The sequence below is a fragment of the Daphnia pulicaria genome, chromosome 6 (assembly GCF_021234035.1).
Source record: "Daphnia pulicaria isolate SC F1-1A chromosome 6, SC_F0-13Bv2, whole genome shotgun sequence".
Lineage (NCBI taxonomy): Eukaryota > Metazoa > Arthropoda > Branchiopoda > Diplostraca > Daphniidae > Daphnia > Daphnia pulicaria.
In genome coordinates, this window is record NC_060918.1 from 17,919,446 (window position 1) to 17,990,716 (window position 71,271).

Genomic DNA, 71,271 nt, shown 5'->3' on the forward strand with positions numbered 1-71,271 from the left:
ATGAAGTGTGAAAGTAGGTCCAAGCAGACTTACACTCTAGATTCGAAGCATTTCAGGTGTGAGTTATGGAAATTGAATGTGGATCGTAACACAATATTGTATGTTTTACTCTCAAATAATAAGATTTTGCAAGACTGCTGACTGCTTACTAAAAAAAAGTTTACCTGGCTGGGGCTGGCTAACAATTTCTTGGAGGAAATTGATGGCTGCCCCGACAATTGACTGAATAACGGGCACATTGGCAACCAAATTTTGAAAATTTTGAAAAGGATCCATTTGTGTACGAAGAACTAGCAGTCCGCATATGCGCATATGCAACAGATAGACATCATTAGACGTCGCCTCGTGGACCCGTCCTGACCAGTTGAATAAAAGTAAATTTTCTGTTCAGTATTCATATCAAAGATAAGATGGGACACTGTCGTGTTAAAGTGGCCATGACACTTTTCTGCGCGCCATCTAGTGGATAATGCCCTCCCTTCATCATTAGCGGACGAATTGTCAGCAATTCCCCCTCGCACGTACTGGTTGTGAGGCGGCTTGTTTGAATTTTGGCAAAGGAAGCTAGAGGAGAACGACTTGCATGAGAGTATGCTGCCCGTATATTGATACCACCTCGCCTAAAACATGTTTTCATATTAAATATAAGTGTTTCTCATTAAGATTAATTTTTAAATAAAGATTAAGATCATTAAGAAGAATTATATCAATTTTTGTCACTTTTGATGGGAATGGGAAAACCAACTTCTTCCCGTTAAAAAAGTTGTTTTTTTACCTATAACTTTGATTTCCCCCCTTTTCTTCCTAACAGTGAATACTTTATTCATTTCTCTATTACCTAATTTTTATTTCTATCCCCAATTCCATCTGGTTAATTTTTAATTAATTTTTGTTTGTGACTGGTTTTTTTTTGTCTCCTGTAGCAGAAGAATTTCGTTCGTAGCGTGGTCGATTCTGTCTAGAAACGTCTGCTACAGGAGACGAACAAAAAAACCAGTCACAAAAAAAATTAATTAAAAATAAACCAGATTGAATTGGGGATAGAAATAAAAATTAGGTAATAGAGAAATGAATAAAGTATTAACTGTTAGGAAGAAAAGGGGGGAAAATCAGAGTCATAGATAAGAAAACAATTTTTTAACCGAGGAGAAGTTGGTTTTCCCATAAGACGCTGTAGGCGACACAGACCGAGTTGGACACAAATGAGATTTTCGCATTTGCGGAGAATGCACAACGCAGGATGTCCAACTACTCCATTGATTTTCTATTTCAAATTGTAAATCGATTTTCAGAAAAAAAATTCAAAAAAATGATACTTTGGTACCCCATATTGGTACCCCATATAAAACTTCATAACTTGCAATAAACATATTTCCGAATTTTGGTTTTAATTTATTTAGATTTGATTTGGATTTAGATTTTTTTAGAATTTAAATTTAACCGATTTTTTTAATTTGATTTTTTTTTCCGATTTAACCGATTTGATTTGAAATTTTTTTTATATTTTCATTTGGATTTGATTTGGATTTGAAATTCTTTTTATTTTTAAGATTTGATCAAATCCTAAATAATCGTCAAATCCGGCCGTTCCGTCTTCATCGTTGCTGGGTAGGCTGTGTGTCATTTACTGCAGGAACATGAAACTTTTCACACGTTGGATCGTGTAACTTATTTTTGTGTAGGGTAATACTCGGCCTGCGGTCGAGAGAGACTTCAGCGGCGGCCGTTGTGGCGGCAGCGGTGGCCAGCATCGCCCGGCAAGGGCTGACAGTATCGCTGACGGCCTAGCTGGCTGGAATCAGCGACATAGCCATCAATGGCTAGTCGGTTGTCTCGGGGTGGCTATGGAGAGAGCTGGGGATAGAGTAGAGTGGTGTCATATCGCACTCCCGAAATTGTATGGATATTCAAGTTCATTTTCATTTTTCAAATTCGTTTTCACTTTTGATAAAATTCATTTTCACTTTTTAAAATTCATTTAGTTTTTAAAATTAATATTCATTTTTCAAGTTCATTTTCATTTTTCAAATTTGTTTTCAAAAGATTTTTAATTTTTGAATCTATTTTCAACTTGATTTCAATATTCAAATCGATTATCAATTTTTTTAAAATCAAATTTAGTAATCGATTTTTGAAAAAAAAATTGGAAAAAGTCTCTTCCCTCTACCGGGAATCAGTTCATCAAACTAAATTTCCCGTGTATGCTTATGGCATCGCGATTGCTCGGATAACTTACTTGATACGCCCCTTATCTCTGATTCATATTTGGTTTTCAAGTGCAAATGCGACAACTTTTTGATTTTTGAATTCAATTCAATAATTGATTTTGATTTTCGAGTTAAAATTAAATTCATTTTTCAATTTAAAATTTGTTACGAATATTATTTTTATTTGGAATAATCATGTTGTTTTTTAATTTTTTATTTGGTTATTAGTTTCCATTTTAATTTTTGAGTTTACTTTCAAAATTATTTTGATTTTTGAAATGAAATTCGAATTTTGTTTCAATATTGATTAATTTCTTAACTTCGTTTTTTATTTGCAAAGCGTTTTTCAAATGGAGTAGTTGGACATCCTGCGTTGCGCATTCTCCGCAAATGCGAAAATCTCATTTGTGTCCAAGCTGGTGTGTGACTGTGTGTCGCCTACAGCGTCTTATGGGAAAACCAACTTCTTCCCGTTAAAAAAGTTGTTTTTTTACCTAGAACTTTGATTTCCCCCCTTTTCTTCCTAACAGTGAATACTTTATTCATTTCTCTATTACCTAATTTTTATTTCTATCCCCAATTCCATCTGGTTAATTTTTAATTAATTTTTGTTTGTGACTGGTTTTTTTGTTGTCTCCTGTAGCAGAAGAATTTCGTTCGTAGCGTGGTCGATTCTGTCTAGAAACGTCTGCTACAGGAGACGAACAAAAAAACCAGTCACAAAAAAAATTAATTAAAAATAAACCAGATTGAATTGGGGATAGAAATAAAAATTAGGTAATAGAGAAATGAATAAAGTATTAACTGTTAGGAAGAAAAGGGGGGAAAATCAGAGTCATAGATAAGAAAACAATTTTTTAACCGAGGAGAAGTTGGTTTTCCCATAAGACGCTGTAGGCGACACAGACCGAGTTGGACACAAATGAGATTTTCGCATTTGCGGAGAATGCACAACGCAGGATGTCCAACTACTCCATTGATTTTCTATTTCAAATTGTAAATCGATTTTCAGAAAAAAAATTCAAAAAAATGATACTTTGGTACCCCATATTGGTACCCCATATAAAACTTCATAACTTGCAATAAACATATTTCCGAATTTTGGTTTTAATTTATTTAGATTTGATTTGGATTTAGATTTTTTTAGAATTTAAATTTAACCGATTTTTTTAATTAGATTTTTTTTTCCGATTTAACCGATTTGATTTGAAATTTTTTTTATATTTTCATTTGGATTTGATTTGGATTTGAAATTCTTTTTATTTTTAAGATTTGATCAAATCCTAAATAATCGGCAAATCCTATGGAGTGCGAAACGAACACTTTTTCCAAAAATGTTTTTCAAAAATCGATTACTAAATTTGATTTAAAAAAAATTGATAATCGATTTGAATATTGAAATCAAGTTGAAAATAGATTCAAAAATTAAAAATCTTTTGAAAACGAATTTGAAAAATGAAAATGAACTTGAAAAATGAATATTAATTTGAAAAACTAAATGAATTTGAAAAGTGAAAATGAATTTTATCAAAAGTGAAAACGAATTTGAAAAATGAAAATGAACTTGAATATCCATACAATTTCGGGAGTGCGATATGACACCACTCTACTCTATCCCCAGCTCTCTCCATAGCCACCCCGAGACAACCGACTAGCCATTGATGGCTATGTCGCTGATTCCAGCCAGCTAGGCCGTAAGCGATACTGTCAGCCCTTGCCGGGCGATGCTGGCCACCGCTGCCGCCACAACGGCCGCCGCTGAAGTCTCTCTCGACCACAGGCCGAGTATTACCCTACACTAAAATAGGTTACACGATCCAACGTGTGAAAAGTTTCATGTTCCTGCAGTAAATGACACACAGCCTACCCAGCAACGATGAAGACGGAACGGCCGAACGGGACCGGCTTTCACCTGAGAAAAGTTCCAGTCACGCCTCGGTGTGACGTTCTCGCGAAGTTCTCGTCATTCCACTAACTGCCAATTGCCCGGAAAGAAGTGTTCTGGTACATTTCGCTGGATAGGCCTATGCGTCCTGTACTGCTGCGATACTCTGCCGTTCAATCCGATTATATCCGACGAGAAGAAGAAGGCCAGAAGGCGGCCACGCCTTCTTACTGACGTGGATCCTCATGTTGGTGCTGGCCGGTGCTGGCCCTGCTGGAAATTATCCGCTATCTAAGCGGATTGGGGAGCTGGACTTCTCTATTGTCTCTACGTCTTTGCCATGTGGTCCAAGTGCGTCGGAAGTGTTACCTACCCGATACTCTACGGCATTTATATACAATTGGGCCATTTCCAAGGAAGAGCTCATTGGAAGGATGGCTCTGTCTCAGCTGCAGCGACGGATTGAACACCAAAAATTGGCGCAATGTCTATCTTTTCTACCATAATGGAGGCAGCGGACATGATGGTGGAGGCCAAAGAAGAGGATCCAAATGGTCATGTTGCTCATGTCCGTTTCAACATAAAAGCTTTTTTTTCATGGCCGGCCTCAAATAAAAGTAGTCGTATAGGAACATGAAACTTTTCACACGTTGGATCGTGTAACCTATTTTTGTGTAGGGTAATACTCGGCCTGCGGTCGAGAGAGACTTCAGCGGCGGCCGTTGTGGCGGCAGCGGTGGCCAGCATCGCCCGGCAAGGGCTGACAGTATCGCTGACGGCCTAGCTGGCTGGAATCAGCGACATAGCCATCAATGGCTAGTCGGTTGTCTCGGGGTGGCTATGGAGAGAGCTGGGGATAGAGTAGAGTGGTGTCATATCGCACTCCCGAAATTGTATGGATATTCAAGTTCATTTTCATTTTTCAAATTCGTTTTCACTTTTGATAAAATTCATTTTCACTTTTCAAATTCATTTAGTTTTTCAAATTAATATTCATTTTTCAAGTTCATTTTCATTTTTCAAATTCGTTTTCAAAAGATTTTTAATTTTTGAATCTATTTTCAACTTGATTTCAATATTCAAATCGATTATCAATTTTTTTTAAATCAAATTTAGTAATCGATTTTTGAAAAAAAAAATTGGAAAAAGTGTTCGTTTCGTATGGGGTGCGGATTGAACACTTTTTCCAAAAAAACTTTTCAAAAATCGATTACCATATTTGATCTGAAAACAAATTGATAATCGATTCGAATATTGAAACCAAGTTGAAAATAAATTCAAAAATTGAAAATGTTTTGAAATTGATTTCATAAATTGAAAATGATTTTGAAAAATGAAAATGATTTCGAAAAACTAAAATGAATTTGAAAAACTAAAATGATTTCGAAAAATGAAAACGAATTTGAAAAATGAAAATGAACTTGAAAAATGAAAATGAACTTGAATATCCATACAATTTCGGGAGTGCGATATGACACCACCCTACTCTATCCCCAGCTCTCTCCGGATGCTATAGCCACCCCGAGACAACCGACTAGCCATTGATGGCTATGTCGCTGATTCCAGCCAGCAAGGCCGTCAGCGATACTGTCAGCCCTTGCCGGGCGGTGCTGGCCACCGCTGCCGCCACAACGGCCGCCGCTAAAGTCTCTCTCGACCGCAGGCCGAGTATTACCCTACACAAAAATAGATTACACGATCCAACGTGAAAAGTTTCATGTTCCTATACGACTACTTTTATTTGAGGCCGGCCATGAAAAAAAAGCTTTTCTGTTGAAACGGACATGAGCAACATGACTATTTGGATCCTCTTCTTTGGCCTCCACCGCCATGTCCGCTGCCTCCATGATGGTAGAAAAGATAGACGTTGCGCCAATTTTTGGTGTTCAATCCGTCGCTGCAGCTGAGACAGAGCCATCCTTCCAATGAGCTCTTCCTTGGAAATGGCCCAATTGTATATAAATGCCGTAGAGTATCGGGTAGGTAACACTTCCGGCGCAAGTGGACCACATGGCAAAGACGTAGAGACAATAGAGAAGTCCAGCTCCCCAATCCGCTTAGATAGCGGATATAATTTCCAGCAGGGCCAGCACCAACATGAGGATCCACGTCAGCAAGAAGGCGTGTCCGCCTTCTTCTTCTCGTCGGATTGAACGGCAGAGTATCGCAGCAGTACAGGACGCATAGGCCTATCCAGCGAAACGTACCAGAACACTTCTTTCCGGGCAGTTGGCAGTTAGTGGAATGACGAGAACTTCGCGAGAACGTCATACCGAGGCGTGACTGGAACTTTTCTCAGGTGAAAGCCACCCATTCGGCCGTTCCGTCTTCATCGTTGCTGGTTAGGCTGTGTGTCATTTACTGCAGGAACATGAAACTTTTCACGTTGGATCGTGTAATCTATTTTTGTGTAGGGTAATACTCGGCCTGCGGTCGAGAGAGACTTTAGCGGCGGCCGTTGTGGCGGCAGCGGTGGCCAGCACCGCCCGGCAAGGGCTGACAGTATCGCTGACGGCCTTGCTGGCTGGAATCAGCGACATAGCCATCAATGGCTAGTCGGTTGTCTCGGGGTGGCTATAGCATCCGGAGAGAGCTGGGGATAGAGTAGGGTGGTGTCATATCGCACTCCCGAAATTGTATGGATATTCAAGTTCATTTTCATTTTTCAAGTTCATTTTCATTTTTCAAATTCGTTTTCATTTTTCGAAATCATTTTAGTTTTTCAAATTCATTTTAGTTTTTCGAAATCATTTTCATTTTTCAAAATCATTTTCAATTTATGAAATCAATTTCAAAACATTTTCAATTTTTGAATTTATTTTCAACTTGGTTTCAATATTCGAATCGATTATCAATTTGTTTTCAGATCAAATATGGTAATCGATTTTTGAAAAGTTTTTTTGGAAAAAGTGTTCAATCCGCACCCCATAGTTTCGTATGGGGTGCGGATTGAACACTTTTTCCAAAAAAACTTTTCAAAAATCGATTACCATATTTGATCTGAAAACAAATTGATAATCGATTCGAATATTGAAACCAAGTTGAAAATAAATTCAAAAATTGAAAATGTTTTGAAATTGATTTCATAAATTGAAAATGATTTTGAAAAATGAAAATGATTTCGAAAAACTAAAATGAATTTGAAAAACTAAAATGATTTCGAAAAATGAAAACGAATTTGAAAAATGAAAATGAACTTGAAAAATGAAAATGAACTTGAATATCCATACAATTTCGGGAGTGCGATATGACACCACCCTACTCTATCCCCAGCTCTCTCCGGATGCTATAGCCACCCCGAGACAACCGACTAGCCATTGATGGCTATGTCGCTGATTCCAGCCAGCAAGGCCGTCAGCGATACTGTCAGCCCTTGCCGGGCGGTGCTGGCCACCGCTGCCGCCACAACGGCCGCCGCTAAAGTCTCTCTCGACCGCAGGCCGAGTATTCTACACAAAAATAGATTACACGATCCAACGTGAAAAGTTTCATGTTCCTATACGACTACTTTTATTTGAGGCCGGCCATGAAAAAAAAGCTTTTCTGTTGAAACGGACATGAGCAACATGACTATTTGGATCCTCTTCTTTGGCCTCCACCGCCATGTCCGCTGCCTCCATGATGGTAGAAAAGATAGACGTTGCGCCAATTTTTGGTGTTCAATCCGTCGCTGCAGCTGAGACAGAGCCATCCTTCCAATGAGCTCTTCCTTGGAAATGGCCCAATTGTATATAAATGCCGTAGAGTATCGGGTAGGTAACACTTCCGGCGCAAGTGGACCACATGGCAAAGACGTAGAGACAATAGAGAAGTCCAGCTCCCCAATCCGCTTAGATAGCGGATAATTTCCAGCAGGGCCAGCACCAACATGAGGATCCACGTCAGCAAGAAGGTCCGCCTTCTTCTTCTCGTCGGATTGAACGGCAGAGTATCGCAGCAGTACAGGACGCATAGGCCTATCCAGCGAAACGTACCAGAACACTTCTTTCCGGGCAGTTGGCAGTTAGTGGAATGACGAGAACTTCGCGAGAACGTCATACCGAGGCGTGACTGGAACTTTTCTCAGGTGAAAGCCACCCATTCGGCCGTTCCGTCTTCATCGTTGCTGGTTAGGCTGTGTGTCATTTACTGCAGGAACATGAAACTTTTCACGTTGGATCGTGTAATCTATTTTTGTGTAGGGTAATACTCGGCCTGCGGTCGAGAGAGACTTTAGCGGCGGCCGTTGTGGCGGCAGCGGTGGCCAGCACCTCCCGGCAAGGGCTGACAGTATCGCTGACGGCCTTGCTGGCTGGAATCAGCGACATAGCCATCAATGGCTAGTCGGTTGTCTCGGGGTGGCTATAGCATCCGGAGAGAGCTGGGGATAGAGTAGGGTGGTGTCATATCGCACTCCCGAAATTGTATGGATATTCAAGTTCATTTTCATTTTTCAAGTTCATTTTCATTTTTCAAATTCGTTTTCATTTTTCGAAATCATTTTAGTTTTTCAAATTCATTTTAGTTTTTCGAAATCATTTTCATTTTTCAAAATCATTTTCAATTTATGAAATCAATTTCAAAACATTTTCAATTTTTGAATTTATTTTCAACTTGGTTTCAATATTCGAATCGATTATCAATTTGTTTTCAGATCAAATATGGTAATCGATTTTTGAAAAGTTTTTTTGGAAAAAGTGTTCAATCCGCACCCCATAGTTTCGCACCCCATAAAAATATGGGGTACCAAATGATCATTTTTTTTAATTTTTTTTTATAATAATCGATTTACAATTTGAAATTGAAAATCAATTTGAAAAACGCTTTGCAAATTAAAAACGAAGTTAAAAAATTAATCAATATTGAAACAAAATTCGAAATTAATTTCAAAAATCAAAATAATTTTGAAAGTAAACTCTAAAATTAAAAATGGAAACAAAATCAAAATGAAAAAACAACATTATTTCAAATAAAAAATAATATTCATGACAAATTTTGAAATTGAAAAATGAATTTAATTTTTGAAAAGAATCCATTTTTATACGAAGAACCAGGGGGTATGGAGAGGTTAGGTAGGTTAGGTCTCCCATGGAAGAACTAGCAGCTGCTAGCAGTGTCAGCAGCTTCACATGCTTAGCCACGCTCTATTGCTATGCCGTATTGAAGAATGCGGATTTATTCCGCATATGCAACAGATAGATATCATTAGACGTCGCCTCGTGGCGCCACCATCCTGACCAGTTGAATAAAACTAAATTTACTGTTCATTATTCATATTTGGTTTTCAAATTCAAATGCGACAACTTTTTGATTTTTATTTTTGAGTTTACTTTCAAAATTATTTTGATTTTTGAAATTAATTTCAAGATTTGTTTCAATATTAATTAATTTTTTAACTTCGTTTTTAATTTGCAAAGCGTTTTTCAAATTGATTTTCAATTTCAAATTGTAAATCGATTTTTAGAAAAAAAATTCAAAAAAAATGATCATTTGGTACCCCATAAAAATGTTAAGTGAAAGACAAAGTTAAAAAATTTTTAAAAAATTAAATGAAAAATCAAATTCACTCAATTGCTTGGGATATCTTGTCTCGGCATCTGGTGGCAGGTGTGCGAGTTGCTAACCGGCACTGCAGCAGAGCAGACACTCATTCTTAGGAGCACACAACAAAGTGTAATTAGAATAGACTACTCTCATAATCTTCTTCCGAGACAACATATAAGATGCGTGTGATGTGTACCCGGCTGTTTGTTGCCTGCCACGAATTTGACAGGCGACATGTAGACGCAGACAACAGACATCTTCTTGCCACGGTCATGACGACCACCGCTATCTATGCATGCTGGGTGCCGCTAACTTCAATCAGAGTTCGTCGTGTTTGCACCTTGATTCACTTGATCATCTTGATCAAGCGACCACTTTTTTATTAATTTTTCGTTATAAAATAGGTTTATTAGCCTATATACTTGCTCTAGCGAGTGTAGAGAAATTCGCACGATTGCCGCCAGATGCCGCAACAAGATATCCCCTCTAGTTAAGTGAATTTGATTTTTCATTTTCTTTTTAAAAATTTTAACTTTGTCTTTCACTTAACATCCAAAAAGATTTTCAAAATTTTTTTGATTTGTTTTTTGGTTTTATTTTAAAAATATCGATATTTGTAAAAATAATTTTTAAAACGATTTTAAAAATTATCATCGCAATTTGATTTTTTAAAATATTTTCGATATTTTCGATCAAATACATGTGAGCCAAATACCGTGCCATGGTAGGCAGGTTATTATTTTTTACTTATATTATACAATTAATTTTTGATTTATTAGTTGGTTGTAACCAAAAAAAAACTATAGAAAAAAGTACAAACAATTCGCAGTTTTCTATTTTTAGTTTATCTTGAGCGATCTTGAGAAATGAGGCCAATCGAAAGCGAAACATAAAATTTCATTACCAGATAAGAAAAATAACATCCTTTATTAAAATAATTGTTCCGATAATTTCTTCTAAATAGTTTAGTAACAAGATCAAAGGCAACGCCATATTCAGTCATACCTTAAATTACAAACGACAGGGTTGACAGCCAAATGACAATTTTAAAGTAATTCAAATATCGGTGTACCCCATGAAAATGAAAAATGGATATCGGTAATTCGGTATAAATAATAAATTATTTGATTAAAAACTTTCAAGCTATTCTTTGTTCATAATTAAGGCAAAATCCTGAATTTCTTTCTTCAACCGCAGCAACACCTTCGACGTCATTTGTGTGATATATTATATTGAAATCCTTTGTGGTGGCTAAATCAATAAAACAAATTTAAAATCAATATTAATTAAAACATTTACTGAAATGGATTGAAGAAATATTCTTTCACACAGCAGTGAGGAAACTTTTTGTTACAAAGATAATTTCGCGATTTGAAAAATCGATGACTGTTGCAAGACATCATGTCAAATCCGCGAAAAACACCCTTGCGTTTTCAAACTTTGTATGGGTTTTTTAAGTCGAAAAAATCTATGTCTTACAGCAGACTGTAACAGGTGGCCCCTCAGCAACAGCAGGATTTAGAGCGCCTCCACAGTATCGATCAGAGACGTCGGTAGGAAATTGAGGATTAAATCCATTTGGGATAAGAAGGAAATCGGAAGGACAATTAATGGCACCATTGCTAGAAAAGTATGTGTCTGCCAGACCACTAAGATGAAAGCTTCGACCATCGGTTTGTGTGTCACACTGAGTGTAGCAAATTCTAATTGCTTTTTGTGACTGGAAATATTAATTTATTACTAGCTTTAGTACCAACTAGCTATAAATAGCGTGGTATACTGTATGCTACTAAAGTAAAATATTGACGTACTTTTTCGTCTAAACGGCAATATACCTGTTTGTTAATGAGTTCATTTCGGAAACATATTTTGTAATCCATTTCAGCTAATTGGCGCATACCGGCTGCATCCTTCCAATTAAAAGACTTAACTGTGCCGATTCCAGTAAGTTTTGTGAAGTACTGAAGGCAGTCTCTTGGGGCTATATGGTTGGAAGATTTAAAAAACCAAACTAGTAGCCTAGTTCAAAATACCTTGCCTCATTCAGTCGTTCTTCCTCAAGCACCCCTTACCAAGAACATCGGAGCCACATGGAATCAACGAAATCCGAATGTCCCATTTGCGAATTACAGTCGAAACGCCAAATTTTAGCAACATCATAAACTCAGTAGTCGATGATGGTGCTTCCAAATACACTAAACGTAGTAAGTGTTAAACAAAGCTATTTATAATTATTAATATTCTACTGTATAATAATTAGAAAAATTTTTCCTACTGTGTTGGTCTTCATTATCGCCACAAATAACAGGCACTTTGTTTACTGCACCTCCGACTTGAAAATAATCAGAATCACATTGTCCCGTTGCCGCATTGGGTTGAGCGATAGAGAAGCTTTTGAAATCCAAGCTGTTTTTTTTTTTCATCATGATTAGTTAGAATATTCATATAGAAATGTGTAATAATTCGTGATGAAATGAATCAGCCGACGTCATATTTCTTAAATGATTTAAAATCAAGAATGAGGGAAAAATTGTACCGAACTTGACAAGAACGTCGTCTTCTTTGCTCAACAAGGTTGTTGTCCAACACAACGGTTAGGCTACATGTAGTATCCGAACTAACGGCAGGGGCATTTCGCCAATAAGTGTTGTTCAACGTAATCTTCTCTCCACATTTCGAAACAAAAACTTAAAAAAAAAATAATAAAATAAAAGATATGTGAAAAATCAGAGACTCAAATTGAAAACCGTTGAAAACAACCGTTATAAAGGCTGACGAAAGACCTCGGAAAAAATTTGCTATTTAAGTTGTTTTATAAACGTGATGAACAATGTTTTCTTCATACATTGATAAGGTAAATTTTTCTATAATGAGAGACCCATCACCAGTGAAGAAGAAAGATCCGAAGATGTCACTTACGAACACAACACACAGCTAAAGCTCCACAAGAACCACTTGGACGTCCGCCGTATGCGTTGCAAACCGCCGAGGGAACGCAGTTACCCAAGTGGCCACCCCGACTTTCACAGCTGCTAAAGGTCCTTATTAGCATATCAGGATTTTCTGAATTAGGTCTCGGAGCAGCGCTGATTAATGGTGAAAATAACTTGAAGGCGCTATTAATGTTCGATAGACCGAAAACATTTTGACGAGGCAACAGCACACTAGCTAGAATTCGATTAAATATTCTATTAGTGCACGTAATACCCATTATTACGACTTTTATTAGAATTTTTTTTTTTTTTTAAATGCGATTGTTCTTCGAATTATTTTCTCTTCATTTTGATTTGTTGGGTCATTGGCATGAGTTATGGCTACTACGTGTAGGAGAGTTCAGCTCTCAAAACAAAGATGTTGCGGTGGTAGTCAATTAAAAAATTTACCTGATGGTTTAAAAAATGGATAACTTTGGAACTGCCGTAGTTGTTTTTCGGTTATCGTGCCTGAAGTAGTTGGCACCGCTAAAACGATATCGCAAACAAAAGCGAAGCTTATAAATAACAAAAACGCATGCATATTCACTTCATGTATAACAATTTAACCGAGCGTATAGATAAATGTATTGCAAAAACAATCCGAGTACTACGAGAAACCAGATTTGCTTGTATACTGTTTTGCAGGTGCTGCCTTATGTTCCGTTCTTTTATACTCGCAAGATCCTGACACGACAACGCGGTGACTGTAATTCTGTCAGATCAAAAATGGGCAAAGTAACTGGATAGAGACCCCTCCCCGTTGAACTTGGTCGATATAAATTACAGGAAATCTATGTATGTATACAATATTTCATTTTTAGACCTTATACTTCATTTTAAGCACGATTTCATTATTCGTTTTTGTTATTTATTTATTTGTTTTTTGTCGTTTTGTGGTTTTTTGTTTACCTGCAGGAAATAAAATCAATATTAGTAATTTCTGTAGCGTATAAATATAGTTCGGTAAATAGGTTTTATGAATGGGCAATTGAATGCACTTTGCGCAAAGGTTACCTCCCAGCATAATAGGCCCTACTCCGCAAATAAGGAAAATAAGACAATACATACTGTACTATTGAAAACCTTGGAAAACCTCTAGCTTGGGATTCTGTCTTCTCGCTAATAGGTTGAATTATCAACTGAATCCAAAAGGTTTTTTATTGGTGTAATTGAGTTTATCTTTGCTGTGGATCAATAAGAATTAATTTTAAAATATAACTCGGAAATATCTATAAACCTTTATTATTTTTTCCGGGATTTTTTCGTCACGGTGCGTCTCGGCATTGAGCAACAATACAAAACATGGTGTCTTTTTCTTTGGTCGGCCGGTTCCAATCAGGGCAATTTAGATCTCACAATGAAATCTTGTGTAACCTAATTTTAACAGCAACAGTACCAAACTGGTTTCTTTTAAAGTTTATGCGTTGAGCAAGGCTTTGAGTTCATATGGAAACTAGGAAGAGCATCTAAAATAAAAAGGCCAATGACCGGAATCTGTTTTTAAAACGTGTTTTTTTTTAATTTATAATTAAGTTTTCTTCGAAATAGCTTATATATATAGCGAAAGAGAGTACAGTATTTTACTCTCTTATATTTGTGGAATGGCTTTCTATTTTGTGACATCGACACACTTCGTTGTACAGGCCACAGTGCCACACAGGGTAATCGTCACATCTGTCTAGTGATGGCAAGCCAATCTTCATACACGGTAGCGCGTGGTAGCGGGTGTAAAAGTGGCCTTATTTTTCAGGATTGAGAGAGGATGGGTGATGAATATTAACGGAGGTAGTGTTCGCGATTGTTAACCCAACAACACACTGGTTGCACTAGAAATAAATTTTAAAAGATACGTGTTGTATCACCAAGAGCTTTATGCATAACTACATATAAGTAATATAGTAATATAGGGTTTCCGAAGCCATAGGGCATAGGCCTATTGGTATCACTACACCCCCCCCCCCCCCCCCATTCGCGTTAAGCATGGATGCTGTATGCTGGGAATACTTATTTTTTAAATAAAACAATTGGATTGAAGAAATGCCCGGAAATGTCTGACGGCAGGGTTTTCAGCGGAATCATCGGTGGAAACCGCAAGGCTGCGTCTTCCTCCTCGGCAAACGTGAAGTAAAAAAAGAACGGTTGAAAAAAGGACAGTTTGCAACATTGTTATTGTCTCGTTGTTTCCTCGAGTCCACAACAAACATCGGCATCGCTCGTATGTAATACAAATAGGCTTCTACAGCTGATTCTAATTCTACCATGGACTCAAACACTCCATTAGTGGTAGACTTTAGAAAAACGTCAGTTATATGTTTATAATACAGACCCTGGCACCGAATGCTAGTTGTCTATAATGGGCGATAATGGGGAAACCTGATTTCTGATTTATTGATATTTATTTTAACATTTCACCTTTTCTCATTTTGACGCGTCATCACTGATGGCGCCTAAAGCAGCGAAGCTATTTTACATGCATCCACAAATAAACATCCTAAAATGGAGTTTCAACTAATAAAAAAAAAAAAATTCTGAATAAGGGGAAACGTTACCGGTTATCAATCACCGGTTATTTCTTTGTATTTATAATGAACCAGGGTATGACGTCAGAAATAATAAAATGCTTTTACTTACCCTACACAAATTTTTCGAATTTTACGAAACTTGCGAATCCCCAAGCAAAATTCTAGCAAAATTTATTATATTTTCTGCTTGAAACTTGAAAGTCCTTAACATGGATGGGAGTGATGGGATTGGACTGGAACTCATGGAGTCATGGGAGTGGGAGGTGCTGGCGCGTGCGCGGGACAGCAGAGACCGATCAACGATCATGAATCGGATAGGAGTTAGGCAACACAACCTGTCTCTGGTTACCCTCTCTCTTTTTTGGTTTGGTTCGGTTACCCGAACTCTTTTGCGAGCTATGCCATCTAGGAGTCTAATAATCAAGGTTTTATTCAGTTCAAATTTCCGACACCAGTTGGTGTTCAATCATATCATCCCTCATGCCTCATCCGTCATAGTGAAGTCATGAAGTGATTCAAGATTTAGAATTAGTAATAATATTGCAATCGACCATCTGGAGGTTTATCTGTGTTTTTGGACATCAGATTACATGAATTGGAGCTCGCATTTTATTTTGAAAACGCAAGTGAAAATTTGAATCTTTTAGAATGGTAAGTCTGAAATTCCCCCGTTTACAGCTTTAATTGATGCTCGTATCAGATTTGTTCTTCTGTGCCGACATCTTGAAAGCTTACACCTGAAACTTCTTTTTGTTTAATCCATGTGACAGTTTTCTGAAACAGTTGTACTCTTTTTTTTTAATACTATAGAGGGAATATATGGTAGGAACAAGAGTTGAATGTGATGGATTCAGAGGAACTGTTCTTTTTGTTGGAGAAGTTCCTCCAACAAAAGGAAATTGGCTTGGTGTTGAGTGGGATGACCCTTCAAGAGGAAAACACAGTGGTTCACATGAAGGAATTCAGCACTTCGTGACAAAGTATTATTTGGAAAAAAAAAATTGCAATTTGATATTCATTAAAAGGATAGAAAAATTAATGCAGGTTCATTTGTTCGAGTTAATAAAATCAAACCTAGTCTGGAGTTCAGTCAAGCTCTTTCGGAAAGATACCTTGAGAGTTCCAAAGATGACTATGCAGACAAGTTACTCATAAGTGAGCTGAAAGATGAAATGAATGCACCATTCCTGGAACTTGTGGGATTTGAAAAAGTTGGCAAAAAACAAAGGTATGTAGTTGTCTGTTATATATGGGCATTGTCTGTTAATTTGCTTAAGAATTTTCCAACAGTAACCTGCAGGAGTTAAGGATTGCTGTCCTGGATCATATGTGTATTAGCCATACTGAGCATAATTTGAAAGAGATTTGTCATAACATTGAAGAATTAGACCTGTCTTCAAATCTATTTAACTCATGGGAAGGTGTTGCAGCAGTTTCAAATCAGTTAGCAAGATTGACAGTTTTAAATATCAGGTATAAGGTATCTACTACCTGGTGTATCAAAATGTTATAAGTAATTATTTTTTTTTAGTGATAATAAGCTGGTAATTCCTGAGAATCCCGGTACACTCAAATCAGCTTTAAAAAACCTGATACAGTTGCAAATGAGCCACATGGATTACACATGGAAGAACATTGTTCAGTGTTCTGTAATGTGGCCCATGGTCGAGGTTTTAGCGGTACCATACACATATACTTCATCTTAAAACCTTTTGAAGTACCGAAGTTTCTATGTAGGTTCCTAACAACAATATTACGTGTCTTGAATTTATGAATAATGACACTTTTAATCATCTAAGAGTGTTAAATCTTGAAGGAAATCAAATTGAACATTGGGAAGAAGTCAATAAGCTGGGACAGTTGCCCAGGTACATTTTTTTTAAGTTTATTTTTTAAATTATAGTTATCATCACAATTCAATCTCAAGACACAAATTTATTTAATATTTAGCTTAGAGCAACTATCCCTCTATGGATGTGGTTTGAAAAACATCCAGGTGAAAGAAAAATCTTTTTCTAAACTCTCCAAACTTTCCCTATCCAACAACAAAATTTCGCAGGTATTAATTATTTTCTAAAGTAGATTGAATTCTATATTTTAACTTTCATTGAATTGTGAATTATCAGTGGCAACATATTTCGGAATTGGACAAACTACTCATGTTAGTCGATCTGAAAATGTGTGGTAATCAGGGTCTTGAAGTCCCCAGCAATGAAACGTTTACTCAGTGGATTATCGCAAGAGTTGGCCATCTGCAGGTGATATTTTCCTTTGCATTTTTTTTCTGTCGTTTATCCATCTAATAGATATTAGTAAAATAGATTCTCAACGGTTCTGAAATTTTAAGCGTGGATCGACGTGGCGCAGAACTAGATTACCTTAAGTACAACGGGAGAGAATATTTGACTGCCTTGTCCCAGCTGCGCTCATCAACTGAACAACAAAGCAGGGGGGATTTTTATTCCATTCATCCTCGCTATAAATTCCTGGTGCAAAGTAAGTTTTGAGCCTTTTTTTCTATTTTTATTGGAGAGGAAAGAATATACAAACTGCAAACACAAGTTATGTATAGATACTACTCTCCTATAGTATATGTGGTGAAGAATATCCCTAGATTGACAGATCTATGTCTTTGGGCTACACTCGCCCGTACAATCGTTTCAATCTAACTTTTACATTTTTCATATTTAAATGTTAACTCGTGTTGTTTTCGCTTCTAATTTTTCTTACTATTCCATTCGTTGGTTTTTTTAGAATATGGGCCACCAGAGCCAGGCGAATTTGAAATGAAACCAACCACTCTGAAGAATAATTTGATTAGTAAGAAAAATATTATTATGTGAAAAATTTTTATTTAGTGACTTTGATGTTACAGTGCTTCAGCTACAGCGGGGCACCAAAAGGATTTCAAAGAAACTTCCTTTGACTATGGAAGTTCAGAAACTGAAAGTTTTAATCCACAGATTATTTGAACTTGATAGTTCTGAATTAAATTTTTTTTCCTACAGCCCAAAGGTATGTAATTCATAGGTTTTTAGAAAAAATATATTTCTCCTAATGCAATTATTAATGTGTATTATAGAATCCTGGTCTATATATTCCTCTTGATAACGACCTTCGACCTCTTTCATTTTATTCCGTTGAAGACGGTGATATAATTGAAGTGAAAAATTCCAGTGTTTGATCCTTATCAAATTAGTCTGTTGGATTTTAAATGATGTTATAAAAAAATGGATACAATCGAGGGTGCAAATAACGGCTACCGTGTTCTGTCAATCAAAGCTTTTGTGTAATTTTTCTTTGGTTATGAATTTCGAGTTATTTAACAATTATCAATGATCGCAATACAAATATCGGTTACGAACTATGCGTACATGTGTAGAAATCTATTATTTTTTTATCTCTTACAACTACTACTTACTCTTGCAAATATTGCTTTCTCTGTGAAAATGCGACCTAGGATGTTCCGTTTCTGCATTGTAATAGCTTGGCATTTGCGGATCGTTGTTCGAAATTTCGAAAATCACAATTGATATCAAATATTGCTGAAATATAAAGGGGTTCGTAGCTGCTAAATGGGAAAAAAACAAGAATAAAAAAAAACTGATTTCAACAAGTTACAAATATAGTATGATAGGTTTGTAAAGTAAATGACATCTTAAATGTTCATTATCATCTTACATGGTAGTCTGTTGAGAAAAGAAGTTTTAATGCAATATGAAACTTAAGACTAAAATGTAGCTGCATGAAATTTCTACCTGTTGAGAATTCTTATTGAATTATTCAACGAAAGTAGAGACGAAGTTGAGCTATGAATTTAGTTGACTCTAACAAATAGGTCTTTAGTTTGTTTTTCTTTCTTTTTTCTTTATGAGTCTGACAGTTTTTTTGTTTTTTTTTACAGCAGCAGTTTGAAGATTTTTGCAAATTCTGCTGTTGTTTTCTCCCTTTGTTCCATTTTTCAAATCAAATGCTGGGGACCCTAGTTACAATAGTTACAATGTTGCCAAGTGAAATTTCAAAGATGAAAGCGTAAATAAGATGACGGTGAGTCCGTGAGCGCCGTGAGTGACTGAGTGAGTGAGTCGGTGACGTAAACCTAATTTGAGGTTTTTAAAAGCCTCCAAAGACACCCCCAAAATATATATATATATATTAACAGAATATTTACAATAGTACTGTTTGTGTTTTGTGGATGAAAGGATAACAAACAAATGGTGAAAGCGCAATTTAAGACAACGAGTGAAAGCTGTCAGCGCTTTAGTTCTAAAGTAGGACGGCACAACAAGTCAACAAAACAGCATGGGAATGGCGCCCGACGCGTCGCTATCAGACGATGAGAAAAAGTTATTCCCATTAAAAACCGTTGCAAACGTTATAACTTTATTCGAAAGTATTCTTAAAAGAACAACCGAGCCAGATTTAGCTTTGTTGTCCATCATAGTTGGCTGCATTGAAAATACTCTCACATGTAATCACCAAATTCTTGGTGGCGCCAAGTCAACTGTATTACCAACTGCGATTGACGAAACCAGTGAAAAGCTTATTACGATAGCACCGATCAGAAGAGAAGATGATTTTCCAGAAATTGAGTGGTCAACAGTGGAAGCTCTTTATGTCAAATTCAGAGCAGTTATCAAAAGCTCAGTAGATTTGACTCATTATGGCTGTCCACAGTTTGCAACACGAGAACTTATAAAAAGAGTTTCTGATGTCATCTGGAACACATTAACTAGAAGTTATTATAAAGATCGGGCACATTTGCAGAGTTTGTATAGCTATTTAACAGGTACTTAAACTAAATTACTTACAAATTATTTACTTACTCTAAATTTAAATAGAAGATAATGCAATTTGAAGCCACATTTGACTGTTTTTATTGTTTAGGAAACAAATTGGATTGCTTTGGAGTAGCCCTAGCTGTGGTTGCTGGTTGCCAGGTGCTTGGCTACCATGACGTACATTTAGCATTGTCTGAAGACCATGCCTGGGTGATGTTTGGACCAGATGGCAAGGAAACAGCAGAAGTGACATGGCATGGTAGATTTTAAAAAATCTTGTGTAACTTAGAATCTGTTTAATGCAATTTTTTATACATAGGTAAAGGTAATGAAGACAAAAGAGGTCAACCTGTAGACCCTGGAATACAAGCAAGATCTTGGTTGTATGTATCAGGCAATCCTGTCATTTGTTCTAGATTTACAGAGGTTGCCTCACTTGTTTCGTCAATCAATCCCAGTATTACTGCTACCACAGACAGTCTAGAAGTTGCTTCATTACAACAATCCTTGTTGTGGGTGTTGTATGATACAGGTCATCTTACTCGTTATCCCATGGCCCTTGGTATGATTCTTCCTCACCACTTGTATCTGCATATGTTGCAACATAGGAGAAAATTAAAATAACTACTTATTTCTATCTAGGAAACCTGGCCGACTTAGAAGAGTTGAGCCCCACGCCTGGACGATGTCCTTGTGGTCAACTTTTCAGTCAAGCTATTGAAGTGGCGAGGCGCTGTTATGGTAATAGTCACGTCTACCCCTACACCTACCAAGGTGGTTATTTCTATCGAAATCGAATGTACAAAGAAGCGCTAGAAAGCTGGGCTAACGCGGCGGACGCCATACGAAGGTTATTATTAAATACATTTTTGTTTAGTGTTTAGGGTGATTTCACATGAAAACGACAAAAACTTGTCGCGGATTTTTTTTATAGCTATGAATCGAAAAATCCTAGTGGCGATCAAATCCGTGAGATGGTCGCCACAGGTTTTGGTCATTTTCATATGAACCACCCTTTGGAATCAATAATTACATTACATTTCTTTTTTCTTTTTCAGTTATAACTATTCACGAGAAGACGAAGAAATCTATAAGGTGAAGCTAGTAAATAAAAACATCTAAACGTATAGCTAATAATGGCTGTTTATGGTAGGAATTCCTCGAGATCGCCAATGAGTTAATTCCTTTCGTAATGAAGGTGGAAGGCTCAGGTCACAGCGCCCGCTCAATTTTAAAAGATTCAGAGTGTTTCGCTCACTTACTTCGTTTTTACGACGGTATATGTCAGTGGGAAGAAGGAAGTTGCACACCTGTGCTTCATATAGGATGGGCCAAACCTTTAGTCAACACTATCTCCAAGTTCGATTCCCAAGTTCGTCGACACGTTGTCATTTCATGTTCCGAGATGACAGAAGGAGACACGCCATCCATGAAACCGCCAGGTAAATAATCAAAATTAATAATATCCCTAACAACCGAAAGTTGCAATAAACACCCTGCAAGGAATATTCTGGTGATGGATCAACCCGCTTGTGCGATTCAATTGATCGCTCATGCGGGTCTTGATAACGAATTTGCTGGCCATGCTGTGTTGTTTATTGGAGTGTTTGGTTTATAGTGGGCAAGGCCGAGTTCCAACGAGAAGATCTCGATGCCAACGCCAACCAAGTTGTCCTCCCCTGGCCGCTAGCGAAGGAGCAGGAAGAGAAGGAAGAGCGACTAGTTGATAGTGAAGTTTGTGGCAAGGCCGCCGAGCAAAAGGCGCGGTTAGGGTCAACGGCGTTGGCCGCCCTCACTGATCTCTGTGGTCGAACAGTTCTGAGCCCTGCCTTCTTCCTTGGTTCGGATATAAAAACCGGATCAGACTCGCAAGCGTTTCATACTTTGACTATTTCAGGGACTGCTGCCTCAACCGACAGCCCGGTGAAAATGATGAATAAACCAAAATTGTACCTACGCAGCCATAAAATGGCCGGTCTCAAAGATCTACTGCTCTCGGAGAAACTCAACACGCACGCCATTTCGCTTCAGTTAACGGCTCAAAGCCAAGTTCAGCTTGGCGGTCGCAAACTGCGCGGAGAAGAAGCCAAAGATGCCAAACAGGAAGGACGGGAAGTCAATCTTTCACGACCGAAGAGAACCAGAAAGGAGTAGTAACGAAACGTACAGCCATAGATGGGTGAAAATTTTTAACTTTTTTTATACGGTGTGATTTTAAATATTACCAAAAGATAGATATTCCATACGTGGATCGAGTATCTGTGCGGTTTTAACCGGTTGCGGACACCTTTGCCTTATATTCGTGTTTTCATCAAATTGAACTATACGATTGTTTTTCTCTTTTTTTATTGCCACATGTATGTTTGTCAAATAATTGCGTTTCCTAGCTGCCTACCCTTCCCCAGTGATGGAAGAAGTTGATCTGTGTTGAGATTTTGTTCAGAATGAAGAAAATCCAACTGATAAAATGTGTATGGGAGAAAGATGGTGTATGGGATGACAAATTAACGTCTTGGACTCAAATCTAATGATGAAAAAAGGATACAATGGGTTGAGTGGCGTCTTTCCTTTTCTAATTGTTGCTTTGAGTTGATTACTACGTGTTGCTAAATCATACATTCCACGGTGATGGCAAAGAAATGAGTGAAATTATGTACCTGTATTCCTTACTCTACTCTGATATTTTGTATGTCTGGATAGTTCATTGAGGAATGAGAGGATATCAATCCCTATATATCTTTTAAAATGTGTATCCATGTTGGCGGGGTGAATAAAAATGTATATACCATCAATGCAAACATTCATTTAGTTTCCTTATCGTACTGACGTACTACCATATTGTTATTAATTCGAATTATTTCCCGGAGTTTCTTTAGGTTAGATCTAGTATTTTCATGAAAGGTTGTCGTGACGCGACGGTCAAAACTGTCTAGAGCAAACAACTTGGTCTCAACACGCCGCGGCGGTACTTACCGCCGCCTGACGGGACAACCACCGCGGCGGTACGTACTGCCGCGGCAAATAATTTCCCCAAGATCACAGCGCCACTCGGTGGCGGCAGGCCGGTAGCTTTTCTTAAAGGTAAACAATAAGTATTGTCTGCTAATTGCTAAAGCTTTGACAAATTAAGCAATATTTCGTACGGTCTTATTGAAACTTAAGTAAGTGCTCTGAAAATGGATCAACCTCCTGAAGACCCAGGTATTTTTCTTACATTTTTTCGAAACGTTATCTGTAAGATGTTTTCAAATTCTTCTGTTCAAACAGATTTAAATGAGTCGAAAAAGAAAGATGAAAAGAACGCCAAAAAGATATTGCAGCGGTTGGGTGAGCCTAATAGAGGTTCAAACCTCAGACAACAATCAAATCTTTCATTTTTCAAGCCCAAAGCTTCTCCCTGTTCTAAAACCCACAAGCCAAACTCTAGTTCATGTAGGTAGATGGCATCAAATCAAATAACAACGTACCTAACAAGATGATTTTCCACCTGCGGATGTAGAAGCTGCTGGTCATCCAGCAGCTGCACCGCTGGAAGGCTTGGACTTGTTTCAGAATGTTACGAATCCAACTGAAACTACTGTTGATGTTGATGAGATGAGTAAGTGTTTCCCAAACTTACTCCTTCCTTATTTAATGCATGTTATTTTCTATTACTATTTGTTTCAGGGTAAAAAATAATGGAAAATGTGATGATTGACATTCAAAAAGCAGCAGACATACAAAATGATGCTTTTACTAAAGTGGTAGAAAAGGAAAGGGAACTCAGGAAAGAAAGACTGAAAGGCAAAGAATGGCAGTCAAGAAATGAAGCTCTTCATGGAGCTTGGACAACAGAAATACGGACTATTTTCGTTAATGCCCAACTCAAGAGGAGAAGTCAGTTTCATAGTGTGTGCACTGTGTGCAAGAAAAGTGGCCGAATCCTCGTATGCTGTTATGATTGTAAGCAACATTTATGCTGGGAATGTGATTATGCATTCCATTTTTTCAATCCACTTCATGCCAGAGTTTATAAAACAAGTAAAAACTACTCAACTGAGCAACTATTACCAACCGAGTTTATGAACGAGTTTGGTCAAAAAATTGAGAAAGGTACTGATATTGTTTGGCCATTTTTGAATTCAGCATTTGTTGTGACTACACTATTTCTTATTTATAGACGTTCCTGTAACTTGCTTCCCTCCTTCCAGGTGTTGGAGTTGTAGCTGGACACTTGTGTATTAAATACCGGAACCAACGATGTTATACTGTTATCACAGTTAAAAAGGTATATACGGACCCATTAAGAAATCATGATTTCTGCGTGCAAATGTTGTGCATATACATTTATTGTCAATCGAAAGTCTTTACAAATATCTGCATTTTCTTAGGAAGGTTCGATTTAAAGTCTGCCAGTTTCAGCTGCACTTCTTGCGTGTAGGGAGGCCCTCGATGAAGAGTACGTTTATTCAGAATGGCTACCAGGCAAACCAGGAAAGGATAAGGAAGAACCTGCTAATCTCTTTTTTGATGAACATCTTTTGGATACCTGTACGAAATTCAAAACAATACTCCTGGAACATCACAAGAAATGTTTCTGAGAAGTCTTTCTCAAATGTCTACTCAAAATGGCCAGGTAATCTTAAATTTAACTGAACTGATTTAGCAAACAATAACCTTAATATATGATTTTTTATCCTTGTCAGCCAAGTTACATCAATCCAATTCTGTTTTTTAAAGCCTATGATGAGAATAATCTAATGAAGTGCATTCATCTCGTTCAGTTCTTACAATAATAAATCAGTGAACAATTCTTATGGTTTAAATTTTGTCTATTTTTTAACAAGTAATCACACCTTGGTTGTCTCTTAACATGAAAACTGCTTTCATTAAGTGAAAAAGTTATATATTTTGATTTATCAAGTCAGCAATGTTTTAGGAAAGGGTAAAAATATGTAAGACTATCATACTACTTCAGAACTGTGCCTCTGAGGAAGGAATTCTGCTTGTATAAGATGCATATCTTGTAACTTACAAAAGTTGTTTAGAAAGATAAGAACCATTCTTCAAGCGTATAATCTAGCTTGAACTGCCATGCAACAGGAGAAAAGTGTCTGTCGAATGACCATGAGGTGTGCTGACTTGAGCGAAGATGGATGAGGATGGAATAGTCTGGTCTCTTAGCTGTAGGATTATAACTTTCCAATGCCTAATAATTATAAGAAAATACATATATATTACATCTGCTTCTGTTATGTTAATATTTTCAATGTTGACTGGCTTTATCTTTATTGACCTGACTATAAAAGCAGGTTTCAATCAGTCTCAGCAGATTGAAAATTAGCAAAATTTAAAAGTTATCTAATACATTAGAGAATTAAATATTCCTGACCTTGTATAATTACCTGTTACTTTGTATTCTTCCTAATAGTTAACGTTGAACTTACGGTATGCTACAAATCATACTCAAAATGAAAATGAAAACAAAAAAAAATCACATAATAACACTCCAAAAAAATATGTCTTTATTGTTATGGTACGTCAAGTAGGATTTCCCGATTTCCCATCTAGCCATAAACAAAAAAAATGAAAATGAAAGTATCCCTAAACACACCGGAGAGGAGGGAAAATCATCGGCTTAACACGAGCCGAAGTCCGGCTGAGTGTCGACTACCATCCGTAAGGGGAGTACAAGTGTTTTTCTTCACAGGAAAGGCGAAAAAACTTTATCGCAGTTTTCTGCCCGAGGCACATTTTTTACGCGCATAATTTCATTTTTATATTTTTTGAGAGATAATTACACGCCAATTCATTTTCTGAACACAGAATTTTTCTATCTTTAATCGATCACATGCAATTAATTTCGCAAGATTTTACCACCTGGTACGAACTCATGCGCTAAACAGCCCTGACTGTGGGCCCACGGCCGCCGCCATCGTTGAATGAAAGCCGTTGGGGACGGAATTTTTTTTCAGTTTTTTCTTAATAATTATAACTTTAAACATGTTTAGATACAAAAATACGAAGACCAAAACTCGCTAAGAAGAACGGTTTTCAAGATATGACGTAAATTTGGGATTTTTTTTTGTACGGCACTTGCCATTAAAGACCGGCGGGGGGAATGGGGCTTCGTCCCGACTACCTGAGTCCCGACGACCGTACTAGCTTATACACTAATTTATCAGTGTTTATAATATCTTAACGGAAAATTATGTAGATTTATATAAAAATAGACGAGTCAGGATATAGCGTGTAAAAACAATGCAATCAAAGAGAAATATTGGACAAATCTTTTTTATTGTATTCAAAATTCAAATAAACACGTACGTGACCAGCGAGAATTTCAATTTCAAAACAATACAATTGTGACGCTACACAAAAGTGTGAGGCATGGCCAAGATCGTCTTGACTTAATTGAGCACCAAAATATTTGAAACGCAAGAGTACAGCTTAGTGAAACCCATCAACGAGTGCCATTTTACCCTCAGAAAAATGTGTTTTATTATAAATTTTAAATGGGAAGTTTAATCAATTCAGAACCGACAGAACATGAGCTTTTTTTTCATGACATGAGACTTGGTGCTCTGGCTTCTGTGTGGGCAGGACACATCTACTCTTATGGCCACTGAAGGAATAATTATGCTCATTGGAGTACATCACGATACCATCTGATGTAAATAGAAATGATACAAATACATTAGTACTTTGAAGTCTGAATGATGAGTCACAATTCAAAACCTATTTAGTTGCACCATTCCCAAGATTCCAGTTATTTTCCTGACAAGGACGTTGTAAAAATGAAATGCTATTCACAACAAACGCTTCAGCTGCAGGATCAGTATACTGAAACAATTTTACCTGAGAAGTAAAAAGAAACAAAGAGAAATTAAATTCTTAAGTTTATCACAAAATAAAACTGCTGTTATATTGTTCCCAAATAAGTGAGGGCAGTCATAAATGTCAACCATAAAATGTCTTTGCAATTTCCAATGCCTACTTTGTCTCGTGTTCTGGTTTAGCAGCTGGAAGGGAATAGACTTTGGGTCTACAGCTTGGTCAAAGCAAACTTCATATTCATTGATCCCTTTACCACAAAAAATGTAAACTCTGACTTAATTTGCAGTCATGTCAATTCTAAACATAAGAAAGAGATCAGCAAAATCAGCATGAAAAGATTTCTGAAAAGTTTACTTGCCTGCTTCTCCCATGTTCACAACTGGTGGTATACTTCTTGTGCATCAATACAAGAGCAATCAATAATGTTTAACTATTTGAGCCTTCCCTATTTGAATTGAATGAGGCTGAGCCATGTCTTGGCATGCACCTTTCTCTTTGCTGGGACAATCTGTTAAATTTATTAAATACTAAATTTACTATGTTTAACATGACTAGATCCGTGGTGTCATCCATGATTGATAGAGGAAATAAAAATAAAAATTTTGAAGTGATTCACAGTGGAATTTTTGAGATGAGTCAGTGGATGCAGTGGATGGAATCAAGAGCCATGACATCACGGCCAATCGCCCAATCGGCGGGTGTATCTAAAATGCGCGTGCGCGCCTGCGCTTTGCGCGTCTACTAATATGCGCGTGCGCGTAAAAAACTAAAATGCGCGTCAAAATTTTCCGGAATTTTGCGCGCGACCACACTAAAATGCGCGCAGGACGAAGGGAAAATGCGCGTAAAAACACTAAAATGCGCGCATGGCATGGGGAAAATGCGCGCCTCAACACTATTATGCGCGCGAAGTGAGAGAAAGTATATGCGCGCAACAAGCAGCCGACAACAGATTTTGTTACTTGGTATTGTCAACTGCCTGTTGCTAAATATGATTCTTTTAAAGGATTCATTTAGGTATTTCAATGTAAGGGAGAATCACAATTACAATTTAATCAATCAAATGTTACAAATAGTATAAAATTGCACTCAATGTTTGAAATTTTTCTTTATTGTGTAATGCGTTCTCTCTCCTTTTTAAACCGAACTATTGAATAATATTTGATAAAACTGAAACAAATGATTTCAACTCAAAATATGAAACATTCTAGAGCGGACGTAAAATTAGAAATGAAGGAAAAAAGAGGACATGGCTAAATGGGATTCACTTTGGAAAGCCGGAAAGTTAATAAATAGGCAATAGCTTTGAATAGGCCTATAAAAAAAATAATGCCTTAAAATAAAGAACTATTGTTAATTAAATAAATGTATTAAATATATAAGTATAATGAAATCGGATGATATACGCGCAATAACTCTGAATGCGAGTTTCGATTTTGTGCGTGGGAAAATAAATAATTTGGAATCTCACGTCTGTACAAATACGCGCAGAATTGCTAAAGGGGATTGGGTGGGTGTGTAAGTGATTGTTGACAAACACCCCAGGGAATACTTTTCGAGTTTGTGAGCTGGTGGAGTCATTTGTTAGAGTTATTATTTGTGAAGAGGTTGACGACCAACATGGCTCATTCCACGTGGTCAGATAAAACATTTTTGAGTAAGATTGAAGTTCTCCCTCCAGTTTCGGAACATTTGGTGAGATCCGAAGGGGGAGTGCTCTACTTGTTCGAGGCCAATTCAGAGGCCCATGCCCAAGGTATATTTTGTTATTTACTATATTGTTTAGTTCGATCCAAATTTGTTTTGTGTGCACGAGTTAAGCTACGTGAACGAATTTAGTGTAAGTGTGCATGAAGTTAAGTGCGTATGAACGTTGCTCGGCGTAGCTTAAGTGTGAAGACTATTTTTTTATAATGTAGATTTTTGTGAATTGATTTGTCGTCGTATGTAATCATGGTTAATTGATTAATAATTATGATAACTATGATCATGAGCTATTAATTATGGTTGATTTCATACAGACTGGAGAGCGGATGGTTGGCATTGGAGACAAAGGAGTGGGAGCATTATTCAGTATGATGGAGTCCCATGCAAGAAAATCAATTTCTACACTCAGCTACCAAACAAGGAGGAATCTTTTCAGTTCCGTAGGATTGCCTACTGGAATCCGAAACACCCATTACGATATCTGATACAGTATACCGGTGATTCCAGCGTGCAAAAAGAATTCGCGCACGGAAACGCGAAAGGTGAAAAAAGGTAGGTCTTTTCAAACTATATTTTTTTGGGGAAACCTTTTGCCTTAGTTATCTTTTTTAACTATATTTGTATTTTGACTGCTGGCGTATTACGTGGGTTATTATGGGGGTTCTATATATTCGATATATTCTTCATGCTCTGTACAATTTTTTTATAAAAGAAACAGAAACTTCACCATGACGGCTAAATCAACTAGAGAGGAAATCAAACAACGTAAAGGTGCGCCATGCAATATATATAAGGAACTTGTTTGCGAAGCTCCTGAAGAAGCAAATCGTCATTTAGTGATGGCTCCCCGTAACCTAAAACAATCGTTGAATGCAAAGGCTGCAAGAATTGGTATCATATCGATTGCGAAAAAATACCTAAGGATGTTATCACTAACAAGCGCTGCAAATGGCGCTGTTCCAATTGTGTGTCGTCTTAATGTATTTACCTTGCCTTTGATGAAGATACATCTGTTAGTCTGTTACCGTACAATTCATTCAACATACAATCAAGTAATAAACAATAAAAATTAAATTATATACCGCTTTTTGTTCTACGAGCAATGATGACACAATTACAACACTGATCATATTTCCAATTTGACATTTGCGAATTTTATTGTATATTGTTTTAGAAATATAAGTAATTATTTGAATCATAATAATCCTATCGTGTAAAATGAAGGATTCAAGAATCAAAGGAGTCATCTTCTACGGAAACAGACACCCATCAGGAACCAGGTGAAAATATGAATTTTGAGGACAGTCAGGACTCAATTCGGACGGGTGTGACTAAAATGAACGTGCGCGCATATTCAAAAGTAAAAACGCTCTTGGCGCGCATATCCCTTTTCCCATTTCGCGCGCATATCCCTTTTCCCACTTCGCGCGCATAATAGTGTTGAGGCGCGCATTTTCCCCATGCCATGCGCGCATTTTAGTGTTTTTACGCGCATTTTCCCTTCGTCCTGCGCGCATTTTAGTGTGGTCGCGCGCAAAATTCCGGAAAATTTTGACGCGCATTTTAGTTTTTTACCCGCACGCGCATATTAGTAGACGCGCAAAGCGCAGGCGCGCACGCGCATTTTAGATACACCCCCAATCGGCCATGCTTTCATGCATTTCAACATAAACACAAGCGAAAGTGCTGCCATCTACATTAATATCAGTAAACTGAATACCGCCAATGTTATTATATTACAGAATTATTAATAAATCTTGTTAAAATGGTTGGTTCGAAAGGAATTTTTTCATGATAGAACATTACTTAATTTAGTAAATTCTCTTCTGCGTGTTTTTTTGTCCTAAACCTAATTCATAATAATTCAAATTACTTTGTTCTGGGGGCTGGTTGCTGGAAGTTTGTGGCCCGTGATGTTTTGCACTGCAAGCCCTATTAACACCTTATTTCGTCCAAATTTAAAAGATAAAATGATTTCTTAATTGTGTACAAATGCTTCTCAACAACGTAAAAGGTGTTACGTTATAATACATATGATTGATTGATTACGTTATATGTATTACATATTATACATACCGTTATGCGGTATCTTCTGTTCGTCGTGTGTATTGCCCTTGCCCCACATCGCCACCGAGTGGCGCTGTGATCTTGGGGAAATTATTTGCCGCGGCAGTACGTACCGCCGCGGTGGTTGTCCCGTCAGGCGGCGGTAAGTACCGCCGCGGCGTGTTGAGACCAAGTTGAGAGCAAACCAACAAAACGTACCCCAGCCATGGCAACGCAGCTCGCAAGGTACCATTTGCAGAAAATTTGGAACCAGATGGTCCCAAATATGGCCGACGCGAAAAATTAAACGAAAAATCGAACAAAAGTAAAACGTATGATTTTAAAATAAAGTTAATTTATAGCTAAGCATAGCCTACTATCCGTATTTTAGCGCCACTCAACGTGTGGTCTCTCCTGCAAGCGATGGAAATGCTTCCTCCCAAGTCCCAACCACCCACTAGCCAAATGGCATCTGGTCCCTATCAAAAGGGAAGATATTGCGGAATGTGGAAAGAGGAATATCTTGCCTATATAGTATCAGAGTAATAGAGGAGATGGTGGCGTCGCCCTGTCGAAATTCTCTATAAGGCTATGTCCGAGTCGTCTCCCTTAAAAAGGGTGACACCTTGCGGATTTTTCCAAGAACTAAACTCAAATTTCCCCGCGAGTCCGTAAAATAAGATTACAACATGCTGTCTGTAAAGCAACAAATCTCAAATGTAAAGTTACACTTAAATAATACTACAAATTATACCATAATGCAAATAGTTGATGATTTATAAATATTTTTCCTTTTTTCATGAAATGAAATAAATATCAAACTTTAAGTTTTATCCGTTGTATTTGCTGATTCCATCTCGACTTGACGGAGATTTGGATCTCAGTACTCTTGAATGGCAGCCCGGGTTGTTGACCATTATACCACCGTTGACATGGGAGATGTGGATAAACATGGGGGTGTCGACAAAGAATCGGGAATATTCGTGTCTCAAAGAGTCACGTTAATGCCGTGGGCGAACTTCGTCCAGCCACGAGGATCACCGTCAAACTTAGCGACAACAAGTTTCGGCCAATTGCGAGACGAAGCCAGTTGAAGCTGTCCAGTGTAAACCTCCGGTTCATGAGGTGGAGGCAACGTAGTGTTCACTTGGTGGACGGGAGTTGAAGCAAGCTGAGGGCCTTGGTCGGACATAGGACTGTGGCTCAACTGGGATTTCTGCTGGATATGCTGGATTTCGAGTAAGATATCTTGCTCACGTGCGTATTTAAGTTCCAATGTTCGTTGATGAAAGCTAACTATAGCCGAGTATGAGCCTGGACCAGCCTAGGTGTAAGGGCTGCGAACTCTTGCTGGGTAGCATTTCTGTTCAACATTGTCCTCGCGCGGTTAAGCAACGTGGTGTGAGTACGTTTCGCAATCGTTCAAAATACAAAGATATTACGAGGGTCGTTTGACGGACTTTTGTGACGGACATAAGCGTCTTCAGAGCACTTCTCTAGATTCGTTGTTTTATGCTTTGGGTCAATCCAGCTAAGTCACTCAATCGTTGGCGCAATTTTTCAGAATTAGACAAAATTTTGCCACTGGATTTTTAATGCCAGGAAATATTCATTTTCAGAATTTCCTCCATTTTGACAACCAGTTTTTTAAATACGGCAAAAAGAAAATTGGTTTTTCTCATTTTGCCGTAGACTACCAATCAAACTAAATAATATTAATTGCGTCAATATTGATTTTTAGGAGGGAAAAAAATTTAAAGTGATCCATTGTGATTCAATAGTATAGTTGGAAAATTTGTGCGTTTTTTATGTGAAAAGTTTTGAAGGATTGAACAAAATTACCGGGAATTCTGTCGCGAGGAAGCAATGGAAGGCACATCAATTGCAAACACAAATATTTTTAGAGAAGTGGATAGTTTGTAGCAGTCGGCTAAATTGAGCCTTTTTGATCAACAAAACACCGCTTGTGTCCAATGAAACGCACAGCCAAAATATTTACATTCGTAAAAAACAGATTTTTTCCCTCTCCAGATTGTTTTTTTAGAAATCGGCAACGATTTCTTCAATTTGACAACCAGCCAACAATTTGGTTTCCAGTTGTTATTTCCTTCCTAAAAACATGGGCATGGTAAAGTGTAGTTCGTTTGGACATAAAAACAAAAAATACAGAATATTGAAGTAAAAGTACTGGTAATTTAAGCACGATATAATAGGAAAGGTACACTCTCGCGCTATCCCATTCTCTTGGAAGAAACGGCGGGTGTTTAGTAAAGGGTCCCAGGATTCCCTGCCAGGTTCGCTAGTGTTGGGGGCCGATCGCCTCTCGGGGGTATAGTAAAAATAAGAGTTTTTGGTTCATAATCTATAAAATTACGAATAAATGTTTCCAGAAATTGATTAAGTTTAAGCTTTATTTAGTTCCCTATCCTTAAATACCCAATTCATCTAGATTAGGCAATTTTTTAAATGTTAAATTCGATTGAAATTCGTATTTTTTTGAAAATTGCGCCTAAAAAACAAATCAAATGTGTTTTTTATTACTTATTTTTGTTTATTCTATTTTAAAATATTAAAAATGAATTTTAAAATATTAAAAACGAGTTTGAAAACTCATCTTTAATATTTTAAATGAATAAATGGGAAATAAAATATTTTATCATGGGAAACCACATCTCAATAAACAAACCACCGCTCACATGAAGTCATTTTTGGGCTGCATGAGATTAATTGGATAATAAGGAAACTGTCTGGTCCTTCACGAAATGGTCTTTTTCGATCGACTGGTTCGTAAAAACAACGACGCATGGGGATGGCACAACAGAATAAATGAAAGAGCGGTGGAAAAATTAAATTTGTGTGAACTTGTGCCTAAGCTTAATATGAAAGGGCAACTAATACTTCTGGGAAACTGGTCCTTCAAATCGGTCAAAGAACCTTAGCTAAACTGAATTAATTATCTCTTCCCGTTGCAGTGTCAAAATTCTTACGAAACGCCGGCCCAAGTACCCACCAAATTCTCGGTTCGTCCACCGAACTAAACGATTCAATTCAACTCCTTTGAAAAAATTGAAACTCGTTGGTAAAAAAGTTGTAAAGGGTGGGGAAACAAGATTTGCCCCTGCTAGCACGCTTACATATCAACAACGTATTCCTGCTATCCATTTTCGCTGATTGGATATACATTTTGCCATCCATGGTACTAGTACAGTCAATCTGTCAAAAAACGCATCAAATCTGAAACTACACTGAAATTTCAATTTTCTTATACAAAAAAAAAAGATAACTTTTAGGAGAATGTGTAGTTTAAAAGCTCCCGAAAAATTCGGTGGGGAAGATATTTAAATTAATAAAAAACGATAGGATGAAAAAACCAATTTTTATTTAATTTATTGTGTAAACATTTCTAGTTTTTTATGAAAACTAATAAATGAGCTTTGTTATTAAACTAATTTCCTACATTATTAAGTTAGTTTTAACTTATAATACCCTGTGGTTTAATTGCAATATCGATATTATATATCGAAATTGATGGCACAGCAATAGCAATCCATCGTGAAACTTCCAGTGGAGGAGGGGAACCTAGAATGGGGTGATAAAAAGAGGAAGAGGTTATACCTGAAGGGCATATCCGTCCTTGAAATTGAGACTGCAAGAGGGGAGACAAAAAGGGGTGATGAAAAAAAGAGGAAGAGTTTATCATGGAGGGCAAAACCGCAAAACCTTTGACAGAGTAGGGAGTAAAACAAGAATAGACTAAAAAATTGCCACGAAAAAAAAGGAGATGATATGTGTCCATCTATACTCAAGGCATAGCTGTCCATGAGAATAGTATATAAACGAGGAGAAAAAAATTTGAGGACGTGGAGAAAAAAAAAACTTGAGAATTAGGTCATTTGAAAATGAGGTTATTAAACGAGTTGTAAACCATGATATTCCATATAGATATATAAACGTACTTGTAACGCGAACAATATACGAAAGCAAAGAACATTGAAATATAGACTATATTTCAGTGTTCATCAGTCCAACATTTCAAAATCGGAATCACTGTCTTCTTTGCGAAGCTTCTTGGCAGTGCTCGGTTAAGCTTCTCGTAGCATAAAAAATTGGTACTAAAAACAATTACAGTAATTCTAATTAGAAATAACTATTAGTCAATTAATTTTCATTTTAAAAACCCACCCGAAAGATAAGCCAATTAGATCCGAGGTGAAGTTTACCATACAATGCATGGTCTTTCGTAGTTATAGTTTCTTCGTACAAAATGTCGTCGATAATCAGGCACTGGTTCAACGTTGTAGCGTTTTTTCGTGTCCAATTCACACCTTCCGATAATAGGGTCCTTGCATGAATAAGGAATTCCTTTGAAACAAATATCATTAGAATCAGTTTTTTACGCTGATTCTCATGGTATTTTTTTTTAATTTTTAAAATAATAATTCCCCCCCGTAATCTCACTTCAAAGTTGAGTAAGGCTCCCCCCATTTTAAAACGGACCCCACGCCATTTTTGGTGGGCGGTCCTTAAAATCTGATTTTTATAATCAAAGAAACAAGTAATCACAAAATTCATAACCCCATGTGTTTACTTCGTAAATAAAAAACGGCACTAGAACGCCTTTTTGGTGCCTTCATAACTTTTCGGAGTCTATTGCGTTCTTCAGGATCGTTCAAAGAATTTACCAACTTCTCGGCTGTTACAAACAAACCAAGCAACCTTACAAATTAAAAATCTAGTGTTTTAAATGTTTTAAAATTCAATTCAGCTGGATTTGACGTGAATTGCATTTCACCTAAATTCAATTAAGCAAAACCCATTTTTGCGTTAATTTAATTCACTTTAGGTGAATAAAAGCTGAATTGGGCCAAAATGAAACCAATTTTGAAGTAGGTATATTTTAAAGTAATAAAAGGCCAACGAATGGTGAAACGATTTTATACAATACACAATAGTTATCTCTAGGAAACACATTGTTTTTCAAGCAGTTTTCAATCCACTCTTTACCTTTCTTCGCTTGAAACGTCATATATGAATGGACCCAGTTCATCTTTGTCAAAAACCCCAAATCTTCAGTAATATGCGGTTGGAAACTATTTTAATCTTCTTTAATTCTTGTACAGAAAAGCTTGTACAGTATCTTACACAGAAACTCAGACGGACGGACGATTTTTCTGTCCAAAACCACCTAGTGGCTGGTAAGATAAATTCAAGTCTTTGTTTTTAGAAAAAAGGCTGTAGGCTAACGAAGATGATTTATTTTCCAGATTAAGAAAAAATAAAACTTTTAGAAAGAATAAAAGCGGCCTTTTTAGCATTTCAGACGGCCTCGTTTCAAGGTGAGATGTAGTCTAGAGCGCTTACCATGCGTATTTTTCCGGAAATTTAATACCAATGGAGGAGAATGGACGAGCAGCAATTTTGCCAAACGGCCCAACAAAAAAGGAATAGTGCACGAAACAAGCGCGCCCCACACACCGAACGGGACGGCGAATCTGAACGCGGCATCCGCACCATTACTGAAAAAACGCGGACGTGCATTCACGACAGAACCTACCTAGACAATGACGTGACAAAGGACACGAAAAATCTTGTGGCGGAAGGCCACACTCCTACTTTCTTGTGGGCAGAGGCGGCATCCTACACGGCGTACACAGTTAACAGCATCCCTGTCACACCATACGAGTCATGGCATCGTCGACGGCCCTACGTGTCAAACCTCAGCTTCTTCGGCTCCATCGCTTACGTCCATGTACCAAAGGAAGAACGAAGGAAGCTAGATAAAAAAAGTTCGAGACGCATCTTCGTATTTTACAAAACCACGTCGAAAGCCTGGAAGGGGGGGATCCAGAAAGCCGAACCGTAAAACAAAGCATCCACGCTACACCAACGCCTCACCGACGTTATCGAAGACGCGCCAAACGATCCTACCCAAAGCAACCGCCCAATTACTACCAACATGCCAACTAATGGCATAACGACAACAATCGACAACCTGACTAACAGCGAATGTGAATACAGAGCCCAGTATTCCAAATCAACCAGATAACCACACCGAAACAGATTCACACCAAATTTGCCTTCCCCGTCGCTCACTGCGCAGCATAATTCATTAGAAGCAATGGGATTCGAGGGCGGCTATGTGCCAGATAACGGCAACGATTCCTACGAGCCATACCAGTACGTAGACGCCACCAACTGCCCTGAAGTGGACAAGTAGCACGGGGCCTTCAAAGACGAATACGAGACAGGGTTACTGAAACCCTGCCCCCCGGGAAAAAACCAATTGGATCAAGATGGACTTTCACCATCAAACCGACAGCCAATGGAATTCCCAAGCCCGTCTAGTAGCCAAGGGCTTCAGCCAAAGACCACAGTCCTAGACTATAACGAGACATATGCATAAGTCGTCACTCACGACACCATACCACTACTATTGTCTACTGTCGCACCAAGAAAAATGAAGATGGTCCAACTGGACGTGAAGATCGCATTCTTGTACGGCAATCTCACCGAAGTACATGGAGCCAACCGAGATATTTATCACCCCGGGTCATGAGAATGAAATTTGCCTCCTGAAAAAGACAAAATATGGCCTCAAACAAGCATCAAGATTATGGGGTGAATGATTAAGTGGTTTCCTACATTAGAACGACTTCACACCAACCTACCGAGCCGCAGACCCGTACCTATTCGTCTGTAACAAAGGGGACAAAGCGACGTACATTGCTATCTGGGTCGACGACGGCATTATCGCCAGCGACAGCCAACCTTCGATCGACGATCTACTATCCGTGATGGGTACTGAATTCGAAATCTTCTCATCTGCACTTGGCAGGTTCGTGGGCATGATCATCCACAGAGACTGAATGCAGTGCAAAATATACCTGTCACAGCCAGACTACACCGAGAAGATCATAAAACTTTCCAAATGGCAACAGCACGGGGGGGGGGGGCAGGTGGAGGAGGAAAAAGCCGGAATGACCTTCCCATACAGATAGGCAATAGGGATCCTCCTCTACCTGGCTCTGATGACAAGGACAAACATTTCATTTGCCATTGGACAGGCCGACCGATTCGTAGAAAACTTCGAATCATCACACAGCAAGGCCATCAGGCAAAAAATATTGTAATTAAAAGGCACACACAACTATGGCATCTGCTTCAATTGATCAGAACCGAGCCAAGTGATTGGCTTCAGCGATGCCAACTACACGGGGTGCGGGTGGCCTAGACACTCGCAGATAAACAACAGGAAGTGTCTTCATGTACAGTGGTGGGCCCGTCGCGTGCTGCAGTCACCACCAGCCCTGCGTAGCAACATCAACAACCGAAGCCAAGTACGTAAAGGCCAGCGACATGAGCAAAATCAGTTTGGATCAGCAGAATTCTCTCAGACATGCAACAACGGCCCCATTACCATCATGTGTGACAAGCAAAGCGCAATCCAGCTGACGAGAAACCCAAACTAGAGACAAAACACATAGCCATGCGCTATCAGCGGTGAGCGGTGAGATCGAAATAAATTACGTCGAATCAGCGAGAAAATTTGCCGATATTTTCACGAAGCCGCTCACTGGACCGCGTTTTTCCTTCATGTTTTAATCTACAAAATTTATTCAGTATCCCTCTAGGCATACGAGTATGATATGTGTTCCTCGGCGTCCGACCATGATTTCACAGCCATTTACATATTGTACCCATAGTGAGTTTGAGGGTGAGTGTTGGGGATGGGCACAACGCCACTCTGGGTAGCAATAGCTAGATACTGTTTACACTCTCTCATCTGTCATCTGTTGTATCGCCATTCCATGTGAACAATATAGCAGATTCCCGATTGATATCAAACATTCATCAAGGATAGTTAGTGTCATCATACAACATATACCACGGTATTCATATCAGGGAATGCAATGTTCATAGTACGTCGCACATAGAGATTCTTATATGTATAGATGCATATATGTCAATCACGTGAACCTGCTTGTCCCGCCATGTGACTCCCCGCATACAGTGGATGCCCATAAAGATATGTAAGCCCACAACACTGTGCCTCATAAGAGTTAGAATGACACTCATGCTATTTCTTTCATACTTAACATATACAACAATTTCCGGAGCGTTATTGACATAAAAGATCGATATTACTTGACAGAAGAATATTTTGAGCGTCAGGTGTGCACCAAGACATGTATATCTTACGAGTCCAGACTTCTTACCAAAAACACGATTCCCCATTGTTTTAACTTGATAGTTTGCATGTGAAAAATATGTGGTTTGTTTAATGCGCTTACGAACTCTTAGATATAGCCCGAGAGCAATATTTAATGACATTCACGGGTTGAAGACAGAAGAGTGGATGTGTAAACCATTGTGTACTTCGATAACTGTCAAAGTAATAAACGAAGTGTTGAACGAATGAATAGTCAGCCTATCGGTTACGTCAGAGCAACAATTTACAAATCATCACTGTCAGGATACGGTTCAATCCTCAAGAACCATTCACAAACAAAAATTACGCGCAAACTAAAAAGAACAGCTGCTCATTCAGTCTCACGGTGTACAAATATTGGTAACAAATATAGAGAAGTCTCCCTATCTCTCCTAACTACATACACACTCCTAACTACTACTACACTTTTCGTTACAGATGTTCAAGAAGGAACGATATCATTTGAAAGTTTTTGAGCCTCATAAAAAACTACTCCAGGTATTTCTTGTCTTTTATCAAACGTTTTATAATTTCAACTAATACCTTTCATGGAATTTAGGAATTGCTGCCAATGATGTAAATTTTAAGCGTTGATTTGGGATGGCATTGCCGGATGGAAAGTAGCAAGGTCGTCATCATCCGCCAAACCATCTTCAAATCTCCCATCTTTTGAATTAAAATTGACAGGAAAAGTTAATCACTTATCTACTATGCCTTGGGGAAAGCTGTTGATTCTCCGTGCACTTCACTGCAAGTATATACCGGCGATTTTTTGGGGGTAGTGTATTTATAAAATGAAAAAGGAACCCTGCCAGCATTTGACTATATAGACAGCAAGATAAAATGAAGAGGTGGAGGTAGCGGATAAAAAAAAAACCTCTGATATTAACTGCTGCTCTTCTAGAATGGAGGAGCATCCTAAGTTGGATTTGGCGCGTGCTTTATTCACACACACCAGCAGTGATTGCAATGCAGTTTCTGGTGTGTCTGACACCGAGAAAGATAACAGTCATTTAACAAAAGGCAATTGAAGGCATGAAAAAAGTTCATCAATTAGTAGCTGTTCTCTTGGAAAGTGAAGGAATGTCCATGTCGAAGCCAAAGTCGAAAATCAGTTGGTCTTATCAAGATCTCACTGAAATTTTAAACCTAGTCACGGTCGTTTCGCAAGATCAAAAAGTTGCCATGTAAGGTGCTTTATCTCAACTGACTCCCCTCTCTTTCGTCTTCAAAAAGTCTTTTTTCAAGTTTCTTGGCTAAAAAGATCCAAAATAGCTGAAGCTACCGCCACATGGTATTTTTTCTGCTTTCCGGACATAAGAACGGTGACGACTGGAAAATTTGAATGTAGAGTAATGGCAGTAATGATTTCAAAGGGCAAAGATTCGATCCATATACGTCCATTTTATTAATGTTACCTGCATATTTTATTCGTCAGGTGAACGAAGTTCAGGCCCAGTTATTCAGGCCCACGTCTTTCAGGCCAACTTTTATTGGGCCAAACGTCCGGAACATTGGGCTTGAAAGACGGACTTCAATGTAATTCAGGCCCCAATATTTTTTAAATGTTATACACGCAAGAATATTTTTGGAATACGTTTGACTCATAGAACAATAGTGTAAGTGTTCATTTAAAAGAAAACACAATGTTTTGGTTTGGACACAAGAAATTGTAAGAGCAATGTGAGATGAAAATGAAATGAAAATTATATATCTGATAAAATTTTTTATAATCTGGTAATGACCAAACACGCCATTCGTCTGCTAAACTAGATAAATTAAAAAATTAAAAATGATGCTCTTGAGCTTTTTCAAAAACTTTCTTCAATTCTTTAAATTTTGTTCTTCATTTTTACTTAACCAAGATTCAAACCCTTAGTCCTGGAAGATGGGTGGAAGTCATGGATCTCCAAAACCTGGGAGAATGGTGAATGGCAGAGGAAAAATGTCCGGTCTCCATTTCATCTCTTTGCCTTGCACATAAAGGCAAGCTGCACTTCTGATGTGAAGATCAGATGACGATCAAATTACTTCCGTGATGCGACAGGAACATCCCGTAAAAAATATCCATCAATCGTGCAGCTCCCATATTCATTTGTTATCAAAAATCAAATAAATAAAGGTTGAAAAGGAATGCGTTTAAATTTACATCTAATCCATTAAAAGTGAATATTCACAGCGTTTTTAGGATAGTTTGGCTGCTTATTAAGTGACGTATCTTTCTCGAATTTCATCAGAATTTCCTTCTCTACGACTACCCTTAGACTAACCAGACGGTTATTAAGTGCCTTCTGCTTCGATTTCGTGATGATAGAAGCTTCTCTGGAGATGCCTATGTTGAATTGGCAGGTATGAGGTATCTGGTGAAGCAAGTTTCGAATTGTGACCCCCAAGTACGACAGAAATGCTGGTTAGTGTGCTTGTTACAGCGCTGCGCTTTCAAAAACTTGTTGGTCTGCTACACCTGGGGTTCGTTAAGTTACAACGCAAATCAGCGTAGCACGATTTTCAGGGTTGCCATACTTTTATTTTTTCTATGTATAAGAATTCACTGTAAGACCACTTTAACACTAACAAAAAAGTGGTAAAGACTTTTATTCTCCTTTGTTAGAGTACGGCAGTGTATGGCGCCTTTATCTTTTCATTTAAGACATCACACATCGGAGGTGGAATTGCCAATTTTTTTTTTGAATTTGAAAAAAATAACCCTTTCTACCCCTTTCATCGCAGGCATTCAAGGCACTGACGTGAAAGGTAGCACGATTTTTTGCGCGCCTTATGGTTATAAGGCGCGTGAAAAATCGTGCCTCATTGGTGAAAACGGATGGTCACGTGACATTCGACAATGCTTATTGGGTATAACGCCGTGCTTTTTCGCGTTGTCACTTAACGAACCCTTGGTAGCTGTGACCAACACCATTAAATTATCGATTTCGTTCTCTGGAAAGAGGCACAAAGACGTTACTTTGAAAAGTAATTTGGAATTGACAAAACCTTGTATACTTATTCATTGCTTTCTCCTTGATATGCCATATTGGCTTCTCATCGTCGGATGATTTGATATTATTATTTTTATTCAGGCCCTATTGGATTGCTAGTGGCTGGCACAACCCCATTGTGTCTTCAAGGGGTGGTAGAGAAATTTGGAACCTGTTGCTAAAATCTCCAACGGGAGTGGTCATAGAAGTGGTGTATGACTTGGGTTGCAAATAAAAACACGGGGAAGTACGGTATGGCTCAAGTAAACACCACTTAACTGGCCCGTCTCTGGTGTGATCAGTCACCTCCTCCCCCGGAAAGAACCCCATTCTGGTGGGCCTGAGCTGTGAGTCAGCCATGTGAAACTTTTCCCAGCTAGCATGTATTTATTGGTAAAATATTTTTTTCCGACAATATTCTTCGATCGATAACCCACATATTGGTATAATATTATATTATTACTTTGTTGCGACAAGGTGGCTGTTAAATTTTTTTGTTATTTTACCAATAAATGACTATTATCAAAGATGAATAAATTAATATAATTTTTTTTTATTTTCCCAATAACGGATCATTAAATAATGATTACATCGTTTTCTATGATAAAGCTATAGTCTTTTACATTTACCACATGTTCAAAATCCTAAATGATAGGATAGCTGCTGCCTTTTAAGCCGAGAGTGGGTTTGAACCATCGTCCTTTGTGTCACCAATCCAACACTATAACCACTACACCAGAAACGGTGATGATAATAAAGTCCCGATGTGACCGGATGGATAGTGCATACTTACACATTGTCATGGTTATAGCCCAGCGTGAGCAAAATCGATTTAATTTACATCAGTGTAGGAATTTATGATTATTGAGACTATTTGTTTCATAAGTCATTTGTTTGCTGCAAGTGGGTTTGAACCAACCTCCATAGAATTACCTATATGGATATATAATAATAGCAGTTTTAACATTTCATCTCCTTAACGTTTAAGATAAATTATATCACGTTAGCGTGAAGGTAGAGTTTTAAATTCGAAGTACGTAAGTTAGTTGTTCGAGACTTGTGCAAGATATGGATTTTAAGACAATTGGATTGTTCAGTTAGGCAATTGTATGCAGAACTAACGAATTGAATACGATATAAAACATTCAGGATTTTGAACGCATGTTAAATGTAAAAGACTATAGCTTTTTCATAAAAAAAGGATTTATTATTTTTTTAATGGTCCGTTATTGGGAAAATAACAAAAAGTAATATTGATTTATTCATCTTTCATAATAGCCATTCATTGGGAAAACAACAAAACAATTTAACAGCCACCTTGACGCAGCAAAGTAATAATCTAATATTATACCAATATGTGGGTTATCGACCGAAGAATCTTCTCGGAAAACAATATTTTACCATTACGGGACTAGACTTATCCATTTTTTGGCCGTAGGGACATCCTTGGCGAGATCCTCTGCATATGTCTATTGCCTGTCGGGACAAACCCCTATAGGAAATCCCCTCTTAACCCTTGTTTACGTGGCTTCTAGAAGTTAAAAACTTTTATTGCATCAAGTCGAAAAAATATTTGTAATATCGATCTTGGTGTAGTGGTTATAGCATTGGATTGGTGACTCAAGTTGTGATGGTTCAAACCCACTCAAGGCCAAAATCAAGAACTTGTCTAATAACAAATTGAAGATGAATAAATATTCCACGCTGGACTATATAACCATAAACACAACAACCAGATTTCCGTCAAAATTTTAAAAGTAGTAAAACTGTTATTTTACCAATAAAGTGAAATAAGTAAAACAAGTTGAAAAAATATTGTGAGCCAACAAATTTGGGTGCAAAAATATATTGGAAAAATATTTAAAAAAATTATTTTACCAACATCTCAATTGTAGGAATATAATATTTTAGCAATATTTGGGAAATATACTCTGCTAGCTGGGTTGTAGCATTGCATTTGTGATACAAGTAATACATTTTCATCTGTTACTGCTACCAGGCCTGAAAGTTCTCATGATTTCAACGTATTTAAAGAAAAAAGTATAGGAAGGAGAGGTTCCTGTTTCCAATTTGGCCATGTAAAACCCATTAAAAAATTCCATATGGTACACCAAAAACACCCAAAGAGGTTTAAATATGCACGCTGATTAGAGCTGGCATTTGTTAAGAAGCGATTGCCAGACATCTCGGCCAAAACCAACTTGGCCAAGGCAACTCGGCCAGAAATTTTTAATGTTATTTGTTGTTATGTCGTCCAAAATGTTGACATAATTTTCTGGTCAACTCGGCCACGGTCAAAACTGGAATGTAAAAAAATAGGGCAACTCAGCCAAATACAGAAATTTTTTTTTTCATTAAAATGAAAATGTAGGGACAAAAATATGACGAGACTATAGGACGGAGGCAGTTAAAATGAATCAATCGAAATTGCAGTCGTCTGGTTCCAATCTTTGGTCATCAACATTAAAAAAATAAAATAAAATTAGCACAATGCACTTTGGAAAGTTTTCAAGCAACACCATAGTAGACATTTTCATTTCATTATCGTTGTAAGATACCCACAGATCAAAAATGGAGTCGACTGAGAAGACGATGCAGCTTGATCCCTGTTGACAGAACTAGATTGAATTCTTCTTCCACCAGGAGGACGTCCTCTTTTTTAGGCTTGTTGTCAGGCATTTCTTCAGTGTCACTCACCAAATCGGTCTGGGGCCTTTTGGTTCCTCTTTGCATCCGACTTTAACATATTAAAACATGTTATCAGTGCACCATTACAATAATTTCACTACTTATTTTTCTACTTATCATATCTATCACAAACTCGCTACACCAGTAATAGACGAGGAAAAGTTTAGTCAGAACTCAAAGTAAAACGCACGAAAAGACAGTAAAAGACACAATTTCGGTGTCTGAACTCTGTTAAGAATTAAGGAAGAATAACCACCGAAATAGTCTTGCCCGAATTGACTTCAATATTTTCAGACGACTCGGTCAAGCTCACTTGCCAATTTTGCCAGAAAAAAGAGTTAAAGTACACATTCACCGTCTTTTCTCTTCTACTAGAGTACCCCGTCTTTAATTGCAAACAACTGTGATTGGTTTCCCTTTTCTTCTCGTAGTTGTAGAAGTAACCTGCGAATGGTGGATGGTGGACTGTATTAGCACGGCTCCGACTTCTACTCCTCTGGCGTCCACATGAACTTCAAATTTTCCCTCCGCCGTGGGATGTTTTAGAATTGGAGCACTCACTAATAACATTTTTGCTGTTTGGAAGGCGAGTTGTTGCTCTCTCTCCCATTTCAAAATAGCATTTTTTAAAAAATAAATCATACAGAGGTATAAATAACGAGAAGAAATGGTTTACGAATTGGCGATAAAAGAAGATGACACCCAGGAAGCTCCGAAGATATGTCAGTCTGATTTCGGGTGGACTGTTTTGGGGGGAGGGAAATTCGACGATGGCGGAGATTTTAGAAGGGCCCGGAGAAATTCCGTCAGCTGTCACCTGATGCCCTAAACACAGGATTTGGCTTTGTGTAAAGGCACATTTCTTCACCTTCAGAGTTAATTGGGCTTTTTTCAGGGCTAAAAACACACTTTCCAACCTGTCCTGATGTTCTTTAAACATATTTTGCCGCAAACGACGACGTTATCCAGGTACACCAAGCAGAAGTACAACTTAAGGCCCGACAACACTTGGTTCATTGTTCGATGAAATGAAGCGGGCCCATTACAAAGACTAAAGGGGGGACGCGTATTCTCGTAGACCCATCCGGTGTAACGAACGCGGTTTTCAACTGGCTGGACTTGCCTACACGAATCTGCCAATACCCACTTTTTTAATCTAGAAAAAATGTTGCCCCTCCCAGATGATCTAGGAAGTCGTCAATTCGTGGTAAAGGATAAACGCCACGAATCGTTATTGCACATTACCGGCGGTAATCAATGCAAAAACGATGCTTACCTCCTCTTTACCTTACCTACCTCTTCTTGGGTACCATGACGACGGGTGAGGACCAGGGGCTGGAGGATGGCTTGAAGATTCCAGCCTGAAGCATTTCTTCTACTTGGGTGTTGATAGCCTCCCATTCTAGTTGACTGACCCGGTAAGGAGCTGACTTGATGGCTGGTGATCACTGGTGTCAATTTCGTATTTGAAGGCGGTCATACTCTTGAGAGGGGTATCATGGAAGAGATCTTGGTATCACATGAGAAGAGTCTCCATTTCTTTCCGATATTCTGCGGAACGTTTTTATGAGATTCCCGGGGGAATTCTGGGAATGACCTTGGGGAATGATGTTGCCGATTAGAAATTGCCTATAACTTCTTCCTCCACTGTCGCCTACTCAGCTGACTCGATTGCCTCAACTCCAGGAATTCCCTTTTCTGCTGGAAAACGACAGATTGTACCGAGGCATGAAGAATAGGGACGTAGGACTTTCCATTCTTTTCTGTGATGATACAATTGGGTATCACCAACTCATTCACCGGTTCAGCGGAATAAGTTCAATTGACAATTAAACTTTTTGTACGGCAGTCTCCCGTCACAGTAGGGCTCCGCATTGGGAGAAATGACAGCGACTGAGGTAAAATAGGAGTTGATCCGTCGGTTGAATAAACATCGGAAGAATTGGGAGGATTAATCGTTATTGGTTGTACCTCCAGTTGAGACTTTGATGGGCACATGAAGACCCACCCACACTCCTGATCCAGTTGACCCCAATGATGAGGTCCGACGAAAATTCTTCCAAAACTGATAATTTTAGTTTTCTGCTGTTTGTATTCCACCAGACGGTCACGTCTACTTTCCCAATTGTCTCTGTGAAGCGCTCGTCCGCCATTTTGAGAGTTGATGTCGTTGGTTTGATTGGGGATTTTATTGGTTGTACTGCAGAGTGTTTAACAACACTAACGGAGATCCCGGAATCGACCATCGCTCATACCACTCCTATCCCGGTTACTTCGATGGTCGGCCGACGCGTTGGGACTTCGAGAGAATTTACTGCCAGGACTGGCACGGTTCCGGCCTTGTCGGTTTTCCGTCCAGTTACCCTTTTTTATCAATGGACAGTCCCACTGTAGATGACCTTTTTTATCACATCGATAACAACAGTGGCGCCCACTTGGTGGAGCTACCGATCGTTGAGGGCGTGGCGTCGGCCCTTTCCCATTCCTTTTTTTAGTTCAGCCATTTCTTGAGATTGTTTTTCAATGCGAGCTTCTAACTAGGTCAATGCTTGATCGGGATCTCGTACGATTTTTTGTTCCAGGAGTCCGTATAACGTGGTGACGGTGAGGGATGGGTTCTGTAACAGAACCGTGCGGAACTGTCGGTGTCGGAAACCCTGGATGAGATGTGGATTGTCATTGGGTACGGGCAGTGTCGAAAAAGTTTCGTTTTCATCAACGCGTATTGCTGCCCAGTCTCGTTTTCAAGTTGCACCCGCCTTTTCACCACGTTTTCCCACTCCACAAACGTATAAAGTTTACGAAACGCTGCGCAGAGTGCGGTTGACCACCCAGCCCAATCCCGCGGGACATCAGCTTCATGCAACCAACGCCATTCCGCAGCACTTTCTCGCAACGCACCTTGGGCCAGGTGGATTTTCTGTTCTTCGTCCCAGTTACAAGCGTTCGCCTCACGATTAACTGTCTCCGCGAAGTCAAGCCCATCCTCTTCTTGTTTCTTACTATAGGTTGGGAGAGCATGGCCTTTTTCGAGATTTTATAGTTGATTCTGCGCCATCATTTGCTGTTGTAACTCGTTTTGAGCGCAAATAATCTCGATCAGTTCCGCAAAATGTTCTTACACCAACAACAAACTATTTTTTTATAAAAGGTTGCTTTAAGTTATATGTTTAAGCTATAAGATATGAATTCAGAAATCCTTTACGAAAAACGAGTAAAAGATTAGGTCAAGTAAGAAACAAATGAACAAACAATACAGACTCAAGAAAGACATAAACAAAAATATTCAGTTTAAGCGGACAAAGCGAGTTGGTTCTCTCGGGCGGTCAGACAAAATCCAACCATTCAACATTCATTTATCCCACTTCTGAAACCATGTTAAGAAACGGGGCAGAAAACGAGAGTCAAACAACAGTGCGGCCTACGATGCCCGTGATCACGGCACAACACGAACCGGCCGACACCACGACCGGTCACAATAGTCCCGCTGGACATGCTTTGTGGCATTCCAGCTCAACACAAAATACACACATTTACGCTGGCCATGTTTTGTGGCATTCCAGCTCCAGCAAAATCACCAAAACAAACACATAACAGAAAAGACAGGAAAAGGGGTATACTTAGTTAAGTAGATGTGGGCTACGACCTACTGAGTTCCAGAAGGAGAGTGATCAAGGTAGAACCAGTCAGGTAGACAGCAGTAAAGACAACGAGAGAGGGGTACAAAGAATAGCCGAAGACTTTGTCTCGTCGATTGGTGTTAAGTGTACTACGACGGACTGTTTCCACGAAGAGAGACGGAGGGACACGTTATGACACGACACACGTTAAAATATACTGCTTTGTTTCAGTTCCACTTCCATTGAGCACACTAGGCAACCAGAAACACGATAGAACGTATTTTTGTAATTCGGCAAAAAAGATTTATTGCTCAACTTATGTTGAACTCCGGCTCACTCAAAGTTGAGCTAGTAGGTTCACTAGGTTAAATATGGTTTGATATCTTCACCTGTGTAGAAGAAAATTTTGTTTCCTTGAGGGTAATAATAGCGTATAGTGTTTTATTAGACATTGCTATTGATTAGAACATCGTCATTATATGATGATATTTTGAGATGGAAGATAATCACGACGTAATAAACTTTCTGTCGCACAACAGTGTGGTGGTAATAAAAACTTGCTGGCTTTGTCGTCAATGATTAGGTAAAAGCGCACGCATGACACAGGATTCCTTTTGAAACATTGTATTTCGCTTTCAAATTGCATACAATGGCATGGAATTGTGTACATAAGAGTTCGTCTTTTGAACAAAACAAAAATCACATAGAGTGGTAGGAAGTTCAATATCAAAGCAAGTCTTAATAGAACTTTGAGGCACTGTTCTTTTACACGGTAGTTTGTTGATTTTTCCGATGATAAAAAAACATTAAATTTCAAGTTTTTTACCTACTGCCTTATGCTTAACTGTGTGGTTGATGAATATTTTCTTATACTCATGATACCAATAATAACAAAACCGCTATAGAAGATGGTCATGAAAATGAGTGGCGGTGTGGCGGTGATGATGGAGTTGCTGAGTATGCCAAAATGACAAACTTGAGCGTGACGGAATCACTGAAAACGCTGCAACGGTAATTATGACGCACTTCTATCGAACATGGTCAAAGGCAACGGTATCGTTGGTAATAGAGACGAAGCTACTCTAAGTCAAAGCCTACTAAGTCAACGCCACAATAGTAAAAAATTTAATTTTGTTTACACCTTGCCTGTTTTTTGAAAATGTTTAGCTGTTAGCCTTGTATCAACTCACAGGAACTATTTATTCAGGCACACTTGTGTTGCCTTTCTAAAACTTGTATGCAAGGTTTCTCGTTTAGTGGTTTCATCCTAATGGTGAACCACTTATAATAGATTTACACCAAATTTATAAACAGATTGTTGCAAACGAGCCAGATTGGCCTTCCCCAGCCGCAGCGGCTGTATGCCCACCAAGCCAGGAGTAGCAGAGTCGAAGAGTAATCAGTAAGTCGTCAGTAAAGATAAGAGTCACGTCAGGTTTTGTTTCAGCGTAAGGGCAAACTAGATTGCGCCTACCAGCAGGCAGGCAGGCAGCCGTGACAGTCAAGCTAGTTTCCCCCTTTGTTTTGCCGACTATCTTTCGTCTGTTAAAATACAATTAGTTTAATTTACCACCCACGCGTTCTGAACATTTGGTGCATCGATCGGGAAAGGTTTCTCGTTGCTTTGAGCGGGACGCCCACCTTTTTCCGAAATTTCGCGTGAAAGCAACGCTTTCGTCCGAATTTCCGAAAGAAGATTGTCACAAGGCCTGGCTAATTTTTTTGACATTCGCGTTGCGGCCGTCATCCCCAGCAGTTCAGCAAGTTGATTGGTTCACCGTGTATTGTCGAAACCCTCTTTTGATCGAGCCTTTGATTTTTCTGTATTTTTTCTTATCTCTTTCCTAGCCCGCCATTTTCCTTTTGTTGTTGGCTACGTCTTTTGTTGGCTTTCATTTGCGTCATATCAATTGGCTCGTCTTTTAAGGTGTGTTATTTTTTTTAAATTGCTGCTGAGTGATGCTGCGATCTCGTTGCGTGTCATTTCATGGTCATATATTTTCTACGCAGTCCGCCATCTTTGTTTGAATCTGGCCTTCCTTATGTACCCGCGTTTTTTGTGTTTTTTTTTGTTGAGGCAGTCCACCATAAATTTTGGCTTTGTCTGCGGCTTAGTCCGATTTGTTTTTAGTTTTGATTTTACAGTGGGTTTCAGTTTAATCCTTTATTGAATTCAAAAGTTAGCAGACGACACAACTGGGTCTGAAACTACTCCGAAACAGCGAGTAAATCTTATAATTTAATCTTTAATTTATAAATTAGCAAGATCTTAACTCTGATGACTAATAAATATGTTTTTGTTCTGGAAATACAACAACTTTTGTACTCTTCACAGGAAAAAAAGTTTATTAAAAAAAAATCACCAAGAGGGACCTGCCGCCACACTGCGCACCCACCACACCTTTGTCTTCGTTTCTTCAATTGTTGACATTCGTAACTTCAGCTCACCACGTCTTAGCTAATTGACGCCTTCTCATTTTTTTTTAACATTACGACGAGCCAGGGAAGAGCGCATGTCCCCTCCAGCATTACAATTCCTACACGTTACTCCTCTGTTTAATTCTTGAGTGATTTATTTCTCCAGTTGAGAATCAAGGAATGCATCGTCCCACAGTTCAATTGGGCCAAGCTCAGCCAACAGCAGGTATGAAAATTTTGATTCGATACCTGCCAGTTCTAGTCAATGTGTGACATATGCCAATAACTGACACTGTTATTTTCTCACAGGAACTTTGTCTTGCCCAACTCCAGTTGAGAATCAAGGAATGCATCGTCGCACAGTTCAATTGGGCCAAGCTCAGCCAACAGCAGGTATGAAAATTTTGATTCGATACCTGCCAGTTCTAGTCAATATGTGTACATGTATGTGTGACATATGCCAATGACTGATACTGTTATTTTCTCGCAGGAACTTTGCCTTGCCCAACTACAGTTGAGAATCCTGGAATGCATCGTCCCACAGTTCAATTGGGCCAAGCTCATCCAACACCAGGTATTTACACATTGAAGCTACGAAATACAAAAAAAAAAACTAACCTTCGTTCTATATAAATGAATTTGATATCGTAGACTATGGCGCAGCGTGTCTCTTTGCAACTTGGCCTCATAATATTGTTTGATAATTATTGTTTGCGATCTGACAACGCTTTCCTCCCTCTCCCTTCCTTTCTCTCCCTTTTTTTCTAGTCTTCGTCTGCAACCCTCATTGCTATCTGTTCATTTCCGTCAAATTCCGTGTTGTAAAATTACTACCTTTCCGAAAGCGGGACGTTTTCAGTCTAGTCTCTCCCTTGTCCCGAAAGACGGTAAGCATCTGGTAAAAGTCTAGTTAAGTGACCTGTTTTAAAACTGTTTTTTAACCCTAAGATGGGCCCTGGTCAAACATTCTGGCCGTGCCAGGATTTTTGTTGAATGGTGGCAGACTAAGGTCTGCCTCCTTTGATAGTCGTCAAATTCCAGTATCAAGTTAAACCTTCATGTTCCACCCTCCGACCCTGCCCTTACTTCATCCTGCCCCGACATCGAAGGCCTTGGATGGCAGGAATTGACAGTAGCAGAGGAAAAGTAAGTAGGCGTAGTGATTTTTTAAGTAAATTCAGAGAATAACTCTCGTTCTTTTAGATATGTAGATATGAAAGTCTCCCACGAGTTAATAATTGCTCAACAAATGACGCGTTCAGAGGAAAAAGAAAAAGGTAAAATGAAAATGAAATTGCACAATAGTTCAATGATTAATCAAACACATTTTTATTTTGCAGGGTATCTTACAAATACTGAAACCAGGTAACGGCCCTTACGAAGAAGAAATATCCTGAACTGTTCAAAGATTGCGCAGCTGCAGATTTGTAAGTAGTTATATTTTGAAAAATTTATATATATAATTTTCTATAAAAATACCCATCATCGTTACAGACACAAGACAATGGTAATGCTACCTCAGGAACTGTTGCTGGCCAACATTCCCTTCTGGATCCTGAAAAAACTACCAGGCGACTATGTTATTACACTTCCGGAAGGACTCCATTTTGTAATAAATTCTGGCAGCCACATAGCAGAAGCAACCAACTATGCATGTGAAGACTGGGTGAAGCACCAAAAAACTTTCCTGAATTGTACTTGTAGCCATTCTAAAAACATAAAGGCGATTTAAATGTTTTAATATTTAAGTGTGTTTTTCATCGTGCTGCTCTCGAAGAACTCTCGATTTTCTTCCTCGTCAAGTCGCATCTCTTTGCTATTTTTTCCTGTATGTTTCTGATTTCATTTACTTTTTACTTGAACATATTTGGAATAAAATGTTGAGATTCTCAACAAACACGACCTTCACCAAATGACCGCCAGATGGCTCTAGTTGAACCCATTCTATGCTAAGAAGTGGAGGCAGGTCCCCGGCCTTCGGGTTGCAGCTTCTGTCTCTTCTCTCTATCCTTTGTTTCGTCTGCTCTCACCACGCTTCTGTGAATTGACACGAAGTGTTCGTTTTTGCTCTCTCTATCTACAGAAATATCTGATCGTTTTTCCTTTGATTAAGTGTGCTTCATTCCATCTTCAACACTGGTAATTATTGTAATCTATTATCGTATAATCTGTTCATGGCACATCATATATATATGTACGCATTGCTGCATTGTGGAAACGTTATCGTTTCACAACTCTGTCTTTCCTGATCATCACGTGTGGACGTTATCGTCACACGTTTATCGTAGTCCTATGTACGTGTGTAAATGTGCCATGAACAGTTTATTGTATTAAGCCTGGTCCAGCCAGAAGCTCCATTATGGAATGATTCATTGCTTTACCCTGTGTTGAAACAATACAGAAGCCTCGTTAACAGTGACCAATCCTTGTATAATTTGAACAGGTTATGGGCCCAGTACCTTCGACCAGTTAAAATTTCAAGATGAACAACACCACACGAGATGTCGGCCATATTGTCAAATTCAACGGCCAGAATTTTCCATTATGGAAATTTGGATTTTGGATCCTTCTTGAACAGCACGATCTGGTCAAGATTGTGAATGGGGAAACAGCCCTTCCTGCTGAGGTATTTTTCAAATAGTTTCATTATAACTATATGAACCCACAGATGATATTCATAACACCAATTTTCGTATCACAGGCATTAAACGCTGAGGGAGTTGTCACGAATCGTGCTGCCATTGCAGCCTGGCATGTAAAAGACGTTCTCGCACGTGGTTATTTGATCGCCACGATTGAAAGCCAGCAGCAGAGATCATTAATCAACTGCACTACAGCCAATCAAATGTGGGTGCGTCTGTCAGCCCAATATCTCAGAAATGCTGTGGAAAATCGTCATGTACTCCAAGCAAGATTCTTCGAGTACAGATACAAGCCTGACCATGACATCATGTCTCACGTTACAGAAGTTGAGACGATGGCCACCGAACTCGCAGATGTGGGAGCTCCCGTTGACAGTATCTCAATTATGACAAAAATCATCTGTACGCTACCTCCCAGCTACAGAAGCTTTATTACGGCGTGGGATAGCGTCCCATTTGGTGAAAGAACAATGGCCCTCCTAACTTCTCGCCTTCTCAAAGAAGAGGCCATGGCAAAACGCTGGAGCACAGGACAGCCAGATAGTCAAGACGCTGCCTATTTTGCCCATCACTACCCAACGTACGGTAACACTCCCAACGACAAGCCGTCATCTGCAGCACGAGGCCGTGATAGGGGAGAAAGACGAGGCAGCCATCCGAAAAACAGACGTCCATATCGATTCTGCAACTACCACCGATGCAAAATACCTGGACATACAATTGAAGTATGCAGGAAGAGACTTAGAGATGAAGAAAACGCCGCGAAGGAAAAGAGTTTGATTGCTAAATCAGACCTTGCAGCCAAAGAGAAGGAGCAACTGGATGATGCCTATCTCTCATCCACGTGTTTTGCAAGCCGCAGTATCCATGATTGGTTCGCAGATTCAGGATGTACTCAACATATGACGGAACAAAGACATGTCTTCTCAACTTTTACTCCTGTTCTCTCGAATACCTGGACGGTAAAAGGAATTGGTACCTCCCTCCTGGTGGTACGCGGGTATGGAAGCATTGAATTTATCGTAAGACTCAACGGCTCCCAACAGAAGATCACGCTGGAGAAAGTACTCTACGTTCCAGGTTTAGGAACCAATCTACTCTCTATTGCTGCTGTAACTGATGTTGGGCTTTCCGTGCATTTCGTCGAAACCCAGGTGACTCTCACAAGAAATCAAACTATCGTCATGGTAGGCGAACGAGTCGGGAGCAGTCTTTATCACCTTGACATCCATCCCAACACCTCGATCAATTCTTCATCCGAAGATTTTGCCTGTTTTGCTACACCAAAAGCAGCATCAATTTCCGTCTGGCACGAACGACTCGCACACATCAGCTACAAGAGAATCCTGAAGATGGCATCAAGCCAACTGGTAGAAGGCCTCAAGCTCCAATCCGATGTTGACATCCCCACTCATCCATGCGCAGGATGCGCATCAGGAAAGATGCAACGATCTCCTTTCCCATCCGGAAGAACCAGAGCAGACGAAGTCGGACAACTCATCCATGCAGACGTCTGCGGCCCTATGCACGTGCAGACCCCAGGAGGAGCCAAATATTTTGTGCTTTTCACAGATGACTACAGCGGATGGCGAGCCGTGTACTTCCTAAAACAGAAATCGGATGTGGCCGAATATTTCAAAGAGTACGTCAACACGCTGCGGAGCGAAACTGGACATCTAGTCCGCACACTAAGAGCTGACAATGGCGGAGAATTTACGAGCAACTCTCTGAAATCATGGCTGTCAAAGAAGGGCATCCGGCTTGAGACTTCTGCGCCACACTCACCTGAACAAAATGGCGTCTCCGAAAGAGCCAATCGCACCATAGTCGAGGGTGGACGCTGTCTGCTATACGCCAAACATTTACCGTTGGAGCTCTGGGCAGAAGCCATCGCGTGTACTGTGTACACACTCAATCGCGTCAGCAACAGCACGTCAGAAGTCACTCCCTATCAATCCTGGCATGGAACTAAACCTGACGTCTCACACCTCCGGACTTTTGGATCTATCGCCTTCATCCATGTGCCCAAAGCCGAGAGACGGAAACTAGACTCCAAGAGTCTCAAATGTTTTTTCGTCGGCTACTCTCTCTCGCAAAAGGCATATCGATTCTGGGATGTAATTGGTAGGAAAATCAAAATAAGTAGAGACGTTATTTTTGATGAATTTTTTAACGCTAAACCGGATTTTTCCACCAATTTAGAACGGGAAGATTTTCTCGAAATTTTACCAAAGTTTTCCAATCCGATTCAAGCACCACAACCATCCGACCAAGCCAATCCGATCAACCTGATGCCTCCAGTCGCAGGGGAGATTCTTGAGACCCAACAGGAGCCATCACGTTCACCAGATGTAGCTTCCCCAGGAATCATTGACACATCAGAAGATACGAGCAACTCAACTACTCCACCCGAAAATAATGACTCCGCCTCATCACCACCGCGGACACGTTTCTCGCCGTATCCCCTACGCAATCGCCAACCCAGGAAACAGTGGCAATCTCTTCTATCGTTCGATTCACAAGAAGATGAGATCTACGAGCCAACCAGCTACGCAGATGCAATGAAGTCACCAGATGCCGAGCTTTGGAAAGCCGCTATCCAGGATGAAATGAAATCTCTGATGACCAACAAAACGTGGTCCCTCTCAGAGCTACCACCTGGAAGAAAATGCACCTTGTCACGCTGGGTTCTTAAGGTAAAACCTGCCACTCCTGGTTCCCCTGCTAGATACAAAGCAAGGTTAGTCGCAAAAGGTTTTTCTCAACGGCCAGGCATCGACTTTGAAGAGACTTTTTCGCCAGTCATCAAACATGACACACTCCGAGTGGTTTTATCCTTTGTCGCCGCTTACGATATGGAGATGTCTCAACTAGACGTGAAAACTGCGTTTTTGTATGGCGAGCTCGACGAGGAAATTTATCTGCAACAACCAGAGGGATATGTCGTCGCCGGAAAAGAAAAATATGTTTGCCGCCTTCACAAGTGCATCTATGGTCTGAAGCAGGCCTCGCGCGTATGGAACCGGCACTTTGACCATTTTCTGAAAAAGTTTGGTCTTCGTCCAAGCTCTGCCGATCCATGTCTGTACATTCGCCAAAACCAAGGTGAGCTTGTCATCGTCATTATCTGGGTGGATGACTGCCTGATATGTAGCAACAACGGAAGCTCCATCCTTGACATTGTTAAACATCTGAACGAGCATTTTGATATGAGATGCACAGTCGCTAATCACTTTGTCGGACTATCCATCCATCGCGATCGTCAAACAAAAACGCTGTTTCTCTCACAACCAATCTACATAAAGAAAATTCTCCAGCGCTTCAACATGGCCAACTGTCGTCCAAGAAACCTTCCAGCGGAGCCAGGTCACCATCTGCATAGGAGTGCAGAAAAAGGGAGACAAGAAGAGACGATGCCCTATAGGGAGGCTGTTGGCTCTCTCATGTATCTAATGGTGGCAACCAGGCCCGACATTTCTTTTTCTGTAGGGCAAGTTTCACAATTCTGTGAGGATCCAGAGCCGAGTCACTGGGAAGCAGTAAAGCGAATTTTGTCCTATCTTCAAGGAACTTCAAGCCATGGCATTCGTTTTGGTCCAGGGACGGACGGACTCAAAGGCTTCACAGACTCAGACTATGCTGGAGATGTCGTCTCTCGCCGTTCCACGACGGGTTTTATTTTCCTTCTTCACGAAGGACCCGTAGGCTGGAGTAGTCGTCGCCAGTCATGCGTCGCCCTCTCAACAACCGAGGCAGAATACGTGGCCGCTTGTGAAGCAGCACGAGAAGGAGTCTGGCTTCAGCGCCTTTTAGTGGACATAAATCTCGGATCGGAAAGGCCGCTCCGCATCATGTGTGACAATCAGTCAGCTATCCAGCTGATAAAAAACCCCGTGTTTCATCAGAGAACGAAACACATAGATGTCCGTTTCCACTTCGTACGTGAGCTTCAGGAGAAAGGAGATATCAACGTAATCTATGTGTCAACCGACAATCAACTTGCAGATCCGTTCACCAAGCCTCTGCCTAATCCTCGATTCTCAATTCTGCGGGAGTTGGCTGGAATTGTTCCAGTCCCGACTGATTTCAACTAGTTTCTTCTAATCCAAGAAATGCAAGAACACCGTCAACAACAAGAAGATATAAATTTTTTTTTAATTGTCGTGTTACTTGTGTTAAAGTTTTTTTTTATTTGTTCTGGTTATGTTTGAGGGGAGTGTTGAGATTCTCAACAAACACGACCTTCACCAAATGACCGCCAGATGGCTCTAGTTGAACCCATTCTATGCTAAGAAGTGGAGGCAGGTCCCCGGCCTTCGGGTTGCAGCTTCTGTCTCTTCTCTCTATCCTTTGTTTCGTCTGCTCTCACCACGCTTCTGTGAATTGACACGAAGTGTTCGTTTTTGCTCTCTCTATCTACAGAAATATCTGATCGTTTTTCCTTTGATTAAGTGTGCTTCATTCCATCTTCAACACTGGTAATTATTGTAATCTATTATCGTATAATCTGTTCATGGCACATCATATATATATGTACGCATTGCTGCATTGTGGAAACGTTATCGTTTCACAACTCTGTCTTTCCTGATCATCACGTGTGGACGTTATCGTCACACGTTTATCGTAGTCCTATGTACGTGTGTAAATGTGCCATGAACAGTTTATTGTATTAAGCCTGGTCCAGCCAGAAGCTCCATTATGGAATGATTCATTGCTTTACCCTGTGTTGAAACAATACAGAAGCCTCGTTAACAGTGACCAATCCTTGTATAATTTGAACATAAAAAGCTGATTCAGATGTTTCTATGTTTCAATTTTTAATTTGAATCATGCTTCTCCATGTTTATCTGACCAAAAGATTCCGTTGACATTCATGTGGGAAATGTGTTTGGTATATAGCTCTACTTTATCTATAGATCAAAACAAAAGTAGCCAAGGGTTCTTTGTGGTTAATACTATAAAAAAAAACCATCCAACAAGAAGACGAATGAATAATGGAAAACCAACGTTTATTAAACATGACTGGGAGCTACCACAAATTCCTCCTACAGAAAGAGTTTTCAAAATTGGAAAGATTCTGCCATGAAAAGAGACACACGCGTTTCTATTCCCACAAAAAAGAAAGGTAGAGAGATTTTCAAGAAATGTCAGACTTTGCAAGTCATCATTTGATAGTCCTTCAAATACACCGATTTCTACCTTTACCACCTATGGGCAGAGATGCAGAACAAATCCTAGAGCTCTGGGTTGATAATGTACGTAGTGAGGGAGATGTAGGGACAGTAGAGCATAAATTGGCATTGCTGGGTAGGAAAATATAAACCCAAGAACGGTTGGAACGGTTATGCGACCGTCCGACGCAACAAGCAGACACAATCTGAAAAGGGAAAAAGGGTTAAAGAGGGAAGTCAGGTCGACGCGAGGCCATCTAGCGCTCGCCCTACAAACAAGAGCATTTGTGAACCAGACGAAGTTCGCGCCGCGTACACTCAACGCAACGCTAAATTTTTTCCCGCGTAGGGTAAGGGACCCTCCGCGCATGTCAATGGACTCGACTGTACAACCTGGACCAGCTACAATCCCCCCCACTCGGCTTACCAACACACTGCAAAAGACGATGGTTACCGATAACGATAAAACCTACTCTAAAGGTGTCTGTAAATTCTTTGGTTTACTGAAACTTTTTAAATTAAAGATTAAAATATTCTTATTCTAATTGATCTACTCTACATGCTTTTATGTATTGTAATTGAGTTATTCACATTGAAAATTTTTTATTGAGTTGCAATTCCAAATCGTAGATGGCACTAGTAGGTGTCCAGAATTGGCACAGGCTGTCCAAATATTTTTTCACGGTTGTCCCAATTTAGGAAGACGTATGGCCAATCTTATACACGCTAAATTGTCATAGGCCTAAAAGTGCCCAGAATTAGGAACACTATCTTATGAAATGGTTTTTGAGAAAAGGGTGAAAGTGAGATGAGACGACGTAGTGCGGATGATGTAGAGTCAGTTGACGAGACGAGGGCAAGAAAAGAGACAGAAAGGGGGGTGGACATTGAGAATACTTCCTTTACATTATTACTAAAAAGTATTTACATAAAAAAGGAACACGATGGAGAGAAGAGCCCTATTTCTGTTTCTTTCACTATGTATGTTTGGATGACTGTCAGTGAACAAGCAGTTGATTAGTGAATAGTAGTGAGTGAAACGTAATGAAACCGACAAATTTGATTATTACATTCTGAAAATAAAGAATAATGCATATGATACGTACGCAAATAGCATCACAGAAGTAATGTGAAATCAAGACATTACAATTACTTTCTCGATGGCATACTCATGTTTTTAAATTCATTTTTTAGGTCCTTTGATCGAATTCAGCAGTGATTTGAAACTTTGTTACGCATGGTCTCTATTCTTTTTATAAATTTCCCGTATAGTAATGCATGTTTGACCTTTGTCAGCACCGTTCACCCGGAAACTCTTGCTCATTTTTTTTATCGCCTACTGTTTCCCAATTCTCCTTCTACAATTCTGAGTATAAATAGAAAATATCTACATTTGAAATTTCTTACTCTACGCTGCATTAAATTAATGACTTGAAAACACTTCAGTCACTTCAAAATTAATCCTTTAAATTTTTTTAAGTTTTTTTTTATATTTTAAAGTAAAATCAGCAGAATTATTCGTAAAAGATAACGGACGAATTCAAGTAAGCATTGATTAAATATACGTTTACGCTTCTCAAGAATAACATTTTTAAGTTGGCAATAAAAACTTTGAAATGTAATGGTTCCTCTTCCACAGACAAAAACCAACTTAAAATCTCTCACTTTTCAATAGATCCCGTCTTTGTGTATAGAAGAACGTCGCGGAATATTGTAGACTCCAAATGTGTTTGATTTATGTTTCCAAAAATTCTACGAATTTGCAAGAATAATTAGGATTCAAAATATCATTCACGTCTTTAAAGTCGGAAATAATTATTCTAAGAGAATAGACGTACCCTCTACGTCTAGGGGTATACAACGACAATGTCGTGCTAGTTACTGCTTAAAAATAGATTTCAAAACAGTTTCTGGGGATAGATTATGGATTCCAAAAAGTTCAAATTCAACAAACTAGTCCTTTTTTCTGGATTTTGACATATCATTCGAAGCTCATTCAAGGATGGCTTTCGATATTCATGTCATGAAGATTCATGAATGAAACTCATAAGTAGAATTGGCTGCAATTCGACGCATGAAATGGCTGAATAAAGTTGAATAACCCAATTTTACCACATGTTTAACATCTTTTTAAATTTTAACGAACATCAATAGCGGTCAGTGTAAAGAACAAGTGGAGAAGGCTGACCAGCACTTTCGAAATTGACCCGTGGGACCCTGAGGAATTTTTATACCATTTTGTATGGTGAAATTGAAAGCAATGCATTAATGCACCACGATACAGAATTCGCGGAGGCCCCTTATACCATGTTTGGTGATTTTCTTTGTAGAATCGATTATAAAAATTTTGCCATTATATTCAGGGTCTCTAATCGAGGCTAGACATCCCGAATGTAGACGGCCTAGAAACATTCGGGGAGTCATTGGGCTCTTGAAAATAGGAGGCGCCTCATACATACAAGACTTAAGCTTCAACTTTTCCTTCTGTTGTTTTTCTTTGTGTCGTTGACCATCGGGAAAGATTTGATGATAAAATACGGGAAATAGGAGGAGGTACGGAGATAAAGGACGCAAAAGTGTTTTGCTGGTGAAGAGAGCAAATGTAACGGCTCTCCGCAATTTACGTAGTTTTCTCTTAAATAACGAAAATTGGTTGTTTTTTTTGTCGTTTCTGGAACGTCTGGCAGTTAACTATCGCTCCCGGCCATTGAACACGCATTTGTGTTTTCTTTCTGTGTTCGTTGAACCTATATACATTACTCAGATTTGTCTTCGACTCTCAAAGTAATTTAACTGGTGTGTTATGAACGGAAACAGTGGAAGCTGACGTTCACAGGACAATAATACTAGAAATTATGACCACTAGTTGACTCCGCGTAAGATTTATAATACCTGTTTTTGCCACTGAACTAAAAAGTCTTGGGAAACCTTGATTCAATCTTATGGTAAAGTTATTTAGCAACAGTCATGAGTTGGAGAAAAAAATTGTGGAACAAAACCGTTTCTTTAAATTTGTTCAAATTAGAACAGTTTTATTCGAGTATTTTTCGAATTCATTAGCCTAGTAGAAGAAATGTCGACCACCGGCATTAGAACTTCCCGGTAGCCCAAGGGAGAGCTGTAGTTTTCCAATCTCAGGCGAAGCAATACCAGCCAACAGAGAAATTGGCCTGGCCATCTCTATATTCCGGTGAAAGGCAGATAATTGATCGTCATTGAAACACAAAAGCCGATGTGTGATCCGATGTGTTATCCTCTGCTATTTCACAACGGAGACGGCAGTGTGCATGCCCTTATGCCTTATACTACCACCAGTAGTAGGGAAAGAGATGAAGCGACAGTAATTGCAAAGATTGCGAGGATGAAGAGAGCAGATTGATCCCCTGTGAACTAGATAATCCTTTAATGTGTTAACTCGTGAAGAAATGGCCGCAGCAGATGGCAATGCTGAGATTGAAAACGAGCAATGTGAAGAAGAGGAACATGGTAGTCGAGCAGAATGACGATCAGCAACCCAACAGAAACAGAAGCCGACGCTCAAGAGTTACGCAAGCCAGAGTTCTATTGCTCGATCGTTTCAATCTGCGGTTACTTCAATTACGTTTTGGCTTAACAACCTGACTCAACAATCACCAGAAGATGAGGATACTACCATCTGAACTGAAATTCCAGAAAAGACCCCTATACGAGACTCTTCGGCGCTGCTATTGCTCACATGATCCACGAGCCACGTGGAGCCATCGTCTCAAAGTCTTCCTGCATGAATGTCGAAGGTTGCACAAGATGTTTACGAAATATTTCTCCGCGGGGACCATCATCAATGAAAACGGCTATCCGACTTAAAGAAGGAGACACACTGTAGTTTACATCAATTGAAAAAAGATAACGTTGAATATGAATTAAACAACCGATGGGTTATTCCTTATAACCCTTTCTATTGAAAAAAGATTGACACATCAACCTTTAATTCTGAGCTTCAATCACTAGAGTCTAATACATCTTAGAATACGTGTACAAAGGCTATTACAACAAATGAGACATAAAAGGCAACGCAGCTTTTAGAAAAAACTGGCCGATACTAGAGTGGAACAAAACTTTTTAAATCAAATAAAACCCAGTTTTTAATAGTGAGAACGGAAAATTAAAGTTAGTGATAGAAACAGTATTTTCCCAAGTGAAATCTCGATCTATTAGGACACGCGTTACTTCAGCGTCCCAGAAGCCGACTGAAGAATCTTCAAGTTTCCTCTCAGCGATAGTTTCCATGCATACCACGCGACTAGTGGTAGGTCAGCCTCTTGAACAGTCCGTCTTCAACAACACTGTGTGTGTATTCCAGGAAGCGGACGAATAAAAAAGTACTAAGATTAAACATATGCCTTGTCCAATATTGCTTCGACTTCCTCTTACTCATTAGAAAATGCAGGTGAATCAGGTGGTGTATCATGCTCCATGTCCAATAATAAACTCATGTATTTAAAATAGCCACGTCCAATTAAGCGTTTTTCTACACTACCTTTTTAAAAAAATAGCAGACTACAAAAAAATTGGTGTTACTACCCCACAATTTCTTCAGAGTAATGTTTGTTTCCAGATTTTTAAGAAATGTCAATAAAACCATTTTCATCTAAAAATCAATATTGTAATTGCATTCATATATTTTTTAAATGTCGTGGGGCTCTGAAGAGAAATTCTTCGTTTTGCTGTGTGTTGATGCCATTGTCTCTTTTTCTCTTATTTCTGAGTTTTGGCTTGCCTTCATCATCATTCCTTAATTGTGAAGTCTATTTTACGGTTGCTTTTGGGTAAAAGACTTCACTGCTGATCGGCTTCATTCATTTCATGCATTTGTAATATTTCTCGATTTCTTCTTTGTTCCAACACCCTTCAGGCTGTCTTCAGACATTACAGATTAGGCAATTCCAATCCAGGAATTATTTACTATTAAAGCTAATTAAGCACTATTAAACTTAAACTTCCTCTTTGGCACAATTTACTATCTTACCCTACATCAAATCATCTGCTTGTTGAGTTTGACTCAACGTCACCTTCCTCTATCTCCATGCCTATGGTCATAGATAATTTTTTTGATGGAATCTATCGATTATTTAATTAAGAGCACATACTACATGAAGGCAGCTTTACTCCTCGTAAAAGATGTTGGATCTTCTCAAATCGTGCCTGATATTTTAATCTGGCAAAAAAAAGTTATTTAGAGACTATGATTTAGAGTGGTTAACTAAACAGTAATGTTTACCAAAGACGCCAGGTGGTTTCTTTAATTTGATATAGAGCTAGACCAGCCTGCTCCATAAAAATGGTGCTTTGGATAACTCGGCTTCTAATGACGTTGTACTTTTTAATAATCTGCTTTTTCCTTGATACGTAAGGATCTTTTTTACAAGTGTCGATGAAGTTGAATGCCCTTTGTACAAATTGACTCGATAACGTGGCTCTTACAAGACTGCAAGACAAAACACCAGCTGAAACTAAGCATATTTGAATCATTTCCTCTTGTCCTACGTGGCCACTCTGATTCTTCGTTTACCAAAACGTCATCGAGCTGGATTTATCGTCCGGAAGTAAACAATTGATTTTTTTTATATTCTGACAAAGATTTATGCAACTATGTTTTCTGATTGCGTTTTCGTCAAGCACAATCTTTCTGGTTTCAATAAGGCTGAAGTCAGGCGATTTACTTTGTCCCATCCTTGGGTGATTGGACCCTCACCGAACGTTGTAATCAAGCCAACTGCGATAACAAGCACCAAAGGTTACTGCACATTGATTAAAATGCAGCGGAGAGAAAATTCCGCCGCTTTTCCAGATCAACATCTGCCGAAATTGTAGGAAGTTGCACCTTATTACCTACCGTCCCACTGACAGTCAAATTCAATAGGAAGAAAAGTATGCTCTTCGCGCTTCTGGACCATTGAAGTTAAATATCGGTCATAAAATCGACAACCGCAAAATATTTTGGTCTTTAAGTTCCAATCAGGAGAGTAACTAGAAAAGACTGCGGACGGAAGGAGTAACACTGGTCAAAAGAAACATAATAAAATTCGACATCGGTTCAATTTACGGCCGTTATTCCTTTAATATTGTCAACAAGAACGTCTTGAAGTCATTCAAATACCACAATTGCTCAATTGATCTCACGAATCTCACTTTCTCCACCTCTCGCACGTGCCTATCCATTCATTGAAGGAAGAAGACGTCGTCATCATTATCGGGCAGGATCATCCGTCGGCCAGTGAAATTTTCGAAACGCGCAAGGATCCTTTCCTTCAACGGGCCCCTGGGCGTACTTAACTGACTTAGGATGGTGCATAGAAGAACAGGTTGCGAGAAATGGCAACGGCAAGAGAGACTGTTTTCACCTCAGCCTGGCGGATGGCAGATGCGACCAACTTCATCGAAAATTCATCGAGATCGATACGTTCGGAACCAAACTCAACGTTCCAAAACCGGTGAGCCAAGATGAGAAATGATCCTGCAATATCTTTAAAGAAACGACGAGACACAACGGCAAAAGATATGAGTCTGGCCTCCTATGAAAAATGGACAATCCGAAAATGCCAAATAATTCATTTTCTTCCCAGTGACGTTTAATCAGCCTTGAAGGTATATTTTCTAAAGACGCAAACTTAGCTGGAACTTACAAGAACGTCATTTATACGTTTGTAAGCCTGAAGCATGCAAGGGAACTATCCAAGGAGGAGATCGATACTGGACCAGCCGGACGGCTGCACGTGGTATAATCCCCCACCCGATTTTCAACCCGAATAAGCCGGGCTAGTGCCGTGTTGTGTTCGATGTATCTGAAAAATGCCACGGGATATGCCTTAACTATGTTCTTCTAAAAGTCCTAGACCTTTTAACTAGCCTTGTTGGAATACTCCTCCGCTTCCGGCAGTATGCTTTACCGGTTGTAACTGACGTGGAGAAAATGTTATCCCTCAGTGTTAGTGCAACATTTCGACGGGTCAACCTTCCGTTTTCTCTGGTGGGATCCTGGGTAAAAAATAACACCAGACGTCTATCAAATGGACGTATATTTCTTTGTTACATCCTCATCATCAGCGGTGTGCTCGAACGCTCAACGACAAGCAGCAAGAGAACGCCGGTGATGAAAATATATTGAAGCAAATCACTGAATATTTCTATGAAGAAAATTGGCTGGACTCATTCCCAACAACCACGGAGGCCATCTCCACCAATTATTAGTGGGCCGAAACGCTGAAGAAGGTTGGCATTCCACTCTCCCAATGGGCGACGTCGAACGAAACTGTCCCCTAATCGCTACATAGAAAACAACCGGGTGGCGCAACCTCATCATCAACCTGGCCCTCGACGCTAAACCGATTGAAAGGACACTTAGTCTTAGATGTTACTCTAAGTCACGACGCCTTCGTGTTAGAAACAACTTACGAACCGAAGGCTAGACAAAGCGCGAATGAAAGCTATCTTTAGGATATTTGATCTGCTTTGTTTCCTGGTTCCCATTGTGTTCAAGACAAAATTTCTGATGCAGAACATCTGGCGACAAAAAGTGGACTGAGACACCGAGCTAGATCAAGATTTAATCAACCGCTGGATTCATTGGGTGAATTAACTTCCATCGCTCAACGGTTTAGTCTTAAGCCGCTGCATTTCTCCAAACAACAACAACAAGACATCGATTGAGCTTCATGTTTTTGGCGGGGCCGTTAGTTACATCTGATGCGCCTATTCGGATAGAAAGGCCAACACTCGTTTCTTAATAGCAAAATCCCGGATAGCTACATTACAATTCATGACTATTCCTCGTCTTGAATTGAACACAGCCGTGTTAGCAGTTCGTATAGCAATCCAGGTTCAATAAGAACACGACATCGTCTTCGGATCTACCATTAATTGGTCTGACTCAACCATGGCATTGAGCTAGATCAATTCCCGCACCTGCCGCTTCAATTGATACGTCGGAAATCACATCGCAGATATTTTAGAGTGTGTCACCAAGTCAATGGAATTATGTTTCCAGTTCCGACAATACAGACGACGATGCTTGTCGTGGGTTACATCCAACTGATTTCACCATTCATCATATATGGTTCGCCGGGCCGAAATTTCTCAAAGGAGCGAAAGATTGGCCAAGGTTGCTGCTACTGACTTTAATAGGCGAGAATAATCAAGAAATTTGTGAACTAACATGGGTTGGCCTCATGCAAACAGAACGCGATTCAATCGACAAGCTGATTGACAACAAATCTCTAATATACATCATCATTAATTCAATTGTTAACGTGTTTCGCTTCAGCCTCAACGCCCGAATACTACACGAACGACTGCACAAAAGAAAAATAGGCGGACTGTTGGGCGACGAGATCGACTAGGCTCGCTCATTCCTCTTACGTCGTGTCCAAAGTGTGAATCAAACCTAACTAAACGATTTACGGACCGGCCGGCAGATTGACCAGAACTCGAACCTCATCAAATTGTCGTCCTATCCATCTGGACCATCGTGGCCTCCAATGTGTCGGTGGTCGAATCAACGAGGTTTCTTTGCCTATTGATGTACGTCACCCTATCATCCTGCCCTGACCGGAACGTGTCACGGAGCTGATCTCTTTTATGATGCATCGCGAGCGAGCCCATTTATCAGCCGACAATTTACACCATGAAGCCCAAAAACAATATTGTTCCTAAAGGATGAATTACGGCACATCGAGTGCGCAACCTGTGGTATTGGTGTAAAAGGACTAAAGCTTAAGGCATGACACCGAAGAGGGCAGTGGTACCAGTATCCCGGCTGAAAATTGGCTATATGACATTAACGAACACTGGTGTGGATTATTTCGGTCCGATCGAAGTTATAATTTTCGGCGGACCATTAAACTCTGTGGCTGTATTTTCACTTGCTTGACTTTTCGCTTTGTCAAAAATGGCATATTCGTTAGACACCAGCTCCTTTATCTCCGACTTGGATCGTTTTAAAAACCGTCGAGGCGTGCCAGTTTCTTACCATAGTGAGAATGGTACGAACTTTGTCGGAGCCCAACGTTCGTTAGCTAAAATGAATGCAGAATATGAACCAAAACGAGACTCTTTAACATCATGGTCGCCAGCCATAAAAATTTGTATCCAATCCACAGGCCGCTCCACATTTTGGAGCTGAATAGGAGCGTATAGTTCTCTCTACCAAGATCACACTTTCGGCCGTTCTGGGTAAACAATGGCTTAAAAATGAGATCCTGGTCGCCGCATTCACACTCGTTGAAAATATCCACAACAGCAGAAAGCTAACACCGGTAAGCGAAGATTAATCTGATTCCGGAATGCCTAACAACTCGTTCCCGGCACGTTTTCGTTATCAAAGTTGAGCGAAAAACTCATTTCTCTTCGCTGAACTTTTTATTTCATTGTCTCATTAATTTGAAACTGGAAGTACTTAAATTGGTCCACACGAGTGTCTCGCATGCAACCAGCGTTTTATTCAAAGTTCCCCTCCTCCTTTGATTAAACTGTGTTCATCTTAAGTTGAGTGAATAAACTTCAGTTTTGTGTTGTAAACCAACTCCGTCTTTGACGGTAAAGTGGATAACAGGCAACAATTACTGAAATTAATATTTGATTGAAGCAACTTTCCATTTAAAGGACAGATATTGCTGCAAACTAGATGGTGATAGCAAATATCGCCATTTTTTTAAAGAATGGGAAAATGGGAAGAATGGGAAAAATCAATTCCTGTAAGAATTGATTCCTGGCATTCCATGCGGAGGATCACAAAGGCGTGCAGCAACAAAAGACATCTCTAGTATGGGTTATTTATGCAAACAGTGTCATCAGCAATTTTTGAATGGGACCTAGGTGATGATGAAATGTGACGTACGGCCAAGAAAGGTGAACTGAAAAAATGGGCGTGTCGAAGCCATCCACTGTCACTGTCAATAAAGCAATCCATCAATAAAATATGAATTGACGAGATATTAAAGATGACGAACAAGAGGAGCAATAGAATCGATTTGGCTTATAGAAAGTATCTTTTGAACACTGACTACCGCTTGAGCGCTTCTATTTGTGTAAGATTTCAAGACTCGAAAAATTGAAAGCGACATTAGAGTCGTAAATTTTATGTGCAGTGGAACCCTGGGCAACAGTTCGACTGCTCCTTGGAGTTATATCAAAGAATTGCGCTCTGATAAGTGTATATTATAAGAAGACCTGCCACTATCTTACCGATTTCGAGCAATATAGGAATTCGAGAAAAAGGCCTTGGGCTTCCCGATGTAACTTTTGAAGAATTGCCCAGGTAAAATTTGTGTAAATTAATTGAAAATTTAGCCGATGAAATAATGAGTGTATCTATTAATTACCTATCACCAAATTGGAAAATTACAAGTTATTTTAAAACTAGGAAATTATTAGAAAAATTATTTGGCCATTAATGGATTGTTTAAAGTCCATTATTATAAATAAAAATTCAAGGATTCTTTAAGAATGTCTACCTAGGCAGTGTTCCTAATTCTGGCCCAGAATCCAAAAAAGTTAGCTGAGCTATATTCCAGAGATATAACGAGATCAAACTTAATGTGCTTGAATGCACCCTTCTGGTGGAGGATACGGGAGTAACTTTGTTCCAGATAATGACATGTCTCTCTAAATACGGTAAAATTTATTACTTCTAACTTATTATCCTGCCTACTAATTGTGTGTTCTTAAAATAATACTTTAGGTAAAAGAGCAGCATTCGAGAGGAAGAGGTTCAAACTTTTCTGTGGGTAAAAGAATAAGTATCCTTGATTTTGATTATACACAACAGCTTTTGCCAGCAACTGTTCGTCCAACGCTTGACATTCTGATCTATTCATCTACCGTCTGTGATTGCTGAAAACAAAATGTGATTTAAACCAGTTTTCATCGTACTTCACGAACTGATCTGTATGAGCTAATAAGGTACGAATTATAGTGGAATAATCCATCTAGTTCGCTAATGAAACTTTCAATAATTTAGAGTCTAGCGGACGCTCATTTAGTGTTATCTTTCAGATAGCCAGTCCCAAGCCTATATCACGGTATGGTATTCTGCATCATAGTCGAACTAATCTCAGAATTTTTTTTTTAAGACTATAACTAATCAGAAAGTCTACTACTCTTTTCACTTTCTCAAATGCTGGAAAGGCTCCCATGACACCTACGTCCTTCAATGGGTAGGGTTACTACTTTTCGCCAGCGAGTTTCACAATTTAAAAAGTCGTGATATCCACCTCCCCACTAGTTCCGATTTCAGAGCCACACACCTGATGATTGGTAATTTTTTCGGAAAACGCTATTCCTGTAGAAGATGTGAGCCTTAAAATCTCTATAAATCTCTCTCGATCTTATTTCAAAGGGACTCTACAATCAAGCCAGAAATGTGGTTGTTGTTGACATAAAAGATCAGTACTATTTGGTCAAGAAGTACTTGTAGAATGTCACATTGCAAGGACCATTCATTTCGTATAAAACACGATGCAGTATTTTTTACACGGGAATTCGAATGCGATTCTGTTTTTGCTATGATGCGGTCAAGAATGTTAGGCAATAGTCAGACAGCCCCATGAAATAATGTTCAAAAATTCCACACCAACGAGTGGATTAGACTTTTTAGTTCTACTATCTTCTACTTCTTCTTGACTTTTCACCTTCTGCGTCATCTTTACTGGTTCAAGGCAGAGGGCAATGGAGTACAGAGTAGCAGAGTACAATGGATCGGAGATACAATATGATTTCAATATTTTGAATGGTGAAAACAAACGGACGGTTATCTGAAATGGAAAAATTCTGCGAACATGTAAATGCGGAGGTTATCCCAAATAACTCAATTCTGAAAGAGTTGGACGAGGAAAGAATAGCCCACAGTGAGACAAGGGCACATTTGAAAACTGTTAAGGAACAACCGTGTAACGATGCAGATCAATATTCCCTCGAAATATCCAAGATAGAAAGTGAGATGACGGTGGTTTGCGAAGCAAACTTATTCCTTGAGTCGCAAGTTAATAAATAGAAAGTAAACAACGATGGGGCCGAGCATAAAGTAAAATCAATCGAATGACAACTGAAATGTGAAATACCAGCGCATTTCGAGACTAAAGATGAAATTGCATTTCTACAAGCCAAAGTTAAAGAACTGGAGAGCCAATTATTGGAAAAGATAACTAATCTAGACGCGATTCGAGAGGAACATCTTGACTATAAACGACAATTGGAAGCAGAAGAAATTGCAAACTCGTACAGAGAAGCACAGGAAATCTCGAAGGAGAAAATCAATCTGGAACATCAGTTAGCTGCTACACATAATCCACCATCCCAGCAGGAAAACCTCCGTAATTTTTCGAAATTATCATTAAGATCTCGTACTGCTAACAAAACCAGTCCAAGTCCGCTTGTTCCCCTTTACACTAAGAAATTGCGTTACGAGTACAAATAGAAGTTTTTTTCTCGAAGAGAGACAAAAAAGTTACGAAGAAAAAGGAAGAGCAATTGATCCTTTCACATTACAATGTATTGATGAGTACTGAAGTACCGAGTGGCAGAGTACAATAGACAGAGAGCAACGCACGAATAAATAGAGAATTCGGAAGGAAAGATAAAGAGTATGGACAACACTTCAAATGTCAAAGATAACACATACATACATGTCAGGAGGCACGCCTGATCAAAAACAAAACTATTGCATAAAACAGGACAGGTGCTTGAAATGCCTAAACAAAGCACATAACTATTTTTTGTCATATAATTGCTTCTAATTTCAAATGTGGACACAAAAAAAATAGTGAAGCAGTATGTCCAGACGTCAAAGAGCAAGTAATGAACGAGGAGCATGGGATAAAAGTATTCTGTTTAATTAAGGTTCGATGTTTAAAACAACAAATTACCTGAAAAACAAGTAACATTTAATAGGAAAAAATAACAAATTAAAAAAGAAAAATTCCATCTGAAATTATTTCTATAGAGTTGCACTGTTGCCAGACTAATATTTTCAATCTTTTTTATTTTTTATTAATTTAAAAAGTTTGGATTTAGCCCTAATTCGTGAGAAAGCTTGTTTTCCATATTTGTTAC

General features: G+C 39.1%; 2 protein-coding genes and 3 long non-coding RNA genes across 9 annotated transcripts; 2 read left to right on the plus strand and 3 right to left on the minus strand.

Moving 5' to 3' along the window:
* Positions 1-10,432: 10,432 nt before the first annotated feature.
* Positions 10,433-13,253, minus strand: LOC124341867. 2 transcript variants are annotated; one of them, XM_046794818.1, is made up of 8 exons: positions 12,999-13,253; positions 12,535-12,783; positions 12,152-12,302; positions 11,891-12,021; positions 11,688-11,810; positions 11,427-11,596; positions 11,095-11,335; positions 10,433-10,866 (listed from the first exon to the last, which is right to left on the minus strand). In XM_046794818.1, the coding sequence occupies exons 1-8, from the start codon at positions 13,129-13,131 to the stop codon at positions 10,754-10,756; spliced, it is 1,311 nt and encodes a 436-aa protein (XP_046650774.1). In that variant the 5' UTR covers positions 13,132-13,253; the 3' UTR covers positions 10,433-10,753. The 2 variants fall into 2 exon arrangements, with proteins under 2 accessions (XP_046650774.1, XP_046650775.1); XM_046794819.1 differs by having other exon boundaries at positions 11,451-11,596; positions 12,999-13,251.
* A 2,319-nt stretch (positions 13,254-15,572) lies between these two features.
* LOC124342141 lies at positions 15,573-22,685 on the plus strand. The gene is made up of 18 exons (XM_046795110.1): positions 15,573-15,763; positions 15,923-16,092; positions 16,143-16,340; positions 16,403-16,585; positions 16,644-16,791; positions 16,850-16,980; positions 17,063-17,171; positions 17,239-17,370; positions 17,434-17,608; positions 17,867-17,932; positions 17,988-18,127; positions 19,388-19,901; positions 20,000-20,152; positions 20,213-20,455; positions 20,536-20,743; positions 20,952-20,988; positions 21,047-21,335; positions 21,512-22,685. Exons 1-18 carry the CDS (start codon positions 15,761-15,763, stop codon positions 22,045-22,047), a joined length of 3,435 nt encoding a protein of 1,144 aa, XP_046651066.1. The 5' UTR covers positions 15,573-15,760; the 3' UTR covers positions 22,048-22,685.
* Positions 22,686-22,839: 154 nt separating this feature from the next.
* Positions 22,840-24,685, plus strand: LOC124341965. 3 transcript variants are annotated; one of them, XR_006918690.1, is made up of 8 exons: positions 22,840-22,974; positions 23,056-23,094; positions 23,161-23,325; positions 23,393-23,491; positions 23,560-23,985; positions 24,053-24,160; positions 24,264-24,508; positions 24,579-24,685. It is a non-coding gene; the product is annotated as an uncharacterized LOC124341965 (long non-coding RNA). The 3 variants fall into 3 exon arrangements; XR_006918688.1 differs by having other exon boundaries at positions 23,161-23,491; XR_006918689.1 differs by having other exon boundaries at positions 22,974-23,094; positions 23,161-23,491.
* A 76-nt stretch (positions 24,686-24,761) lies between these two features.
* LOC124341966 lies at positions 24,762-25,412 on the minus strand. The gene is made up of 2 exons (XR_006918691.1): positions 25,278-25,412; positions 24,762-25,081 (listed from the first exon to the last, which is right to left on the minus strand). It is a non-coding gene; the product is annotated as an uncharacterized LOC124341966 (long non-coding RNA).
* A 769-nt stretch (positions 25,413-26,181) lies between these two features.
* LOC124344564 lies at positions 26,182-26,978 on the minus strand. Of its 2 annotated transcripts, none has more exons than XR_006919770.1 (3): positions 26,870-26,978; positions 26,611-26,730; positions 26,182-26,540 (listed from the first exon to the last, which is right to left on the minus strand). It is a non-coding gene; the product is annotated as an uncharacterized LOC124344564 (long non-coding RNA). The 2 variants fall into 2 exon arrangements; XR_006919771.1 differs by having other exon boundaries at positions 26,838-26,972.
* Positions 26,979-71,271: the final 44,293 nt, after the last annotated feature.

Coding starts and splice junctions, on each gene's coding strand:
- LOC124341867 (XM_046794818.1), bottom strand. CDS start 13,131: ATGCATGCGTTTTTGTTATTTATAAGCTTCGCTTTTGTTTGCGATATC. Junction 12,303..12,534: donor TTTAGCTGTGTGTTGTGTTC/GTAAGTGACATC, acceptor TTTTTTTTTAAG/TTTTTGTTTCGAAATGTGGA. Junction 12,022..12,151: donor CGACGTTCTTGTCAAGTTCG/GTACAATTTTTC, acceptor AAAAAAAAACAG/CTTGGATTTCAAAAGCTTCT.
- LOC124342141 (XM_046795110.1), top strand. Junction 20,456..20,535: donor TCGTTATCCCATGGCCCTTG/GTATGATTCTTC, acceptor ATTTCTATCTAG/GAAACCTGGCCGACTTAGAA. Junction 20,989..21,046: donor AAGACGAAGAAATCTATAAG/GTGAAGCTAGTA, acceptor TGTTTATGGTAG/GAATTCCTCGAGATCGCCAA.